This window comes from Vipera berus, assembly GCF_964194415.1.
Source record: "Vipera berus genome assembly, chromosome: 3".
Lineage (NCBI taxonomy): Eukaryota > Metazoa > Chordata > Lepidosauria > Squamata > Viperidae > Vipera > Vipera berus.
The window spans coordinates 46,258,903-46,323,483 of NC_138204.1; the positions used below are offsets into that span (position 1 = coordinate 46,258,903).

The 64,581-nt window shown below is 39.0% G+C and overlaps 1 protein-coding gene across 2 annotated transcripts; it reads right to left on the reverse strand.

Annotated features, from left to right (window-relative positions):
- Positions 1–24,332: 24,332 nt before the first annotated feature.
- On the reverse strand, positions 24,333–57,784 carry MDM4 (MDM4 regulator of p53). 2 transcript variants are annotated; one of them, XM_081324315.1, is made up of 11 exons: positions 57,633–57,784; positions 50,554–50,647; positions 50,250–50,324; positions 42,602–42,735; positions 40,255–40,304; positions 35,049–35,116; positions 34,126–34,222; positions 32,971–33,116; positions 29,387–29,533; positions 28,818–28,898; positions 24,333–25,349 (listed from the first exon to the last, which is right to left on the reverse strand). In XM_081324315.1, the coding sequence occupies exons 2-11, from the start codon at positions 50,623–50,625 to the stop codon at positions 24,807–24,809; spliced, it is 1,413 nt and encodes a 470-aa protein (XP_081180441.1). In that variant the 5' UTR covers positions 50,626–50,647; positions 57,633–57,784; the 3' UTR covers positions 24,333–24,806. The 2 variants fall into 2 exon arrangements, with proteins under 2 accessions (XP_081180441.1, XP_081180440.1); XM_081324314.1 differs by having other exon boundaries at positions 24,333–25,352.
- Positions 57,785–64,581: the final 6,797 nt, after the last annotated feature.

Here is a 64,581-nt window from a genome sequence, read left to right on the forward strand (position 1 = left end):
AAGCTATTTAAAGAAAGAACCCAGATGGTCACTTATTAGAGATCCTGTAGTAATGGATTCCCACATAGGTGACTGATTGGATCCAAGTTCCCTTTCAATCCTTAATATTTTATAATTCTATAGATTTGCATTATTTTGGAGATAGGATTGATAATTTATTCATCAGCTTATGGACTTCAATCCCAGTTTATATGGATTTATCAGAATATCCCATTAAAGAAGCACTGCTAACAATTTCAGTGAATAATTTCTAAAGTTCCACAAAATTGCCTTGCCAGTTGGATGTTCTCTTTAGAGAGAAGTTGAAACTACCATCTATAGATCCCTGTTTACTACTGTGTATTAAAATTTCAAAAATCCAGAAACTGAAATATCTTCTCAAAGTGAGAAAATTTGTCATCGTACTTCTACATACAGCTCTAAATTAATACTTTAGATCAGTGTTAGATGGGGGGGGGGCGGGAAATGACTCTTCAGAGAAACCAGTAGAAAACTACTTCTATAGCACAGCCAAGAAAATGACAGGGAAATCTCTGATAAATCACTAGGAATACAGCTTGATTTGAAAAACTTTACCTGGACTCAACTCATTTGAAGGAACTAAAGTGAAATAGAAGTGAACTGGAAAAGAAATATTTAACCCATTATATCTCAGTGGCAGAACAGATGCTTTTCATGAAAAATTGTTTAAATGTCTAAAGTTCACATGGTATGCTCAACTTATCTATGGGGAGAGATGTTAGCATTTCGTTGAAATATTACACTCTAGAGAGATATGGAAGACTCTGGAGGACTGAACTAACTCTTCTCACCTATCTAAACAGCTTGCCTTGACATAACAATGCCATTATAAAAAAGAACTGAGCATCTTTGCAATCAAGCAAGGAAAAACTGAAATAGGAAACCCTTCCTACTTCAAAGGATGTTTCTCCCTAGAAATGGACCAATCCCCAAGTACCAGTCTATTTTAAATGCCAATAATTTGCCAATAATTTTATTATATTTATGGTTTAATTCTTTTTTAAATTTTGTATTTTATGTTTTTTAACGTTTCATTGTTGTAAGCCGCCCTGAGTCCTTAGGGAGAAGGGCGGCATATAAATTTAATAAATTCAATTCAATTCAATTCACTTTATGTTTCAAGATTCTAAAGGAGAATAAAGAGGCGGTGGAAAGAGGCGGTGGTAAGGCCCCTCCTCAAGAAACCTGCCTTGGATCCAGCTATTTTAAATAACTTTCGTCCTGTCTCCAACCTTCGCTTCCTTGCGAAGGTTGCTGAGAGCGTGGTGGCACGGCAGCTCCCGTTGGTCCTGGAGGAAACTGAGTATCTGGATCCATACCAATCGGGTTTCAGGCCCGGGTACAGCATGGAGATGGCATTGGTCGCACTGGTAGATGATCTCTGGCGGGCCTGAGACAGGGGTTATTCCTCTGTTCTGGTCCTTTTAGATCTCTCAGTGGCTTTTGATACCATCGCCAATGGTATCTTGCTGTGACGTCTTGGGGGGTTGGGAGTGGGAGGCACCGTTTTACGGTGGTTCTCCTCCTACCTCTCGGGCCGTTTGTAGACGATGTTGGCAGGAGGGCAGAGGTCAACCCCTAGGCCCCTTAGTTGTGGGGTGCCTCAGGGGTCGGTCCTCTCGCCCCTCCTGTTCAACATCTATATGAAGCCGCTGGGTGAGATCATCCGTGGTTTCGGGGTGAGGTATCATCAATATGCTGATGATACCCAGCTTTTAATCTCCACCCTGAACCAACCCAGCGATGCCATCGATGTGATGTCCCGTTGCCTGGAAGCGGTACGGATTTGGATGGGGAAGAACAGGCTCCAGCTCAACCCGGCCAAGACTGAGTGGCTTTACGTACTGGCATCTCGACTTGTCCAAGAGATTCCATCTTTGGTTATGGGAGGAGAGGTGTTACCTCCCGTTGATAGGGCATGCAATTTAGGCATCCTCCTGGACTCACGACTCAGTTTTGAAGACCATATTGGAGTCGTGGCCAGGGGGCATTTGTCCAGGTTCACCTGGTGCGCCAGTTACGCCCCTATCTGGACCGAGATGCCTTACGTACGGTCACTCATGCACTCGTTACCTCTCGGATAGATTACTGCAATGCTCTCTACATGGGGCTGCCCTTGAAGACCACCCGGAGGCTCCAGCTGGTGCAGAATGCGGCCGCGCGGGTTGTGATGGGAGCATCCCGATACTCCCATATTACACCCCTCCTGCGTGAGCTGCATTGGTTGCCGGTTGTCTTCCGGGTGAGATTTAAGGTACTGGTACTTACCTTTAAAGCCCTACATGGCCTAGGCCTGGGATATTCGCAGGACCGTCTGCTGCCGGGGATGACTTCCCATCGCCCAGTGCGCTCAGACAGAGAGGGCCTCCTCAGGGTGCTGTCGGCTAGACAATGCTGGCTGGCGACCCCCAGGGGGAGGGCCTTCTCTGTGGGAGCACCAGCCCTGTGGAACCAACTCCCCCTTGAGCTCCGGATGGCCCCGGATCTCCGGTCCTTTCGCCGCGACCTCAAAACTTTCCTTTTTCATCTGGCTGACCTGGATTGATGACGGGTTTTTTAAAATGTTTTAATTTTTAAATTGTTTAGTTAATTTATTTTGGGGCTGTTTATTTAATCTCTTTTAACTTTTGTATTATTGTTTTTATTGTTGTTAGCCGCCCTGAGTCCTTCGGGAGATAGGGCGGCATATATGTCCCAAAAATAAATAAATAAATAATAAATAATACTAGAAATGCTAATTTTAAAAAAAGAATAAACAGAAGAAAATGCTGTTCTTATCCCTACTGTATTCTTTTCAAAGGTATTTGTGTCTATCCCAGAGAGAGAGCATAACTGTCTTGTGGTCAGCACAGGTAGAAAGAAATTGGATGATCTTAAAAACTGATTCAGTATTAGAGAGTCATCAGTCACAGATGTACTAATAATTTCTTCCTAATAATCATCATTTCCAAATCCTCCAGATGTGCATTCTATTTTTTCTGCTTTAAGCCATTCTGTTGAAGGCTCTGAGGGTCAAATATTGACCTAGGAAAAATTCCTTCAAGAACTAAATTTTTCTTTGTTGAATAATCTAGAAAGTCTATTACATTAATAGACTGTGATGAAGAAAACTGTTCTGATCCTTGGTAAGCCATATTAATCAAACCTGATAGGGCAGAAACATAGTTAAATCTTTGAAACATAGGAACATTCCCTTCTCTATTGACCTCAACTTGCTGGAATGCAAGAAAATGAGGAGACTTTGATTATTCTAGAGCAGGAGTGTCAAACTTAATTTCATTGAGGACCGCATCAGCATTGCAGTTGCCCTCAGGGGGCCGGGTGGGTATGGCCAGGGTGGGCGTGGCCTACTGGGTGGGCGTGGCTAGAGTGCATATGGCCTACTGGGTGGGCATGACCAGCTCTACATCGTTCGCATCAAGGGTGCCTATGGGAGCCTGGGCAGGAGTGGGACAGATCTGAGGGTCTCTGGCAGAAGGAAGGTCTCTGGGCCAGGGCCAAGGCAGTGGGGGCCGTTCCCTCACTGTTTCCAGGATGGCTTCGCGGGCCACATGAAACCACTTTGCGGGCCGGATCCAGCCCCCAGGCCTTGTGTTTGACATGTCTGTTCTAGAGTTTACCTCAGGACAGTCCAAATTACCTCTGTAGCTCAATATTTAAATAAAAATAGCTGAAAGAAGAAGAGACACACCTTTAATAGACTCTTATTTTTTTGCCTTAGACTTTAAAGGAAAGTTTATATCGTAAATTCATCACAATACCTGTTATATTCACAAACATCACAACTTTTTACATTGCTGTGAAATTTAGGTCTGCAAGATGTGAAACATCAAAGTGTGAAGACTTATCTACTTATGCTACTTTTTGCCCTTTTCTTTCATTGAAGGATGAGCTATTCACAGAATTTGATTAAAAAAAAAATCAGTCCTGCTTTTCAAACACAGGATGAGATCATCACAATGAAATAACTCCAAGATACTCTTCTCACTGCTCCAAGCTATTCTGTATATTGTGCCTCAAATCTCAGCAATAGAAATCCAATGGTTCGTTTGATCCATTTCTTTTCTACTCTAACTCAATATTCATTGCTAATCATTAATCATTGTGTCCATAGCTTGTGGTTGGATCTTCCATGCTTTGGTTAATACCAAGAAGTTTGCATGTGTAATTGAGCCTCCTCATGAAAATAGTTGTGGATCAGGTCAGAAGGAAAGAGCCTGGAACCAGATGGGAATGCCCAGGTGGGAATGCTTCATTTACCCAGAAGCAGGAAAACTGGAGTCCATTGCACTGCTCAGGCAAGGCACAAAGACAGAACTTTGAATTCAGTATAAATAGGGCTTGTGATGTTGTACTTGGCAGTCACTGGAAAATTACCTTCTCTAAGTTTTTCAGTATACTTACTAGAATAGAATAGAATAGAATAGAGTAGAGTAGAGTAGAGTAGAGTAGAGTAGAGTAGAGTAGAGTAGAGTAGAATAGAATAGAATAGAATAGAATAGAATAGAATAGAATAGAATAGAATAGAATAGAATAGAATAGAATAGAATAGAATAGAATAGAATAGAATAGAATAGAATAGAATAGAATAGAATCTGGACGGGACCTTGGAGGTCTTCTAGTCCAGCCCCCTGCTTGAGCAGGAGAACCTATACCATTTCAAACAAGTGATGGTCTAGTCTCTTCTTAAAGCCTCCAGTGATGGAGCGCCCACAATTTCTCAAGGCAAGCTGTTCCACTGGTTAATTGTCATCACTGTTAGGAAGTTTCTCCTTAATTCCAGGTTGTTTCTCTTTTTGGTCATTTCCAACCATTGTTTCTTGTCCTGCCCTTTGGTGCTTTGGAAAACAGTTTGACACCCTCTTCTTTGTGGCAGACCCTCAAATACTGAAATACTGCTTATGAGAGTCCTGTATACCTTTCATTTCTAGTATCAATGGGGGGGGGGAGGGAGAGGGAAGTCTAATATCCATCAGAAAATCTTGAGACTTCTCTTTTTTTTCCTGTAGTCTTTTCTTCTCAACAAACTCTTTACACATAGGGATCTAGTTTTATTAGGAAATTTCTCATTAAAACCTTTCCCATATACAAAACTGCACAATTGCTCACTACTGTACCTGTTGTGCTTTAGAATTAATACATTTTGTTAAGTTTGACATTTCTGGATTTTGGCAAGAAAATTGCAAGCATTCTTCTTTTTATATTTCCTACAGTTGAACTAAAGTGTGAAACTGTTGGTATGTAATAATTCTCCAGCTATTATCTTTAATAAATTGAAACTTTTTCAGTTCAGAAAGAACAGAGAACACTACATTTGAAAATCGAGTACAAATTTAAAGTTGTGGTACAACAAAACATGAATATCATATTATGTAATACTCTTACACCTATGAATGAATGAACCTTTATTGTCAAAGTACAACCATGTATACATTGAGATTGGCTGAGCCTCCCTATCATATGTATTCATGATAAATAAAATTTAAAAGCTTTCAGGTATAGTTATAAAACATTACCATCAATAGAGCATCCCCAGGAAGCTGTGTAGTTATATGTGTGACTACTTCACTACCTTCATATTGGGATGCAAATAATCCTATTGTGTGGGCCATTCATAAAACATATTATAGCAACATATAAAAAGTAGGTCTACTTTAGGGGAGAATAATACAAGACTCATCCTATGATTTCATAATTTCATAAGCTCCAACATTTAGTGAATGTATAATGCAGGGTTGTCAAACTGCATCATGCGGAAGCCACACCCATCCCATTGCCGCACCCAAAACAGTCCTGATATGTTGCACAATGTCACATGACATCGTGAGTTTGACATGTCTGGTATAATGTAACCCAAGGAAAAAAATGTTTCAGATTTCCAGCATATATAAAATGTAAGATTAGAAGCTATCAGAAAAAATGTTCAACTTAATCATTGGAATTTATGAATGGAAGAGGAAAAAACTATTACCCAAAATTAATGGGAAAATGGAAATACCCAGGCAATGAATTCCTATATAAAAATACAAGGAGTGCTCAAACAACTTCTGATTTCTTACTGATATAGTTTAAATGGAACTGAAGATGACAATTCTTATTAGTTGGAAAAGTCTTTTATTTTTTCACTGTGCAGCTGATTCCACCCAAGAAGGAAGCAACACTGTCCCCTTCCCATTTATTACACCAGGTTAGATTCTGAACTGGAAGGGATCCAAATAAATCAGTGTAATCCAGAATTATCTGGAACAGAACTGAAATATCAACAACTGCTGCAACATCTTGCCAAAATATCAAATTGACATTTAATGTTAATTATACCCCTGTGCTGTATACAGGCTGGTTTTCCTTAAACTGCTTTTAAAGCAGCAGGGACAAACCATCTTTCTTTCAAGCACGCACTACCCCAAACTCCAATGGTAATCTTGGTCTAGCAATTTTTAACAATCAAGAAAGATTAATATCCAAAAAACTTCCACATGCTGTACTAACAAGACTCCAATTAATCTGAAATCCTGTGGGCTGAGTTAGGAGTAAAGCTAAGTGAACTAATATTACTTCCAAATTCATATGCACAGACTCAGGCTGTAAGTTCTAAATACAACTGCCTTCATCCTCAGATATCAAAAAAGAAGTTACATTGTCCTCCCACATTAGCTAAATTAATGTCTATTTTCTAAAGCACAATGCTGGGAGAGCCTCAGGTGGCTGGTTCAATAGAGTTTGATTATCTACTCCCATTGGAATGATATACAACTCAAAATGACAGGCATACAGATGGTCCAACGTCTGTGCATCCAGTTTGGCTCACTGCACTCAAACTGTTAATTTGTAGAAGCTTGGGAAGTGTCTCCAGAGACAGGTCCTATTGTCCTCAGGAGGCTTGGGAAGTAGATGTAGGATGAAAAAGAAAGCTAATGTAAAAGATGTAAGCCTCACCTTTTTGAATTCTTATTAATCCAGAATAATATTTCCCACTGATATATAAAACAGCTTTATGTCTTTTTTCTTTCTAATACAGATATAGATTTTAAATCAGGAATCAGTATTGCCAAAAAAGTGTTTTCTTCTTAATGAGTGGAAAGGTTGAGGCAGCTGTTTCTAGTCTGACCAAGACTGCTGCTATTAGAATATCTATCAAAACCTGGAACTAAATGACACAAGATGACCAATAGGTTGATTGCCGTTTTTTACAGAATAAATCTTAAAGTGGAAGGTCACACCTTTAGGGATATCTATGACCAGGACTATTTATACATTCTTACAGAAATGTATATAATGTGCTTTTAACCTCCAAAAGAAAGGCATGAGAATTCCACCTCCCTTCTGTACATCCCTCTCAATTTCTTCTTCTTGTCTTCCTCCTAGCAAAGAGAACATTATCATCACAGTAGACCAGGGAAAAAATGGAGTATCCAGATGGCATGGACAAAAAAATTTAACATGATGGCTGTGATGGAGAGATGAAAGCTCGACTGGGTTTTTTTGTTTCCTGGTTTTTGTTTTTGGCATAGCTCTGAGAGCATTGACGTGGCCACCACCCTGACCTTTTTGACTGTATTTTGCTGACATCCTTTGAAGACACCACAGGAGTCACCTGAAAGCAGGAGATGGCTGCCCAGCAACATAAAGGAAGGAAAACAGCCAAGCTCTTGAACAGCAGCTCAGCAATCTATAACTGAATTCACATATTGCTCTAGGTTTGTTTGAGCTGGTCTGAATCCTAGGCTGCGTACCCAGGGCAATGGGTAATCGTGGTCCAGCATGTTATGTAGATTTCCAGAGAAAGCACAGCTTAGTGTATTTCAATTTAATCAATCTCTAGGTAAAAGGCAGGCGGAACTCACACCATAGCATTTTAGGAAGCAGACAAGATCTTAAGACAGGGGTCCTCAAACTTGTGCAAAGAAGCTTCTGAGATGTGATGGTAAAAGAATCCATTCCCGTTGAAAACTAGTACTGTCCAGGCACATGGATCTCCATTAGAAGGTGCGATGGGGGAAGTGTGACTTCAACTTTCTGGATCAGCCTTCCTCAACATGGGAACTCTTCAAATGTACTGATTCTACTTTCAGTCTGGTGGGGGAATTTTGGGAGCTGAAGTCCACACAACAGAAAATAATCAAGGTGAGAAGGCTATCCAATCCATCCTATACACAAACATATGGAAAATCTCTTGTAAACTATATGCCTTAAGTTACAAAGCTCACAGATCTGGGGAATCTCTAATAGTTCTCATACAATAAAGACACAGAGGTCCTGATGAAATTCTGGAGGACATGCGCAATACTGGAAAAGACTAAGGACAGCCTCTGAAAAATAAATCTGATTTAAATAGATTTATTCCCAGAGAAGTGATATAAGGGTTGGGTTGCAAACTTCTCTATAAAAGACAACTTCAAGAAAACATTAGATGTGTTTTCTGAATGAGGGAATGGTTTGCATTCAGAATTCCAAATGTGTTGTTGATGATCAACAGCATTCCTCCCAGGCTGTGCTATTGATTCAGCTGAGTGGCTCTGAGAGACGTTTTTAGTTGTTATGGTAATACTGTGAAGCTAAAAAACTGAATTTGAAGAAACACTGCCATCTACTGGCTACTTGGAGAAGGTGAACAGAGAAAGGTGGTCTATTAATTTTTATCTGCTGGTATAACAATGTGATATTTGGTTTAGCTCATTGTTTATATCAGAGAGAATTAAGAAATATGTATTGATTTAAATGGGTTGGTCTTTCTTATATACTAGGAATCTTCTATGTATTCCTTGAAACAGAATTCAGCAATTTGCTGAATACTGCATCCAGTTTTGGTTGCCAAGATTATAAAAAAGATGTTGTCTCTAGAAAGAGTGCAGAGAAGAGCAACTAAGATGATCAGGGGACTGGAGGCTAAAACATATAAAGAACAGTTGCTGGAATTGTGTGTGTCTAGTGCAGGGGTAGGCAACCTCGGCTCTTTTATGACTTGTGGACTTCAACTCCCAGAATTCCTGAGCCAGCCAAGCTGGCTCAGGAATTCTGGGAGTTGAAGTCCACGAGTCATAAAAGAGCCGAGGTTGCCTACCCCTGGTCTAGTGTAATGAAAAGAAGGACTAGGGGTGACATGATAGCAGTGTTCCAATAGGGGTTGCTACAAAGAAGAGGGAGTCAAGCTATTCTCCAAAGCGCCTGAAGGCAGGACAAGAAGCAACGGATGGAAACCAATCAAGGAGAGGAGCAACCTGGAACTAAGGAGAAATTTCCTGACAGTTAAAACAATTAATCAGTGGAACAACTTGCCTCCAGAAATTGTGGATACTCCAACACTGGAAATTTTTAAGAAGAGATTGTTCAACCATTTGTCTGAAATTGTATAGGGTTTCCTGCCGGAGCAGGTGTTAGACTGGAAGACCTCCGAGGTCCCTTCCAACTAGGTTATTCTATTATTTCAATCTATTTAGCAAGATATAAACTCAATTACAGGTATCCCTCCAATTTTAAATTTTCATAAATTTCTAAACACTCTATGGCTGAAAGCCATCTAATGAACTGCTTAAAGGGTTAAACCCAGGGCTTTTTTTCTCAGAGAACGCTCAGAATGGAGTTCCGGCACCTTTTTTGGATGGAGCCTTGTAGGATAGGCAAGGCGGGTTGTATGACATGTGTGAGTTCCAGCACCTTTTTCTTTTACAAAAAAGCACTGGTTAAACCTAAGGAAAAATATTGACTAAAGCAGTTAATATTTTCTTGCTTTACCACATTTATGATGAATAGTTTTCAGCAGATTGCATTCTGCCTTGAACTTTTGGGAAAAGCCTAACTGAATCTTAAAAGCCCTTGGAATAAATCAACAGAGAAGAGTGGAGAATTTGCCCTACTCCAGGAAAAAGAACCATTTATTTTAGATAAACAGATGGACCTTCTGAAAGGTTAATTGAACACAAGTAGTTGCACACTGAATTGTCACTCCCAACTTAGAAAGCTAGTCACAAGGCATGCTATATAACACATTGATCACAATAAGACAATCAGTATAGTTTGCAAGATCAGCCAGAACTTTTCCAGATTTGGCCATTTTTATAACTATTTATTATAAATAGTTGGTTTGGATTTCTGTTTATCTGGTTAAGATTCAATATTCTCAAGAAAATCTCAGCGTGCCCACTGAAGCCCCCTCTATGATCTCCTAGCTGGCAGAAACTGATCACGTTAGCTCATATTTCAGGTTTACCCCACCAGAACTGTGGTAAGAAAGTGATTTTTTAAAAAAACACATCCTCTAGTAAAACACAATGCCCATACACTTAATATCAAGCTTCTGACAGACAGAGACAAATAAAGAAGAACTTTGAGGCTTTCTTACTCATTTTCGGTTGACACTTAATCTTTATTTTTTAAATTTAACTTTATTGCTTTTTAATTGATAAAAAAAAGAAAAAGAGCAAAACACAAAGATAAATTGAATAAGCAAATAAATAATAAACAATGATGAAGATTCATACTGTACATTATCAAAGAGAAAGGGAAAAAGGGTACATGGTATTTAACAAAATAGTGAACAAAATACAAAGAAAAAATATAGTATATCATTATAACAGTAAATGGTTACAATTCTGTATTTACTTACCTAATGTAAATATTATTTAAGTATGTATGTATTTCTAATACATTCATCTAACTTTTTAATGAAGTGGAATGGAATGGAATACTTATTTGGCCAAGTGTGACTAGACACCCAAGGAATTGGTCAATGAGTCCCACATTTCATTATACTTATCCATACAGTCTGCATCTATAGGCAATCCACTCAGAAGTGGCAAGTGCAATCAGAACCATTGAATAAATGGAGTCATACATTTATCCGTACAGTGCTGCAATATGTCTTTTGGCCATAATAAGGTGCAGAGAATCCATTTACGTTGTCCAATTCTCAAATTCCATGTACTAAGGCAAGGATACCCAACTCCTGGGCCGCAGACCACTACTGGGCCGTGACCTATTTGCAACTGGGTCACGCAAGCGGCAGGCCAGCACACACACATGTGCATGCAGCTCAACCTGTGCAAGCAGCAGGCTGGCGCATGTGCACATGTGCATGCACCTCAACTTGCGCAAGTCAATCTGCATATATATGTATGCTGGACTGCCCCTCATGTAAATTGAGGACCACTGTAGTAAGGTATCCAGTTCAAAAGAATATTATTTTCTGAAAACTTTAGCTTTTGTCGCACAATCATGTGTGTATAATTTACTACTCAAAACCTGTCAAATATAGAATATTGTAGAAACGTATGTTTTAAAGTAGCTTTATCCTTATTACATCTCCAACAAAATGCTATTTATGACAGCCCTTTTCTATACAAATTTAATGGAATCTAATTTATTCTAAACATTAATTTTTGATGTAGTTTGTAGATTGAGGTTCATTGGTTATTTGCTGTAGACGTTACGACCCTCTCATTGGCTACACAATATCGGAACATCTAATTTTTATTCCACTCATTTCTTAGCTTCTGCATATCAAGTTGATTTATTGATAATAAATATCTAAAAAGTTAGTGGGATTTTTTTAGTTTTAAAGAATTTAACAAGCTGTTCTAATATCTCTGCTTAATCTTTAATTAAAAGAAACAGGCAAAGGCAAGAAGAAACAAATTAGTAAATATTTAATCTGAGTACGCCCAGAATGGTAAATCCCAGCAGATCCACCAAGATGAATAAAACTTCCTAATAAGACAGAGGTAAGTCTATAAACATACTAATTACAGTTATAACTACAAAAGCTTATGGGAAAAGAATGATGGACCGTCACCCAAAATTTCTATAATAGCTTTGCACCATGGGTTAGGCTATCTTCCAGAAGACTAAATTAGCATGGCCAGTGGGAATTTTGGGAACTACAATTTCAATACATTTGGAAAGTATCAGCTGGTTAAGATTGATTTCTTTTCTTTTCATGTAAAAAAATATATCCATATGCAAAAGGCCCAACGGGATATTGTGAAATCTGGCAGCACAGAAATATTTCAACTACAATTTCATCACCATCAAATGCTGGTGAAAGACTTAAAGTAGGGCCAATGAATTTTAAATGGATTCATTAAAAACATACAAAGCCTTACATTAAAAGGTAATTGTTGAAAGGGTTTTTTCAATTGTAGGGATTTCTGTAGAGTAAATTTGTAGGATACATTTTGAATATATACCGAAATGGAAATGTGAATTTTTAATTTAATTCTAAGATAAATTATCACATCCCTGCAGCAGATGTATCTAGGAAGCTTGCAGAACAATTGGTGCTTCATAGTCTACACAAAGTTCAACTAGACAAAGGCACCTACAGAACTTTGATGGATTTCCAAAAGTTAAAACAGATTGGACCTGGTTAGTACTTACTAAGACTCTAGTAAAATAGGATCTTGAGAAAAAGCATTAACAAATCACTTCTGTATTGCTACCAGGAGAACTAACGGTATACAGAGGCTTCTATGAAATTACCAGGAGTCAAATCCAGCCAAGATAATTTTACATTAATTGTCGAATAGTTTGGATATGAGCAATAATCAATGAATTATTTTTCCCCCAAGTAAGTGAAGTTTTAGAAATCATGTCTAACTTTCAGAGTTGACTGATGCAATAAATAAATAAATAACTGAAAAACCTTGTAATATTCTGAGTACTCATACTTCTTGCATTTTTGACTGTGTCGAATCTTCCAAAAAACTTAGGCCAAATAGGTGAGAAGCAGAATGAATAGCTTGTTTGGTTCCGATAAATAAGAGATAAATACTTGTTTATCTGGGTAAATACTCCAGTTGGAGAATAGCAACATCTGAGAGATCAGAATAAAATTAACATGAATTCAATCATTTAATCAGTCAAGTAATTAATTCTAATAACTCTACTGATATTAATTTCATTTTAAAATTAATTACTCTATTAATGATATTAATAATGTCTAATTTAAATTAAAAATAAACAGCAGTAATTACTTGGCATTTTGTTTAAACACATCTTTACCTAACTCATGTAATCATGGTAATTATTGCAGGCATCCACATAATTGGGACTTCTGGGAGACAAAGCACCTGATAATCCCTATGCTTTTACATGCTTATACTAGTTGAAATAGAAACCAACCACTTTTTCTCTGATTCATCTTTACCTTCATTTTACCTAGCAAATGGAACACTGACCTTGGGTAGGCGTGTTAACGCTATCTTTTTTCTATGGTTATAGAAAGATTAAAGTGTTGGAACAGGACTAGAGAGCCAAATTCACCAAGGGATGATGAAATGGTTCTTAACTCCCAGTACTGAATTGGAATAAAACAGAAAAAGAACTGTGATGCTGGGGTCCTTTGAGGAAAGTCAAACTTTGTAAGCCTACCAGCACAAGAGCCCCATTCATGCATTCTGCAAAGAAGTGGTATGCAACCTTTTCTGGTTAAAAGTGAAAAATATAGTAGGTCCAAGCTCAACAAGCAGGCAGGGCCATGTTCATAACTTTTAATTTACAGTTAAATATGTTAATGTGTCTTCTTATGTTTTCAATAGTTCTCCCATGTTATATTAAAAAGTTGAGTTTGCTGGGCGCTTAAAAGGCATGTGGCTCTCAAACTGCAGCATTCAATGTGCATGTTACATATTTGGTTCTTGCAGGCATTAAGCAAGACGGAGAGTTGAAACAGCAACAAGTTTATTTACCTAAGAACAGAAGCAGCCCTAATGACTGCTGTGCAGCTATTTATACTGTTAGCGTCTAGGCGGTGACCAATAGATTTGAAGTAATAGTTTCCCACCCAAAACCTAATTATCTGCCTGGAGACAGTAAGCCTGGCTTCAGTAACAGTAAAGTTACAACACAGAAATCTAGGTCAGACATTTAAGCAAGTGATCCAAGGCATTTAAGAAAACAGTTAAAGCCAATACATTACAGTGCACATCTGGGAGATAGTAATGCACAGGATGGCTACGCATGTCAATCTGCTACCAAGGCCTCCACAGGCAGAAGCTTCACTCACTCATCTGTGGCAAAGGAACAAATCACTTTATAAAATATCAGGTTAAGATGTACTGTTGGTCTTTATAGCAATCTCTGAATATCAAAAATATTTATTGGATTTTGTTTGCATTTACAGATTTTGGAAACAATACATCAGACACTAGATATTATATGTTCCAACATAGAAAGCATCCTACCTATGCCTGTGTCACAGTGAACACCAATATATTTCTGAGAACCAAAGCTGAAATATAGCAAGATTTACACTATTGTGGAGTCAAAGATCATTGCCACAAATGTGAATCATGAATTTTGTGTGGAAAATGGCATGAGTTTAATCCTTAGTAACACATAAGCATAATTCTTCTCTGAACCAAGAAGCTGATGTTAGTAAACACAGATGGAGATGGAGAAAATTGAAAATGCAGATTTCCAATGGGAATACAGATTCTACATCTGTTAGTAAATGCAGATGGAAAGAACTCATACTCTTTCATATTTTGTTGGCTTACAGCTCCCATAATTATCTGATCTAGTAAAAAGGACCACTTCCTAAGTTTCATTTGAGCCTGGACGTTTTCTGGCTCTACTGAAATGCACCTGTGACAACAGAGTAATTGTGATAGTTTAGGATTGACTCACAATTAATTACCTTCTACTTACTGTACAAGGTAATTAGTATCACACGATGGAAAGATGCAAATCAGAACAGTGTGGCCCTGAAGAGAAGGAGTCTAGATGCTACCTAGCAAACTCTATACTAAGTATTTATATTTGGTTTTACACCAAATATATGTACAGTATTAATGATTCACCTATGGAGGTGGTTAGCAGCAGGTTTCTGGGTGTGCAACTAAAAAATAGGGTAGTTTGGTCGCTCAAGGAGAGGGACAAAAAAGACCTGGGTCGTCCATCCACAGAGTAGCATGAAACCACAACGAGAAAAGAGAGGGAGATGCCAACATGACCCGTTCGGGAATTAGAAGAGAGACAACAGACCAACAGACCATAGGACGGGGCCTATGGCAGGAAGAATGCTACCAGATGTGACCATGCAACAACTTACAGGGGCAATTCAGAGGACAATCTGGCAATGATGCTAAACAGCCACACACGAGCAGGAGGAGAGAAAGCGCCAGGACTCAAAACAAACACAAGTAGATGCGATACGATTAGAAGCAATACTACCAGCTGAGGGAGGAGCGGGTAGACCGGTTACGCGAACGATGAGCAAATCACGATAAGCAAATCTTCCAGCCACCGGCTTTCACTCTGACAACATCGGCAGAGGAACGATGAAAGCTTAGTATTCAACAGTTTGTTTTTTATATTTATATATACTGTATATAATGGATATGCATATGTGTGTTATGTATGTATATGGGTAGATATATACTTTCTTTTGAGAGCAGGGAACAGAATTTCATTTTTAATGTGTGCCAGTGTGCTCACAGAAAAAAATGGCAATAAAGGTTGCCTTGCCTTGCCTTGCCTTGCCTTGCCTTGCCTTGCCTTGCCTTGCCTTGCCTTGCCTCACCTCGCCTTACCTTATCTTATCTATCATCTTACACTGAGAATTGCATCTGTCTCTTGTTTTGGATTAGCAAGAACAAATATGCAACAAGAAAGATAGATCTTTAGCAGTTTTTTATTTTTTTTCTCACAGCATCCCTTCCCAATTTTAAAAAATATGGAGGAACCTAAAAGAGCTTTGGTTCATACAGGTTACATTATTGACACTTACTGTATAAAAAAAATAAAATTGATTGCATTTGCTGCCATTTCTCATATTTGTTTGATGGGATTTTAATATTACATTATTTCTCAACATAGGCTGGCAAATAATTTTGATTCTGACAACCTAGAAGGTTTGGGGACACACACACACACACCCGAGGTTCTAGGACCACATTTTAAGAAGCACTGTTCTGGAGATAGTTTCCCATAATTATTTATTTGCATAGCACTATAATATTCACATTATGATGTATTTCTGTTGTATTGAGTGCTGTTGTTGTTAACCTCATTTTGCTGCTATACTCTGGCCTGGTCATAAGTGGCTGTTTATATTTGAAAACTAGTCAACCATTTCATTAAGTAAAACAGACCTTTTATACTATAACACTTATACAAATTTCCTGAGTCAGCTAGACAACATGTAAGCTTTATCATTTTAGTTCAAAGAAGTTTTTTAGTGACACTGGAAGCCATGGAAACATAGGAGATATTGCATCAACATTAATCACAAAGCCATCAGTATAGCTGACAGCAAGGAGCAAGAAATAAAATGAAACATGGTAAAACGTCAAGAGTGTGCATTGTCCAAACAAACTCATTTCTCAAAGATTTTTATCACAAAACTCATCCCTACTGCCATATTTTGCAGTTTCTTCCAGCTGGAAATGGCTAGAATGAATCACTCCAAATTATACTTGATGCAATGTGCTCTTTGCACACAACCCTTTGCACACAACGGACCTTGGTGGAGCAGTGGGCTAATGCCTCCTTAAGTAACACCAGCTGCCTGCAATTAGTGCAGGTTCGCATCCCACCAGGCTCAAGGTTGACTCAGCCTTCCATCCTTCCGAGGTAGGTAAAATGAGGACCCAGATTGTTGGGGGCAATTAAGCTGACTTTGTAATAATGCCGCTTGGGGTGTGTGTGAAAGCCCTAATAAGCAGGCATATACATAGAATGAAGGCTACTGCTAAGTTTGTAAAGCCGCCCTGAGTCTTCGGAGAAGGGCGGGATATAAATGGAATTAAAATAAAAAAAAAATAAATAACCCCAATAGCTTTCTGATCCCTTGGGATAGAACCACAACTCAAAATGCACAATTGGTAAACAGCTCCTAAGTGGACAGGAAACTTTGCAATGAAGTGCAGTTTCTCAGCCTTAAAACTAATCCACTTGCACAGGAAGCAATATTACAAACCTAGATCCACACCACTATAAAAATCAAATACTGTATATACTCACAATAAGCCAAGAAATTTAGGGGCTGAAATACACCCACAAATGGGGTTCAGCTTATTCACGGATGGGCTTATCCACAAGTATATACAGTAATATTTAAGTACCCATATATCCCATATATACTCGAGTATACACTCATTCATGGATTAGGTGACCTCACATTTTTAACCAAAATACAATGAAAAAATACCATGAAAAAATGGATAATTCATGGATTAGTCAACTGAGACAGATTTTTCACAGACGTTTGGTTAAAAATTTGTGCATAAGCTTATCCACAGATGGGCCTATCCATGAGTTTATATGGCAGTCGTAGGATTAATATCCTGCCTTTCCAACAAGATAGTTTTTGTGAGTATCTCCTTTAATTTTATCTCCACAAAAGCAATGAGATAAATTGAAAAAAGAACTGCCCCAAAGTTACTCACAGAAAGGATTCCATGTCAGAGAATGAACTTGAACTTAAGTCTTTCCCTGTCTGGTCCAACTCATTAGCTGCTTTATAGCCTACTGACTTTCAAGTGTGAATGTTGAATTTAGCAGGCTTCACACTCCATTTCAAATGAAATGATGCACATAGTAAATATTATCTTTCTCTAATCAGGTCAGAATAGAGCTGGAAGGGACCTTGGAGGTCCTCTAGCCCAACCCCCTGCTCATGCAGTAGATCCTATACCATTTCAGACAAATGGCTGTCCAGTCTCTTCTTAAAAACCTCCAGTGATGAAGCACCCACAACTTCTGACAGCAAGCTGTTCCACTGGTTAATTGTCCTCACTGTCAGGAAGTTTCTCCTTAATTCCAGGTTGCTTCTCTCTTTGATTAGTTTCCATCCATTGTTTCTTGTCCTGCCTACAGGTGCTTTGATAAATAAGTTGACCCCTTCATCTTTATAGCAGCCCCTCAAATACTAGAATACTGCTATCATGTCACCCCTAGTCCTTCTTTTCTCTGGACTGGCCATACTCAATTCCTGCAACCATTCTTCATGTTTTTGTTATTAAAGATAAAAACATTTTTCTTCTGTGAACATGCAATCATTTGTCTTCTATATAAAATAGCTAGATTTCCCCGATTCTCTAAAAACAATCACGGCTATTTCATGCCAGTATTACTTTTGTTTTAATCTTTATGAATTTGTTTTTTATTTGCATTTCCAGAAAATGTCAACAAGGATTTAAATGGTAATCGGCATGTACCTTACTGAATCATTAAAATAAGACATGAGCGGGTTCCACAATTTTAATCCATTCTCCAGATGTTGCTAACCTCAGCCTATGAGCTTAATAATGGGATTTGATTAATCAATAACTGCAAGGCTACAGATTCATCATTCCTATAGTTTGACTGTTAAGGTAATATTAAGGTTCTATACCTTAATAGGTATAATAACAGCGCACTGAAATTCAGTAAATTATTGAGTGGAGCTACGCAGAGAATTGACTGCTACGATGCAAAGCTAATAAACCAGAGAATTGGAAAGCATTTGGCAAAACCTCAAAATGTCAAGGAGACACATGTAGAGGTAAACAGTTTCATCACACTCTAATAAGTTCACTTCTATATGAAAAAGAGAAACTTGTTAAATCTACAAGGAAATTCAGGGACAGATGGTTGCAATTCACCCAGGAATAGGTTAAAAAACAACAACAGCTCAAGGCTTCTGAGCATCTGGCAAAACCAATGATGCACTATTATTACACAAAAGATGCCTGTTCCTGTGTCTTGGGAATTCTGGGAGTTGAAGTCCACACATCTTAACATTGCTGAAGAAACACTGATCTAGTGAGATGTTTGCGGGGTGGTAATACTATATGAGGAGAAGACTGGCATGAGAATATAGTTCTAATGGCTAAAGTCAGGACAGATAAAATACAGAAAGTATTTTTCAAAGCATTGTAAGAATATTTCCAATATAAATAAAACTGTATCGTACATATTTCTTTAATTCCACCAGAACTTTTTGCAAGCATCGGTTAGCCAACTTTAAGAAAAGTTGAAGATATTAATGGATTAGAAAAATGATTCTTCAATGAAAGATTAGCCAAAATATAATTGGAAACCCGGTAAGGAGTTGCAGTCCATGGAAATAGATGGGAACCATTTTGAAAGCATTATGGATTGTGGTTTTGAGCCTAGTTAAACTGTTCACTGTGGAAAGAAATGCAAAGAAACTCAAGAAAATATTGAAAACATTGAATGTTATACCAACATTCCTTTTATTTAATGCCAGAGCAACATATAGTGTCAATACAAGAATAGTGAAAGATCAACATACACAAATTTGTTCCCTCAGTTAAACAAATAGCACAAAATGTTGATTTGCTAACAAATACATGACAGCAGATTTGATACTACATCAACTCTACAATTGGGGAGCCTCTGCCAAGAAATGTTTTACCTTTGCATTTCTACATAACTGAACCTATATGAAAAACAATATCAATGCTAGAAGTGGTGGAGGCAAGGCCATAATATAAAAGAAATCAAAGGCATCACAGGGGCTTTTTCCTGCAGTTTTCGTTAAAAACACAATATAAAGAGGCATTCCTTTTCAGATACCTCAGGTGAAATATAGCTGTCATGATTACTAGCCACTGGTGGACTTCACTTTATTTAAATCTGTCTTTGAAAGATGCCCAAGTTGGCAACTGTCACTACATGTTGTAGTGGAGAAACCTATAATGATGTAATAAATTCTTCCATCTGTTGTAAATCTCCATCAAGTTGAATGACAGGAGAATCCTGACCTGCCTATTCTGGACACACAACAGAAGCCTCTTACTATCCATGTTCCGAATATTATGCATGCCTTTACACATTTCTGCTTTAATTGCTTTTTCCCCTATGCTAAAATTTCTCAGCATGGCAGCTTTTCCACAAATAGGAATTCTGTATCTTCATCTCTGAAAAATGCCCTATTTGTAAGATAGGGCAGCAAGTACAATGCAGTTTTCCAGCCATATTTTTAAATAACATTAAAACGTTGTGATTCCTTTGCTAATATCAAAATGGTTCTTTTTCACAACAGGATCATTGATTTTCCATTCCTTTCTGTTTAGAGCCCACCAGAAACTACATAAAATCAGAATAAAGTTCTGTCATTATCCTAGCATTGCTGCCATGCTCTCCACATAGCTAGTATTTCCTGATCAAGCATAGCCTTAGAAGTGGGTGGGTATATTTTCACACTAAGCAACATAATTTTCAAATTATTATTTGTGCTTTTGAGTCAGTCTTAATACCTGACAACTGCCAGAACAAATCTGTGTGGGTTATTCAACGTATTGCTTGCCAGTTTTCACTAGAGATAATGCTCTAGCTCAGTGGTGGGATTCAATTATGTGAACAACTGGTTCTCTGTGTGGATGCTGCTTCCAGAGGTCCATTCTGGGCCTGGGCAACAAAAAATTAGCTACCAGTTCTTCCAAACTGGTGCGAACCAGCTGAATCCCACTACTCTAGCTATTATTTAGTCTAACCCTAATAAAGCCATCTGGGAGGGGTTTAGCAGAAACCTGAGATACACACTATAATCTTGGATATCCTCACAGGACTATCATACAAATATTCATACTACTGAACTAGATTCCTAGCTTAATGGGGAACTGTGTAAGTGGTACATTTCATGTGATTACATCTTGAATGAAGTTGCTGCCATCTAGTTGTAACCAATAGCAGCAAACTATTTATGAGGAAATAAGAGTTTCTTTATTTTCCTCTTATATTTACAGATGACAGATAAAGGGAGAATTGAAGCTAAATTATGGAAATTATTTCTGTGCCAAAGTGTTACAGAAATTAACATAATTTCTTGAACTTTGCTCAAAAAGTTCTTAAAGATTTCATCTAAAAAAACATTGCAACTTTTGTTGAAGTCAGGAGTCTTCAAATCTCTGTTATATTTGTTGGCCTGTAACCATTTTGCTATAAAGGCGGCAATATATATTAAATAGCCCATTCCTATGAATTGCCCTAGCACAGAGTTCCCCAACCATGGGGGGAGGAGGGGAGGAGCGATGGTTCCATGCGATCAGCTGGCAAGCACACGTGTGCAGCTTGCGCAAGTGAGGAAGTGTGCGCTCACCTGCCGCTTCCAGGACCTGGTTCTGAAGAGTAGTGGGACCCCTGTCCTAGCAGATAAAAATGTCTTCTTGGCAAATTCCTCTTATATATTGACTAAGCCCTGCTTGCTATGAAAAAGACAATATACCGGTATATGAAATCGCTCGTTCCCGTGAATTTCCCAAACAGCTGAAAACAACTTCTTAGCAAATTCCTTTTACACTTCGACTAAGTCCTTACTAGGGTTTAAGGGTCTTTTTTACATATTATATCCAATTCCACTTTAATAGAAAGAAAAATAACTGAATTAATGAATTACTACCAGCTTATATTAATGCCAAGAAAACATCACATCAATTTCATTGAATGAAATCATTCTGATACAGCACACATAAATGCTAACAGTATTTATTTTAAAAATCTGGTCAGAAAGATGTAGTTACCAACTTCTATGACTACCACCACAGAACTGGCTATTTTATAGGTTGTGATAAAGCAGCTACAAATGACAGTGGTACAGCAAAAATCCAATGATTCCACTTCAGGCTTAAGTTTGGTGCTGTTTGAAGATAATAAATTATGACATACAGTTGGAGCAACTGATCAGTCTTAAAGTTTCCAGATTCCTCTTTAGTGGGAACAATATTTCTTGAGATTGCCTCTCTGGCTGCATTATTATTTAACAATTCTAGCTACAAAGATTGTGCTGCATACTAATTAGCTTATCTTGTAAGTTATCTTCCCTCTGCAGTTCATCGTTTTGCAATTGAGATGAAAATGTTCAGATGGCCATATCCTTCTCAGTTTCACATGACAAATCAGATTTGTGGGTAGCATTATTTTATATATAACTTTATGTATTAATAAAGCTAAATGATGTACATACCACACACCTAACACTACAAAATCATCTACAAAAAAGACCATTCCCAGCCTATAATCTTCTTAAATAGCAACTGTTCAACACAGAATTCATAGTTCTGAAAGTATCGTTCAATTTTCTGTCCATAGCACATATTGTTTACACATGCTTCCCTATGTCACTTTATGAACTTTGATGCTAAAATCCAACATGTTAAATAAGGATGTAGAAACTCATAATGTAAAATGAAAACAATGTGGAAGTACAGAACCATGTAACAGATTTCTTTGGTTACATCTCTTCTGGATATAATGTCCAAACTTTATCATCTGGCATTTAAGGAATGCTCTCAATTATTTTAAAAGGTTTAACATGAAAGTTGTCAACCTGTTTTAATATAGCTTTGACTATAATGAAATAAGAAGCAACTTCAGTAAATCTTTATTTTATTGTACATAAAGTAAGGTTTTTACATGACAACTTTATTTCAAAGATGAAAACTGCTGAGCATTTTGGTTTTGTGAAAACCCTACATCTCATTAAAAGGCAATTTTGGTGGCCTGCATTGAAAAAGGACATAGAAAGCTACGTAGCCAGCTGCCCAACATGCAGCGGCTAAACGGCGGCAAGGAAAATCCCCAGGATTGCTACAACAGGTAGCCAGTCCATCAGCACCCTGGAGAGATCTTTATGGATTTTATTGTGGAGTTGCTGAAAGTGCTGGAAACACTGTAATTTGGGTCATAATGGATTTGTCCTCTTGACAAGTTCATTTCATTCCATGGCCCAAGATCCCAAGTGCAAAAACCTTAGCTAAACTCTTTGTGCAAAATGTATATCGCTTTCATAGGGCCCCACAACATATAAAATCAGACAGAGGAGTTCAATTCACCACTAAGTTTTGGAAGGCTTTTCTGGACTTGATGGGTTTTAGTCAAGGGTTATCATCTTCACATCATCCTCAAACAAATGGGGGGGGGGGGGGACAGAGAGACTGAACTCAGTTCTAGAACAATATCTGAGGTGTTTTATTAATTATCAGCAAGACAATTGATCTGACCATTTGCTGAGGTGGCTTATAATAATGCTGTGCACTCCATTTCAAGTAGATAATGGTCAAACATTTGTGGCCACGCCTGAACTCCCTACCAAGGAGCCTGAAATCCCCTCCCTGCAAGAATAGATTAAAGAGTTACAGAATACCTGGCCAGTAGTCAGGAAAGCTCCGGATGAAGCCAGAGAAGCCTATAAGACTCAGGCCGATAAAGGGAGGGTAGAGCAAAACCCATATAAAGTTGGAGACTGAGTATACCTCTCCACGAAATGCATCATCAACCCTGTGACAGTTGAATTGGACTTGTCAAAGAACTTATGGAAAATCCACCCTGTTTTCCACTGCAGTTTGCTCAAACCAGAGGTCACTTCTACCTTTAGGCCTCCTGAGCCTCAGGTTCCTATACCTGTCATGGTTGAGGGTGAACAGCACTTTGAGATTAAGGACATTTTGGACTCTCGAATACACCATGGGGTGACAGTAATTAGCAGCTTGAAAGAATCTTCCTTCTGCCCAGAATGAGTGGGTGTACAAGAAACATGTTAAAGCCCCTAAACTTCTAAGATGTTTCCATTCTCAATATCCTGATAAACCTAATTGATCTGTCTGCATTGTTTGTTCCCCTTCCCTTTTTGTCTTTTAGGTGGAGTTCCCATTCTTTTTTCGGGGGGGGGGGGGGAAACATATGTCAGATCCCTAAAGCCTTATTGTTTTCCTTGCATATATACTTCTGTGCTTTTGCTTTGGGGCCTGCCATTCTGCTGGGGGGAGAGGGAATATCTGCTTTCATCTGGGATAACTTTTGCTTTCTACTTTTCTTCTCCCGCCTCTATCCACTAGAGCAAGGGTAGGCAACCTTGGCTCTTTTATGACTCGTGGACTTCAACTCCCAGAATTCCTTAGCCAGCATGGAATTCTGGGAGTTGAAGTCCACGAGTCATAAAAGAGCCAAGGTTGCCTACCCCTGCACTAGAGAAAGGAATGTCTCCCTTATCAGGGAGATGGATACAAAGAAAACTGGAGAATACCTTGAGATGCACCCCAACTGTGCCAGCTACCCGTGCATTGTACTACCTATGGGTTGGCTGGATTTCGAATGGACATTATGACTTTGCTGGGAGGAAAAATATTGCTAGTTTAACTGTATCAATCATTTCAGCTGGATTTTTCCCAGACCTCACCCTGACTTCCCTACTGTCACTAACCCCTAATAAAAGTTTCCTTTTGAGACAATGCCTGTTTCACTTGGGTGGTTAGCTGTGCTTACAATGTAGCACAGGCATATAGTAAGAGTTAAAGGTAGAAATATGTTTACTTCCCAAAATCAAAGTCACTGATCGCTGTCTTCCAACAGAAAAGGAATTGGAACATGGAAGCAGCATAAAGCAATTTAATATACATTTGGCTTAAGGTAGTCAGAAAGAATAAAAATAAACTGCTCCCCTTTTTTATGTTTATGTTTCCATGTGAGCACACAGAGGGGGAAAAATGCAATACTTAGACCACTGCCGCTATATACAACATTGCTTCAGTGAGCATCAACTGTTCACTACTTTTGAGAGAGAAATTTCACAGTTTTATTGAAGCTAATATTATAGGAACATTAAAAGATCTGGAGACATCAGTTCTTGAACACAGATTTTGTAAAGAACTTGGAATAGCTTTTTCACACATCTACAAATTCCTTCCTTACTTAAAAGGACAGTGCAAAAAACTCCAAAGAAATACCAAATATGTGCTTTAGAAATGATATTATTTACTTTCCTTGAACAGCACACTCATAGCATGCAAAATTTTCTTATAATAGCTGAACATCAAATGTCTATAGCATCCAAACAAGTAACACAGCTATGTTATGAATGTCTTAATCACCGTCTGAATCTGTCTTTTACAGACTGGGCAAACTGATCCTTCTTTCTTCAATCGTTTTGCACATGTGAAACAGGCCACCAAGTGAGCTGTCCTTCCGTGGACAATATTCCCATTCCGCGGCCTCTTCAGGCACACAAGACAAGGCTTCAGTAATTCTTTGCTATTTTCAAGAGGCTGCACTTCTTTCTCTGTGCACTTAACAAACTGCAGAGGTTCTTTGTCTTCATATCCCAGGGCTAGATCCATAGAATCCATAGAGCTTTTAGAGGACAAGTTGGGCTTAACTACTGAACTGTCTTTAGGCCGTACAATTGGCGCAGATATTGTCCTTCGGCAATCTGGGACATCTATGCCTTTCAGGTCTTCTTTACTATGCATTGTAGCAATGTTGGATGTAGACAGTGATTGTATTAGCTTGGGACAATCAGAGAACCAGTCTTTTCTTAAGGCCCAACAGCGGAAGCAATACCGTTTAATGGGAGAATTGAACTTCTTGCATTTGATACACTGCCAACTGTCCTGCTGAATGAAAAGAAGCAGACAAATCAATTAGAGATTTGTGGGTTCATCTATACTTTTTCTCCTTTTGTAAGGAGAAAGAATTCAAGTGCCTTCAATAGTGGCCCATTTACTCCCACAATTAAAATCAGTCAATATTCTAATTTATTAAAAACATTGAGGTCAAAACAATCTTTAATTAAGAAGCCCTTTTCACATGAATCTCTTTCATTTCTTTTCTGATTTCATTTTACTACACAAAATTTTTAATATCACATTCTAAATTCAAGAATTTGGATAATTTCTCAGCTTCCATAATTGTATAAAATTTGTTGAAACTACACAATTGATGGTGGCTTACTTGCTTACTCTACATACGTGATGGCTTTTGAGTTTGAAACTATAATTTATTTGCCCAATAGCAAGTTTGTCAAGACGATACATACTGCAAAACATATTCAACAAAGCTTGATCTGCAATATAGATAACACAATTCCCAAGTTCAAACAGCTACTTGAGCCAGCTAATCCAACCCTATTTAATGCAGGAATTCATTCTTAAGCATCTCCATACAAGGGGCTCTTCACATTCTGCTTGACCACAGGATGTTGATTAGCAATTTGCTCCACTACTGAACTGCACTTACTATTAAGATGTTTTTCCTAATATTCAAACAGAATCTTCTTTCCTATCATTGTTCTACATCCTACACTCTTGGACGATAAGAGTTTTGATATTCACTTGCATCTTCTGCCTTCAAGTACTTCAAAGTTCTTTTTTCACCATTATATATAATTCTCAAGTTTCCTAATAGGTTTTCAGCTCTCAATCATTCTCACCATTTTTTAATGCACATATATCTTTTTGTTCTGAAAAATATTTAAAGTATAGTGGCCAGAACAGGACACAGTATTCAGATGGGATCTGTCCAATACAGATTTCAATGTAGAAAATCTCTATTTTCCTATATTTACTAAAGAAGTACATCTACTGTACCAATGCACCTTTCCTGCATCAACACGCTACATAGGGCTTGTCTCCAGTATTTTTTTCCATCAAGTAAGAGTAGGTGCACTCCTAGTCCCATCAATTAAGCAGTGTCAACTAACAGGACCCAAGATGTATACCATCTGCCTCAGAACCTGGCTCCCCTCGCGCACACACACACACACACACACACACACACACACACACACTAAGAACTGGATGACTTCCACCCTGATGATGTTCAGGACCTACTGAAGACCGGGTATTCTCCCAGGTATGATGATGGCTGAGGATGGGTTCTTTTCTTTTGTGATCTGATTCTTAATTTTTTACTTTTTAATTACTAGCCACTAGGGTAAAAGTTTCACAACCTTTAAGCTAAATGAATGCATAAATAAATAACAGTAATAGCATTTAGACATATATACCACCCCACAGTACTTTACAGCACCCTCTGGGCAGTTTACATTGTTGCCCTCAACAACCTAGGTCCTCATTTTACCGAACTGGGAAGGATGGAGGGCTGAGTCAACTATGAGCCTGTCGAGATCGAACTCTGGGCCATGGATAGAGTTAGCTTGCAGTGCTATATTCTAACCACTGCACTACTTGGGCTCCTAAATGAACACATCTGCCACAGAATCAAGTGTAGGTAATGAAATATAGGCAGATACAACACTCAAGGTATAATAGCAAAAAACTAGTATCACTGGAATTACACTATGGTAGTGTATATAATGTTGAATTTCTTTATGTTATTTTCACTAGGAAAACAGCCTATCAAGTTAATTTTGGATTGTGTTTTTATCTTTTCGAATATTAGCTAGTCCAGCCTGTAGAATTTATAAAGGGAAAGGATCAGATTAATATCTTTAAAATTACAGCCCATAAAGAATTGCTGCTATGTCAATCAGTTTTCAGCAGCAAACACCAGGGTGACAGCAAAGGAGCTAGCAGTGTCCATGCCATAGGCACTTAGCAGTATGTCTTTCAGAGCGGCTGTGGCTGTGAAAACCTGCAGATGTTCCTGGTGACAGCAACAGTTGGTAGCATTGGATAAGCTGTTTTTTTTTTAAAAAAAATTACTGGATCTGCTATTTTTTTTTAAAGTGACAAGTTGCACAGAGCTGTTTGGCAGGTTGCATGCATTCTTGGGGCCATATGTGGTACATGCCTGAGATAGCCTAACCAGCTTTATGTCATGTTCCTGTCTGCTTTCCTTCCATCTATTTATTCAATCCATTAATCAAAATGTTGAAAACTATTGGGACCAGAAACAAAGCCTGTGAACCTTACTGAATACTTTAGTTCACTGATGAGGAGTCACTGATGAACACTCTACAAAAATGATGTTCAAGCCTCATACAGATCTACTTAACAGACATGCCTTCCAAGCCCTTTGCTAATCAGACCATGGAGAGAAATATAAATGTTTCTGCTTTCTCGTCCTTACATGCCAGCCCCTTTCTCTAGCCCCTCCTTCCATTCACCTAATTTATTTCTAATATGCCAGCAAAAGATAATTGAGTGTGTGTGCGTGTGGGGGGAAACAGCTAGGATATTAGGTTCTTTCACCTGCATCATCTTTTCTTCTAAAGCAAGGTACACTATCCAGATCATTGTTAAAGCAACAGTAGTCAGGAGAGAACTAAGCATAATAAAGAAGTGCTGCTATGGGGATGCACAATGAGCAAAATAGGAAGCATTTCCACCAATTTCTCTCAGCTTTAGAACATTTCAGTTCCATCTTTGAAGTATAGAAAGTGCAAACATAAAGTGACTATTAAAAAAAACTTTCTAAAATGATTTAGTTTGTGTACTCCAACATTTCAGCTACTTGTTGAACACTGATCCCGAAGCCTCAGAAGCATGAGCTCAAAAAGCTGGGTATGGGTAGCCCTCACTTATAACCATAAATGGGCCCAGAACGTCCATCACTAAGGAGTGAATTTTATGATTTTATGGCCTTTCATGGCCTTTTTGCCACAGTCGTTAAGTGAATCACTGTGGTTGTTTAGTGAATCCAGCTTCTCCCATTGGCCTACTTGTTGGAAGACCCCTGGGAAGGTTGCAAATAATGATCACATGACCCCAGGACACTGGAATTTTGTAAATACATACAGGTTGCCAAGTGACCATTTACACTGTGGTTGTAAGTGCAAGAACTGTACCATTGTAACTTCAAACAGTCATTAAACAAACTGCCATAATCTGAAGACTACCTGGATATCAGACCCCTTGATCAATGAAATGGAAGAAGGATGCAGAACGTTGAAAAATTAAAAAATAAGCATAACATGACTGAACGGTTACCCTGAATTTCTTTAGGTCAATTAGACAAGATAGTTACTTTTCATTACTTCAGATTGTCCAATAAAAAACAACAGTAATGAGAACAGTTGGGTTTTACCTCTTAATTACTGAAAAAGGTGTTTAAACAAATTATACTAAGTGTGTAACCATAAACATTATAATCAAATACACTAAATCTAGAAAACATACCTCAGAGGGAACATCAGTATCTGTGTCATCACTTAAGAACTGAGAATCTTCAAGGTCATCAGAAGATACTGTTTCACTCATCTATAATAAATATAATATATAAATCAGAAAAGGGACATACTGTCACGTTAGCAAAGTAAGTGCAAAAGCATTGCACTGCTCGGTACTTTGGATCAAAATCTACATGAATTAATAGTTCCTAATGTTTAATTTCATATCATAAATAAAAAATATTTTTTTCAATTGGATTATGACAATAATATAAGTAATAATGCAATTGTTAGTCCACTTTGGTCTAGTGGTTAAGGCACCAGGCTAGAAAGCTGGAAACTATGAGTTCTAGTCCTGCCTTAGCCATGAAAGTCAGCTGGATGATCTTGGGCCCGGTCGCTCATTCTTAGGCCAACTCAGCTCACAGGATTGTTGTGGGGAAAGTAGGAGAAAGAAGCTATGTGGGATACATTTGCTGCCTTGAATTATTTATAAGAATAATAAAGGTGGGATCAAATAAATAAACAAATAAATTTTATACTCAATTTAACAAACATCTTCCCATTATTGGGACTTACTACTGTATTATCCTCTTTTCTTTCTTCATTAACTTGTACACAATCAACTGTTTTTGATGGGACTGTGACACTGAAGTTATCTGAAGTGGCTTCATTGAGGAACCACAAGTCATCTGTAGTATCTGAAACAACAGCGGTATCCACATCCTATACAAGAATGGAGAAATACACTTTGAAGATTTTTAGACTTGCTATTTATTTAGCTTCATAAAGGTAACTATAAACTATGGCCTCACAAAGCTTCCCTTTATAGCCACAGGCAGCTGGGTAAAAAATAACTTGCAATTTTCAATAACACTGTTTCAGCAATGTGTGCTGAGAAATTTTATTTAACATCCAATTAAACAAGTTATATTATAAATTATACAATAACCTCAGGAAAGACATAATTAAATAGAAACGCGTACATATGCAACAAATATTCTAGAGCCTGGATGCTTTAAATAGCTTCATTTTTTCAAAGGAAAAGACAGTCTCATTATTGTAATGAGAAAAAAGAACTAGTCTTCCATCATCCTTCCCAAAGCTTACGTGATATGGTAGAATCCAAAAGCAGTCAGATGAGATATGAAACAGTCCTCTCTCTAATTTAATACCGATGGCTTTCCGAACACCTACTTTTCTACCCATTATCCTGCACTATTTCCACAACTCCACTTTCTGGAATTCTTTCTTACTTCCTTAAATGTCACCAATTGTGAGACATCCTACAACAGGAAAGTTTTTACATTTATTTCTATGTCATCCTTTTGGGGGGGAAAAGTGATATACTAATTAATATCAGTTATATATTAATTATATCCACTAATATTAATCTGATCTACAGGCTAGAAAGCCAGAGATTGTGAGTTCCAGTCCCATCTTAGCGATGAAAGTTAGATGGGTGACCTTGGGACAGTCACTTCTCTCAGCCCAACTTATCACATAAGGTTGTTGTGGAAAATAGGAGGAAAGTGTGTTGGAAATGTTCACTGGCTTGATTTATTTGTAAAAATAACAAAGGCAGGATACAAATGAATACATTTACTACATGTAAAAAACCCAATATTCGTATTTTTAAATTTTAAATTATTAGGTATTTTTAAATTAAAAATCTAAAAACTGACCAACTTCTACAATCTAACATGCTTAGTAAAGCTGAAAAGAAAATAATTATGAAACTTGAATATAGAAATGGGCCACGAGTAGGGACCAAAGTTCCAAGCAGGAAAATGAACAGGGAAATTTGCAAATGACAAATAAAGGTTTGGCACTTGACATATTCAAAGGATTTTTGAAGAACCGTAATTAGTGCAGGTTCGAGTCCCACCAGGCTCAAGGTTGACTCAGCCTTCCATCCTTCCGAGGTAGGTAAAATGAGGACCCAGATTGTTGGGGGCAATAAGCTGACTTTGTAATAATGCCGCTTGGGGGGGGGGGGGCAAAAGCCCTAATAAGCAGGCATATACATAGAATGAAGGCTATTGCTAAGCACATTGATTTGTGCTTCTTAGATTGTAAACCGCCCTGAGTCTTCAGAGAAGGGCAGGATATAAATGGGATTAAAAAAAAAAAGCTACACTGTGTGCACAATTATTAGGCAAGTTGTATTATGGAGGATTAATTTTCTTCTTGAACAACTACAGTATTCTCGGTCAATCCAAAATTTTAAAGCTCAAGCCTGAATATTTAAGAAAGTAGAAGTGAGGTTTTGGCTTTCTTAGGGGAATATCTATCTGTGCACAATTATTGGGCAACTATTAGTGTGCAGAATTATTCTGCAACTAAATAAAAAATGAAAATTTGCCTATCTCACTTGTTTATTTGCATCTGTTAAAGTGAAAATAACTCAAAGTGTACAAGTATTTCTGACATTTCAAAAAAAAAAATCAGTGACCAATAGAGCCACCCTTCTTTTCAATAACAGTCATAAGCCTTCCATTCATGGAGTCTGTCAGTTTCTTGATCTATTGACAATCACCATTTTGTGCAGCAGCAACCACAGCCTCCCAGAGGCTGTTCAGAGTTGTAGTGTTTTCCTTCACTGTAAATCTCCCATTTAAGAAGGGTCCACAAGTTCTCATTAGGGTTTAGGTCTTTCATCTTTAAGGCCTTTACTGGCTAGCCATGCAGTTGAGTACTTCAATGCATGCAATGGAGCACTGCCCTGCATAAAAATCATGTTCTTCTTAAAAGATGCAGACTTTTTCCTGTAACACTGCTTGAAGTCCTCTTCTAAAAACTGGCAGTAGGTTTGGGAGATGAGTCCATCTTCAATCAGAAAAGGTCCAACTAGTTCAGTATAGAAATATTATTTAAAAAAAAATCTTTAATAACACCAGCCCATACCAGTACCCCACGCCATGATCCCATGTGTGTTCCTCTTATTGGTATATTTGTCCATCAAACAAGTAGGTAGTGAAGCAAAACATGGTAAGAGCCATGCCTTGGGTTATTTCAAACTTAGTATATTTGGTTAGATTGGGTGTGTTGTATAGTACTGCTACCATGGATTATTTCACTAGTTTTGTGTCTATGGATGTAAAGAGTACTGTGATATTGAATGAAACCATGATTTCATTTTCTTCTACTTTTAGGTCTTTGATTTTCTGGAGGCACTGTAAGGGGAAGTTGATAAAATATTTGCTCTCTTCTGTGAGATGTTCCAAGCTTTTTTGTAAGTTACCTGGCTATGTTGTATGTTGGGGGCTCTAGTAAAGATATATTGGGTATATTGGGTCTGTGTATTTTGGGGAATCCAAAGAAGTATGGGAGGATAGGTCCACTGATTTTGATCTGCCGCTATTCTTTTTTTAATATTTCATCTTCCTTAATTAAGTTGTTAAGAGCTCTCCTGCTCAGGTGGTCTGGTTTCTGTATTGGGTTGGTATTTACTGGGATGTAAGTTTTTTGTGTTGTATATATTATGATCTGTCCACAATAACTGTGGCTCAGTCTTTGTCTGCTAGGAGGAGGAGGATGGTTTGGTTCTTCTTTAGGTTTGAGAGCTGCTCTGTCCAATGCTTTAAGCTATTTAGGATTCTCTGTTCTTCTCATCTGTGGTATGATGGTCTGCCTTACGTTTTCTTGGGTCTCTGTGACCTAAAACGCTGCTTCTCCAAAGATATGTTATAGTTAAGGTCTTTCTGGTGGGTACTGTGTTCTGTGGTGGGTGGACATGTCGACTACCCATTTGTTTTCAAGTACTTCTTTGCTTCTGGGGTTGAGTAGTATGGTTTGCAGTTTTCTTTTCCTTTTTTTCAGTTTGTCTCAGAAATATGGCTTCATGGTGATTGTCAGCATTTTTGTGTGTTCTGTGGTCATGATTTATTCCAGTTGCTCATTGAGGTTATCTATGATGAGCTGGTTATTTGTTTAGTCTGAGGCAAGCTTCCATGATCATTAAGCATATAATTTTTCAGCCTCAACAAAGCAACCAAAAATGTCAAAGACCATATGAGAATGAGTTAAAAATCCTTTTAATTTAATGAATTTAAATAATGAATTTAATTTATGAATTAATTTAATGAATAAATTAATTTAATGAAATCAGGCTAAAATATACAGGTTTATGCCTACACATCATATTGTTTGCTAACATTTACCTTATTTGTATGCATATCTGTTGAATCATTACTTCTGGACTTCAGATTGCCTAAAAACCACCATGGAAGGCCAGCTATATCCCATTCTTCAGCCAACAAATCCAAGGCGGTTTGTTCTTTTGAAATATTATCTATTAGTATTCCACCTGCCAAAGTGAAAATGTTTGTGCAGTAAACTGGCAAACCTGCCCACAAGCATACAACTTACTCTAACATCTATATCGATGTATACTTATCTGTGTGAATTACAAGTAGTCCTCAACGTACAACCATAATTTTGGGGCCAAATTTTTGTCTTAGGTTGGTGTGGTTGTAAAGCAAGTCATCACATGATTGGACGCGATTTATTGACTGTTTTAAGCACTAAAGTAATCCAGCTTTCCTAATTGACATTTCTTGTCAGAACCTGTCTGGGAAAGTTGCACATGGTGATCATGTGACCACAGGATGCTCCAACTAGTCATAAATGCAAGTCCATCCACAAGTATCTGAATTGTAGTCACTTGATAAAGAGCTGATATGATGGTTGTAATTGTAAAGTCATAAATCACTTTTTCTGAGGCCCAGTAACTTAGAAGCATCATTAAACAAATGGTTGTAAATGAAGGACTACCTGTAAATATTTCTATTCCCCCACCACACATTACAAACAAAAAGCTTTTGTGTTCGCCTCTGTTTGTATATTGTAAAATATTTAATGATAGAGTTTAAGACTAACTTGAGAAATTACAAATAAAGAGTTTTTGTAAGAAATTAATAATAAATATGAAAAAGAAAGTTTTAAGAAGCTATCACTATCTTTATAGCAATGTTAGACTTATTCTAAAAACTGCATGGAATAGCTTTGACAACAACGTTCCCCTTTGACATTTTATTTATATGTGCAATTTTCACAAACTAAATTGACTACTTGAACGTTACCTAATTTGTATATTCACATGAGAGAGAAATAAAAATGTTTTCTTAAAAATACTTTGGAATATTTAATTGTATTAAGAAGAAATAATAGTAAAAAGAAAAAGAAAAACCACATAGGACTCACTTTCAACAAAAACAACATAGTATCAGTATGTATATATTCTACAAAATCTATATAACTAATGTATCCAATAGTCACAGCAATGTAATCATGTCTAATTGAGAGACCACATTTACCGTCTTTCTCCTTGCATGTACGCTTTAAGGCTGTTAATGAAGATACATCACCTTCATGGTCTTCCTGTTCAGTGCTGAAACTGCTCTCTGTATTATTCTGCTTAAAGGAAGAAGGAAAAATAACTATTAGCTAAGATCTATGACAGAAGCACAGGGATGTAACACTTCCTTTCTTAGTCACCAGCTTAACAGCAACAATCACATACAGTTGGAATACCACCAAAGTTACAGTAAAGATAAGACTTAATTGACTAAACAAAAATTGCATTTATTAACTGATCAAGACATCTGCCAAAGATCAAATAGACACAGATATGCAACCTGGCAGTTTTATAAGTCTTCCACTATAACTCTCATGGGAGTTGTAGCCCAAAACTTTTGAAAGATGCCAGGTTGCCTATCCCTGAACTTGTGTGTGCATGTGCACACGCACACAAACATACACAGAACACATTACAATACAGCTAAGATAGGATGTTTCCCAAAAGCTGCAATGGAATGCTATCAAGCCTATTATCTCTGTATCAAATAAGGTAGCCTTCTCTTGAAATGGATAATACTAACTCAACAATAGCACGAGAAACCATCTTGATTCTTCTAAGGTTTTCAGGTATTAAAGTTTTCATGAAGTAATACATCTTTCCTGAATAAAAGAAAACTCCCACCCAGGAATATAACAGTGAGAGCTGGCATGACTAAGGAAAAGAAATGCTACATCCCAGAAAACATGTTCAGAGAATGGAACTCTGTAGGTGGAGAACAGAGAATGAGAACTCTGTCCCTGCTCAGTGGAGTCCCAAGAACTTCTGAGGAAGGCAAAGACTCACCGGCAAGCAAGTCAGAAGTTCTAGAAATCCACTTTGCACAGGTACAGAGAAGGGGCACTCTGTACGACAAAAGAAACCACCCAGCAATGGGTTTACCTTCAGCCGATCTTGACTTTGATTATCCTCACTCTGATCCTTTGCGAAAGCAAGTGTCTGTGCAGCATCTAGACAGCAGGTAAAGAAAGAAAAAACCTTCCCTGGTAATAACCATTCTCACAATACAGCGGGAGCCCTTGTCAAGCAAGCATACCACGTTCTTCAAGTATGGGCTTGAAATGGTTCAAAATTTCTCACCCAACATTGTTCCATTTTGTAGCTCACTCACACATGGAGAATGGACCTGATAAATCCAACTCTATGTCCCCCAAAACCTAATTAGGCTCTAGCACTAGAATAACCACCATAATAAACGTATTTGTCTTATTGCCATTTTTAAAAGAAAAGCCAGTGCACAGCTACTCTGGATTAGAACATGGTCAGTGCACTTTTAGCCCAATTAGAAACTCTACCATCCCTGCTATTTGCAATATTAGGAAGTGCCCATTGGTGCCAGTACAATGTGCCATCCTTATCTATATGTAGATACGTTAGATGTAAATAGCAGGGATCTTGAAGTGAAGGCTCTTAGTATAAACCTGGTATAATCCTGAGACAGCTTTTCGAAAGGCAACTTTTCAAAAGGTGCTTTTCAAAAGGCAACTGGACTTTTTTTGGTTTATTCCTTGAAAAAGTTTCACTTCTCATCCAAGAAACTAAATGTTTTCAAGTAAAAAAAAAACCGAGAAAGTCCAGTTGCCTTTTGAAAAGCACCTTTGGGACAACCAGGACCTGGATAATTGAGAATCTCCACAGATATTCTAGCTATGATTTTTTTAAAGATGCAATAATAAACTATGTTATTAACATCATGTCTATTTGCCTCTCAATATTGTTATGGGTTCTATGATAGCCTTTCTCACCATGACAAAGAACTAGCTAGATGCCAATTCAATTCTGAAGTTGCATACTTTTCACGTGTGTCATGAAAAATGATAAAGATTAAAAGAGAAGCCAGAAATTTTTAAATAGTTATATCCCTAAACAGCGTACAGGGGGGACTATCCTTATGGTGCTTAGAGAACAACTTGCACCTGAACATCCGCAAGACAAAGGAGATGGTGCTAGACTTCCGGAGGAAAAGAGAGGAATCTGCCCCACTTTACATCGGGGGGGGGGGGGCTGTGTGGAGGGAGTTTCCTCCTTTAAATTCCTGGGAGTCTACGTCTGTGAAGATCTTACCTGGAAAGTCAACACAACCCAGGTGGCCAGGAAGGCCCAACAGAGACTCCACTTCCTCAGGGTCTTGCGGAAGAACAGGGTAGAAGAACGGCTAATGACCTACTTCTACCAGTCTACTATAGAGAGCGTTCTCTCACACTGTATTGTGGTTTGGTATGCTGGCCTGACAGCCGCGGATATTACAGAGGGTGGTGAGCACAGCACAAAACATCATGGGCTGTCCCCTGACACCACTGGATGACATCGCCAGGGCTCGCTGCCTTGGAAGAGTGAGGAAAATTGTCAGGGACGACTCTTTACTCTCCTACCATCGGGTAGAAGATATACAAGTAAAGCCAGCCGTACCAACAGGCTGAAGAACAGCTTCTATCCATGGGCTGTCAGGCTCTTGAACGGGAAATAACTTTATGTATGATTGACTTGCGAGGCCGGTGTGTTGTGCAATTATCTCACATGGTGTAACAAGACGGTGGGTCTGTTGTCACTGTGAGTTGTGGTGGTGGGGGAACGAAGGGAGGCTCGGCCAATCTCAATGTATACATGTTGTACTTTGATAATAAAGGGTCATAAATCATAAATTCACCAGCAGATATAATGCAACCTTCAAAGTAAATTTGGAAACTCTGTTAAAAACAACCAATTCAAGTATCTCATGAAAATTATCTGCCTCTTCCCCCGTATACCAACTGGGGCAAAGAGAGGAGAGAGTTAGCCTCAATCACTTACAGCTCTAATGTCATCCACTGCTAGCAACCCCCTCCTGAAACATAAAAATAGGCTCTCTGTTCTACTGCCTAAAAGGGGAATAAAGGTCTGCACACCTTGTTTTAACTTTGTGATTATATTCATCTCAAAATGTTTCTCAAAACAACATTGGGATCAGATCAAAAACAAAGAAAGATCACACTAAAACAGGGCTGTCAAACAGCCGGCCCATGGGCCGGACGTGTCACCAGGAAACCACACCCACCCCATTGCCGGCAATGGGGAAAAAGCTCCGATACGTTGCGCGATGTCACGTGACATCGCGAGTTTGACATGTCTGCACTAAAAGAATCTTCTGCAACATATACTGAAAATGCACACAAGAATTCAGTTCTAGCCAGATAGAAGTACCTCCGCAAGAATTAGGATGACCCTTAACCTGAGAATAAAGAGCTATTTACAATAGTTACTTCTTTTTATATAGATCAGAGATCTTCATTGGTGGCATGTTTTTTGAAGTGGCTGTGAAAGGCAACATAAATCGTACTTCTGCATCCACATATATACTATGTATATATGAAGCTTGCACTAACAGCAATTTTATCATGCACAAAGCAAAACTAGTTGACTAATTGCTCATATATGCTTCCTAATTAAATGTTGATGTGTAATTGTCCTGACTGCTTTAGGAAAGCATCTTTGGATACAATGCTGCATTTTATTTTGCTATGCAGTTCAATTTTGAATTTTATATGTCAATCTTCTATGATGTCAAAATAAAGGTTATTTCATTTTTAGCTTTTAAATTTGTGTTAAATCACATACAGGTAATCCCCGAGTTACGAACGTTCACTTAGCACACATTCGAAGTTACATGATAAATGCCCCCCGAGTGTTTACGAACAAGTCCCAAAATTAGGAATGTTACAACACCACGGCAGTTATTCGCCCTTATGAATGACCACAGAGGCTCTGCAACATTCACCCTATTTCCCCCCCCCCCGCTCCTCCACAACTGCTTCCCCATTCTGATGCTGCTGCGCCGGACTCACATTGCAAAGATCTATCTCCTTTCTGCCGTGGTTTCTTTGCCTTTGAGAGTCAGCTTGGAAAGGCTTTTCACGCTGAGAGTGAAAGGCTCTGGGGGCTGTGATCTCGGGGCTGTGATCTCGAGCAACTTCAGGCATCCATCTGCTTTTGCAGAGAATGGGTACCTGAAGTCACTCCCCCCCCGCCAGAACATTTCACTCCCAGTGCAAAAAGCATTTGCAAACTGATTGGGCCGCTCCCAGTGTCCAGGCAGCTTGGAAATGCTTTTCACACTGAGATTGAAGCTTCTAGGTGCTGTCATCTCATGTGATTTCAGGTCGCAAGATGATGATGCCCAGAAGCTTTCAGTCTCTGCACAAAATGTTTTCAAGCTGATTGAAGGCTTTGGGTCAGCAAAATCACTCCTCAAAGCATCTGCTCAGCTTGAAAACACTTCGGGTGCCAAGACTGGAAGCTTCTGGGCACCATCATCTCGCGAGATGAATTCACGCAAAGCCTCCCATCACCTTGCAAACATTTTGCGTGGAGACTGGAAGCTTCTGGATGCTGTGATCTTGCAGCCTGAAGTCACGTGAGATGTCAGCACCAAAAAGCTTTCAGTCTTGGCGCCCAAAGTGTTTGCAAGCTGAGCAGACACTTTGAGACTGTGATTTCGCTGGCCCAAAGCCTCCTGTCAGCTTGCAAACATTTTGCGCGGAGACTGGAAGCGTCTGGGCACTGTGATCTTGTGCAGCAGAGAGGCTGCAGAGGAGACAGCTTGCTAGATCTTCACAAGGTAAGTGACCCATGGCGGTAGGATGGGGGGAGAAAGCAACTGCGGGGAGCATGAGGTATCTCCGTGGGTCGTGCTTGGGAGGTCTCAAGCAGGTGGCCTGTTACATCACTGGGCCCCCCATGGCCTTCCCCACTCTGAGATACCTTATGTGCACTCATGTGCATTCAATTACCAAATGTGTGGGCAAAAGCAGGGAGTGATCACTTTTAAGGTCCGCAATTCACTCCTACAAATGGAATGGGCAGGCTCCATTACATTCATAACTCGAGGACTACCTGTATTCTAACAGCCAATAAAATAATCACAAATAAATAAACATGCAATCCACTATATTTAATATTATACTAATTTCTACAGAGCAAGGACAGCAATACAGGTAGTCCTCACTTACCAACTGTTTAGTGACTGTCCAAAGTTACAACAGTTGAGCTTTCGATCAATTCTTGCATATATGGCTGTCACAAAGTTGCACAGCCACCATTTGTGAGGTTCACAATCAGTTTCCAACAAACAGAATCAATGGAGAATTGAAGATATGAAATCACAAGTCATAGTCTTATGTCTTGCTTAATGACCACAGTGATTTGCTTAACAACAGAAGCAGAAGTGACATCCAGTCTAATGACATGTTTTTTTTTTGCTTAGCAACTACCACACTTACTGACAGAGTTGCCAGTCCCAATGGAACTTGGGACAACCACTGGAACTTCAACCAGTTTTAAGTCTAAAACAGATAATTTTATCACTATCTGTGATCTGATTCTTTTCTGAAATGGAAAGAGTTTGTGTTGTTCTGGTCAAAGTTCAGCACTGATTTTGTCTAAACTGAACAGCAACTGTTTGTGACTGAAATTATTAACTTCAGTATAACTGTCACACTACCCTCAGAATAACCACATTGATGTAGTTCAAAGAAGAAACAGAAATATTCTGTACTTCTCCAGAATGCTCCATTCCCACAATGGCAGGTCTGGAACATGCCTAAAAAAAGCCAACAGTATATTTATATGCAAAAGTGCATTTAATGTTCTCATAAAATCACAACACAGGAATGTACCTAAAGATAACCCAAACTAACTCTCTGACAGTGTACGAATACAATGTTGCCATAATTCAATAAACAGCTTAAAAATAATACAAGCAAAATAAAAATAAAAAAGCTTTTGTTTCCTTCATCAGGAAAACATTATGCATGTTCACAAACCCATTTTCTGCATCTCAACAGGACTTGAACAAAGGATAAAGCTGTATAGGTAGAAAGCCTGGAGACCAGCACAGGATGTGTCTACAGGCACACTGATAACCATTGACACCATAATGGTGACCCTAATCTAGTTTTATTTCAATATATGTCAACATATTACCTTTTTTTTGTTAGCAAAATCCCAGTATTCCCAATCCTCAGAGCAATTCATCTGAAGCAAAACGCTTTCACATGTGTTTACTTACCAAGATTATTAATTTTACAAATTGAATGAATTTGAAGAAACCTACCTGTAGTAGTAGTAAGAGTCACATTCCTTCTCAGCATATCATAAACAAGGCTGTGGAAAAATAACGAACAATGAGTGGAGAATGTAATTGTATAAAGAACGTAATTACATAAAGAATAATTTTTTTAAAAAAAGGTAAAGGTTTCCATTCTGACTCTAGGGAGCAGGTGCTCATCTCCCTTTACTCGCCGGGGGGAGCTGGCATCATACAAAGATGCTTCCGCAGTCGTGTGGCCAACAGGATTATACACTGAGGCACACGGAACACTCTTTCCTTCCCACTCAAGTGGTACCTATTTATCTACTTGCATTTGCCTTCTTTCAAACTGCTAGGTTGGCAGGAGCTGGGGCAGAAACAGGATCTCACCCTGTCACACAGTACTTGGGTCTCGAACTGCCAACCTCCCAGTAACACAAGCTCTGTGTCTTAACTGCTGTGCCCCCACACATTAAGAATACTTAATTCAAATATTATGCAAGATAGAATACTAATGAGCTATCCAAAATCATGATACAGCATATGATTTATAAGAAAAGCACTCTATATCAGAGGCATTTAGAAAGAGGATAGGAATAAATATGGCCTAATTTCAAGTCAATTCAATTTAAAAAAAAACATGTTTAAACTTTTTTCTCAGAACAGTTACCAGTTCTCTGATGACAGTTCTTACCCTACCATTAAATCATAGCCATAGTCATTGCTGGCAAAAGACTCTGCAAAAAAGTTTATTATAAACCCAATTCACACAATGAATTAGCATTCTGTCAAGAGAGGGACTTACTATACACATATATAATTAAGCATGCCAAATATACCTGTACTTTTTAAAGAAAAAAAAACCCTCTAGCCTTCAGAAATGGACTGTTTGGTTAAACCACTTGACAGAATGATGAGTATCAGATATGAAGCTGGGAGGCTTGCTAAAATTTCCATCCACAGAATAGCAATAACACTTAGACTTATATATCACCCCACAGTGCCTTACGACACTCTGTGAATGGTTTATAACAGGGGTCCCCAACCCCCGGTCCGTGGACCGGTACCAGGCCGCGGCATGCCAGCAACTGGTCTGCACAGACAAGCAAATCCCCATCCATGGGATGCAGGCAGCATACAAAACCGTGCCCCTTCCGGTCTGTGGAAAAACCTCTCTCCATGGAACCAGTCCCTGGTGCCCAAAAGGTTGGGAACCTCTGGTTTATAACTTCAGCATATTGCCTCCAACAATGTGGGTCTTCATTTTATCGACTTCAGAAGGATGGAATGCTGAGTCAACCTTGAATCCTATCAGGATCAAACTCCACACTCTGGGTAGAGTTGGTCTTTAATACTGTATTCTAACCATCATGGCACCAGGCCAATTCCATGCACAGGTACAATTACAGTAAACCTAAGAGTTTCAGGCTTCAAATTATGAATTTGTTTAGAAAAACTACATGCAAATACAAAATCAAGAGAGAAGTTAAGAGGGTAAGGCTAAATTTCTAGTTTACTATTTGAATTATTTTTAACAGGAAAGAACATGCAAGAACAATGGCACTGATAAACTGAAATAAAATATCCCATTTATTAATTTGCATACTATTACTCATTCTGCTTCAGAATAGGAATAGGGAAGTATTCAAGACCCAATCTGTGAAATATTTGCTTCTATGTAGTTCCATCCCAAACCTCCCTACTGCATTGTTAGGACTAAGTTCACAGGACTTAAGTATGCAAGTACTATACTTGCGCAATTAAGTCCCATGACAAAAGCATGGCCTTAAGTTTGCATCAGCATGGGAGCAGAGAGTAATAGGCTAAACAAGAGCAGTATCTGCCTGTTAGCATTGCACATGGATACTACCATGCTCATTTGCTTCCACTCTGGTATAGTCAAATATACTGATCAGGCAAAAAAAAAGACTGGAATATGCAGCATTCACATATAATATATATGCAGACCATAGAAGATGTGGCTAGAAATTCAAGCACACATTTTCTTCTTCATTTATTCTCTCAGAAAAAAAGGTAAGAAAGGAATGTAACTAATCATGCAAATAAGAACAACAGAGAGTAAGTATAGTATTACAGTAACCAAATTCACCAAAATATTAATGCTATTAACCAAGATGAAGTTAATAAACCAAATTGGTTGCAGGCAGTGGTATGCTAGTAAATGTTTAAGAATTGACTCCGCCAGCTCCACTGCTGCCAATGTCCTGTGTAATAGCACAGAACAGCTGATTTGTATGCTAGACATCAAGGGCAGAATTCACTGTATCTACTCAAAATAAAAGACAACTCTTTGCTTTAGACAATAAAAATTGCAGACTCTTATTTCATGGGTATGACGGACATTTCCTACCTTCGTTCTTTTACAGAGAAACTCTGACAGCCCAAAAGCTCCCCCAGCTGGTCTTTTCCACAGTGTATGATGTGCTGCTGTTCTTTGTCATATAGTTGCTTCTGTGCAATGTACTCTCCAAGATAGATTATACACTAAAAAAAATGGAAATTTCAGTTATGCTTTCTTTTATAAAAATCATCTGTTTACTTAAATTCCGTTGTTTCAGTAATTTTCAAACCTGTTTGTATGTGTGAGATGTCTAAATGTGATAAATAAATATATATAAACATCTGACCTATCACATGCAGCCATGCATTATAACTGTTTATTTCAAAAAAGTAATGTAATCTGAAAATAGAATTTCCACCAGACCTTTGTTATATTAGATTATGCTCTAATACACATTATGTAGACTGCCACCTTTGTCTACATAGGATTGGATGTATTCAGATAGTCTTCCCAAGGTACCTAAAGCAGGGCTTTTCAACCGGTGGTACACGTACCACTGGTGGTACGTGAGCACCTGGCTGGTGGTACGCGGTGTCGCCTTCCTCCCCCCGCCTCCTCCCCCCCCCCCGCGCTCTGCTCCTTCCCAGCTCACTTGCTGCTGGAAAGCATGCTGCTTGGCAGCGGCCTGCAAGAACCCTACAGAGGGCGTGCACAGGCACAGAATGAGGCCCCACCCTCCTCAGGGACTCGTTGTGCAGCAACCGGATTGACATCTGATTGGTGCTTCTTTGGGGTACACATGGCCGGTAAGGAATGTCGGAGTCCCAGGTACCGGTAAGGCGATCGGCCTGCTCCTCCCCCATCGCCTGCCAGTCCTGGGAGAGCCCCACGTGAGCGCCTTGCCGGCCACCGAACCCTGCCTTTTGAGCAGGAGCGGCCTTGCCCTGCTTGCCCTTGGCTGCCTCCGTGGGTGCTGCTCTAGCGCGGAGAGGGGGAAGCCGGTCCCCATTTGGCCCAACAGCCCCAGGACAGCCCCACGTGAACGCCTTGCCAGCCTCCAAACCCTGCCTTTTGAGCAGGAGCGGCTGTCAAATCCCGGGCTCGACAATCAACCAAGGGGGGGATCCGCACAGCAACCCAGTCTGCCAGCCACTCATTACTCCACCAATTAGCTGGGAAGCTGAGACTCCGGGTTTGAGCCGCCGACCAGAGGAGAGCACCGCTGATCAGCTGGGACTCCGGATCCCACGCCACCGGCCAGCTGGAAGTCCCGGCGGACAGCCCCGATGCCACTGGTTTCCAAGCGGCACCAGCTTCTGAGTGGGCGTGGGCAGCCTCTAAGTGCCCAGCGCGGGTGGTTTCTGAGCAGCGCTGGCTTCTGAGTGGGTGCAGGCGGCTTCCAAGCGCCCTGCGCAGATGGTTTCCAAGCAGCACTGGCTTGGATGGCTTCCGATGAGTCACACACAGGCGGCCTCCAAGCGGCCTATGCGGATGGCTTCCGAGCGGCGCCGGCTTCTGAGTGGGCGCAGGCAGCCTCCAAGCGCCCTGCGCGGGTGGTTTCCAAGCAGCGCCAGCTTCTGAGCGGGCGCTGGTGGCTTCCAATGCCCCCTGCACGGGCAGCCTCCAAGCGGCCTGTGCAGATGGCTTCCGAGCGGCGCTGGCTTCTGAGCGGCCTCCAAGCAGCTTGCGCGGGTGGCTTCCAATGCACCCCATGCAGACGGCCTCCAAGCACCCCACCCTGGCTTCCGAGTGCCTCCGGCTTCTGAGCGCCCCGCGAGTGGAAAGCAAGCGAGCAGGGCGGGAGTGTGGGATCGGGGTGTGCAAGTACAGCTGAGCCGCGCTTCTCCAAGCTGTTTTGCTGTTTTTTGCAAAATTGCCCCGGGTCAGTGGAAAACCCTCCAGTCTCCCCGCTGCAAGCATGGGAAGCACCAGAGCTCCTGATGAACCGCTTTTAAGGGAGAGAGAGAGCCGAGCTTGACCTACGCGGCTGGGCTGTTTCTGCTTTTCCTTTGCAACTTGGAAGAATAATAGCAATAATAAGAGGAAAAGTTTTTGCATGATTTCCAGACGTTTCCTCTCCGTCCCCACCCCACTTCATCCCAAGAAGCAGTATTTGTTTCTGCTTTTCTTTTGCAACTTGGAAGAATAACAGCAATAATAAGAGGAAAAGTTCTTGCATGATTTCCAGACGTTTCCTCTCCGTTCCCACCCCACTCCATCCCAAGAAGCAGTATTTGTAGTTTGGACTAGCAGGTTGTTTGGCTGCTCTCCTCCTTTGCTCACGGAGCGCGCGCACTGCCCTTTGCAAAAGACAGAGCCCCCGCGGTTTTGCATTGCAAGATTACTTTGCCCGAAGGGTGACTTGGTGGCGATTTGGGTTTGTCTCCCTTCCTTTGGAGGAGGGAGAAAAGCATCGCTCTCTTCCTTCGGGCGGGTGAAAATTAACTTGATAACAGCAGCAATGCGGCCAGAAATGGGCATCTCTCCACAGCGCTCGGGAGCGCTATGGGAAGAATGATGTACACAAAGAGGATCGGGAACCTGGCTCAAACGCTGGGCTCTGATAGGGGAAAAATTACTGGGAGAAGTAGCCGGTTCGTAATGTACGTGCCTGAAAATGGGAGATGGGCAGGTTGTGTGAGGTGCAGTATTTGTAGTTTGGACTAGCAGGGAAGGAAAGAAAGGAAAGGAAGGAAAAGGAAGCAAGGGAGAATGGGAGAGAGGGGGGAAGGAAGGCACCCACCCCCCTCCACCAGAGACCCACAGATTCCCCCCCCACAGGCCCCCGGCAACCTGAGTGATAAGCTGGCCATGTCACACACACCCCGGGCATTGATCACATGACCCAGGGACACTGTGAATGTCATAAGTATGAATCAGTTGCCAAGCATCCGAATGTAAATCACATGACCCTGGGGATGCTGCAACAGTCATAAATGTGAAAAATGGTCATGTCACTTTTTTCAGTACCGTTGTAACTTCAAATAGGATACAGCGTCATCGGCAAACTAGAGGGTTAGGGTTAGGCCTACCTAAAGCTGAACCCAAACAAGACATGGTTTATCCACTGAGGTGTTGCATCTATACCTATCTTATCTCTGGATGGTCAGGTTCTACCTCTGAGGTTCCTTGCAAACAGGTCCTGCTGATATAGCAGATGGAGATGCACCTAGAAGGCCTTTTGCTCAACTTTGGGTGGTGTACCAAGTTGCAAATCTTAGTTTGCCCAAGAAGACATCCTCAGTACCACCCAGTTAAGCTAGGGCAATGCAATTTATACGGAGCTGCCTTTAAAAACTGCTCAGAACCTATAATTAATCCAAAATGCACCAGCCTGTGTGCTAATTCATATTGTTGAGATCGTATTTCACATATATTGTGGGCTCTGCAGTGGCTTTCATTTAATTACCTTCTTGATGCAATTTAAAGTACTAATTGCTAGTTTTGACCTTTATGGTCTGGCATCATGTTACCTACTCTAACTAAATTGCCTGCTCTAACCTCTATGAAGATTATCAATTAACCAGGTCATGGTTGTCCCAAAGTTGCTTTTCAAAAGGCAACTGGACTTGCTTCTGGGATGTGAGGCAAAACACTTTCAAAGAAAAAACCAAGAAAGTCCAGTTGCCTTTTAAAAAACACTTTAGGGACATGCCTGAAGTAATTACCAAGAGTAATTTTTGCCTATATACTGTAATAGATCAGCCTGATGATCTATTACAGCACATAGGGAAAAATTACTCCTGGTGCTCTAAAAAAAATAATCTTTTTTTATGACCCCATATTCCCTATTTGGGGTATCAGAGAATAAAGAGAACTGAAACAAGGTAGCTGTGTTCTACAGTCACAATGTCAATCTTCTGAAAGTCTTCCTATTGAAATCACCCCAGCTAAATATACTGAACTGCAATTTTGACTGGTTGACAACTGACCCCTGAATGAAAGTACTGTTACAAAATATTGATTTTACTGAAGCCTTGACAATTGGAAATACAGTGGATTATAGAAACTATATATAAAAATAAGAACTATATAAAACTGGACTGTTTGGATGTTGAGTTTTGGCTGGTTTGACAAGGCTAATTACAGAGACTATGGCAATGATGACGGATTATTTAAAAGGGGGAGATAACATGGATAGTTATCAAAAAAATTACAGAAAACTACATTTAATTCCTACTCCTGAAGGACTCAGCCTGGAATATCAAAGACTTCCAGAAGCAATATTTCAAGACAAGACAAATACTTTCCAAGAGGAAATTTATGTAATGTTATGACAGATACAAACGACAATAGCTTTAAAGCACAAGATTAAACACAACTCTGACGACATAAATGAGCACATTTCTAATCTAAACTCTCAATCAAAAAATACTCAGAAAATGATGGTAAAGAATGAACAAACAAATCAGATAACAGAACATAAACTAGAAAAAAATGACTTAATCAGCGAAGCTACAAATGAAGAGAATAATAATTTAATACAAACAAGAAAAAACTTTCAAGACTTGGACATAACCACAAAAATGGAAAAAATACCATGTTTATTAGAATGTCAAAATAAACCTGAGGATAAGAAAGAAGACTTAGCAAAATGGACACTGCCAGGAGAATCATTGTTTGGGAGACAAAAAGCATATATTTTACGTACTCTGTCTTCTCCATTCCCAACAACAATTACAAAAATACAAGATCTTCTTGGCAAGCGGAAAATATCAATTTGGAAAGCCATTTGGCAAAAGAAGGCCAGACACAGATTCAAGAGATTTGATTCGTCCTACCAGATGCAGTATTACATGAGCACTTATTTGAATACAATTAAATGAACAGAAAATTTGGCTATAAAGGAGCCTTATAATAAGAGGGATAAGAGATATAAGTAATATAGTACTTTTGATAACATATAAAATGTAAAGATATTGGGATGATTGATGTATGTGAATGAAAAGTTTGAATTTCAAAGATAAATTAAGTTTAAAGAGAATTAGGATTAAGAAATGATTGAAATATTGAGGGGAAATTAAGTTTACATAAGAACTTTGAAAAAAGGATATATAGTGATTTAACAAATTAACTTTTACAAATATAAATGAAACATGAAACTATCAGAAAAGATGTTATAGGTAGACATCATAAAACAGATAAGCAGTATAGTATTTTATAACATATGAAATATGAAAACATTGGTATGAGGTATTTAAATGGAAAATTTGGATATTTAGATGTTAAATACTGAGAAAATTCTGACTGATAAGAATTGTTTGAATATTAAGGAAAAATTAAGCTTAAACAAGGTTTATGAAAATAGGATATATGGTGAACCAATAAGATGATTTTTATAAAAATAACACGTTGAAAAGAAAAAAATGTCATGTATGGACACTATTATTGTTGGTAAAGATAAAGGTAAAGGTTCCCCCGCACATGCGTTCTAGTCGTTTCCAACTCTAGGGGCCGGTGCTCATCTCTGTTTCAAAGCCGAAGAGCCAGTGCTTGTCCGAGGACGTCTCCGTGGTCATGTGGCCAGCATGACTAGACGCCAAAGGCGCACGGAACGCTGTTACCTTCCCACTGTAATGGTCCCTATTTTGCATTTTTACGTGCTTTCAAACTGCTGGGTTGGCAGAAGCTGGGACGAGTAACAGGCGCTCACTCTGTTACGCAGCACTCGACCCACCAAACTGCCGACCTTCTGATTGACAAGCTCAGCATCCTAACCCACTGAGCCACCACGTCCCTTTTATTGTTGGTACAAACATGGAAAAAATGTTTATATTTAATCATTTATGCATTGAAAATATTAACAATTATATTTGGTTAAGGTTGAAGAAGGAGAATACTATTGGGAGAAGAGAAGATCAAGGAAATATACTATTAATCAACATATTAATTATGGAAGTATAAAAATTAATTTTTATTGTTAATTAACTATTATTGTGTGTGTGTTTTTTAAAAAAATTATGAACCAATACAGAATGCTGTACACCAGGCACTAAGGATTGTTATTGCAAAAAAAAAATCAATAAAACATTTAAAAAAGAAAGAAAGAAAATCATCCCAGGACCATCTCAGAGCACGTTCAGGAAGATGGTGACGACAGAGCTAATCTGGAAAGCATTTTTACTTGTTTTGGGGTGATCTCCATATAAATTGCATTGCTGCAGTTTAACTGGGTGGTATTGAGCGTGTCTTCTTGTGTAGACTAAGATTTGCAAATTAGTTGAGCAAAAGTCCTTCTAGGTATATTTTTGTTTTATTCTTATTTCACTCTCAGAAATTTTTCTTTTATGTATTTAAGCTTATTTAAATGTTTTAAATTTGTGTTCTATCATATAAATCATGGAGAATCAAAGTGAGTCTCTAAGTGCAAATTAAATAATAAAACACAACAAGGTAGGCTGTAGCCTAGTGCATATATTATGCATAGAATTTAATATCCCTTTTATGACAGCAGCAGCAGCACAAAAAAAAATCAGAAGAAAATCCAAAATGAAGAAAGCTGGCAGTGCTTCTAGCCATTACACAGAACAGGTCCTCACTGCGCTAAATGTAGGCTGCTATGGCAAATTAACATTTTAACATGGAAACTCATTCATTTGAAGAATTGGATTTGTTTTTTGTAAAAATATTGGAAGCTAAATAAGTTATTTAAATGCATAAGTATTTAAAATAAGTCAAACAACTCTGCGGGAATATCTGACACATTCCTAATGAAAAGCCGCAGCATTTAATTCCTAGCTGACAGAATAACCCTATAAATCACAGCCTGTGTCATTTTTCTAATATTGTACACACTTTGCATTTTAAACTTGAAAGAAATGATTTTATAGGATGTTTCCAGTTTAGCTGACCTGACTTTTTCAATAAATAAAAAGTATAATTTAAAAACATTCAAGCATCAATTGGCCACCACTATCCTACACCTAGCAAGTGTGAACACGTTACCAAGCACCCAGATCACAAGGTCATGATGGGGGGAGGGGGGCTGCAACATTTGCAACAGTTGGAAATACTTTATAGGCTGTAAAACACCCTTTCCCAACCCACTGATAATTCAAATCATTGTTAAACGAACAGTCATAAGTCAAGGACTACCTGTACGTTTTCTTCTTTCTCTTTTTAAACACTTCTCAGGACTATTGGTTTTACTCTAGAACAGGGGTGTCAAACTCAATTTCATTGAGGGCCACATCAGCATTGTGGTTGCCCTCAGAGGGCCGGGTAGGTATGGCCTGGGTGGGCGTGGCCTACTGGGTGGGCGTGGCTAGAGTGCGTATGGCCTACTGGGTGGGCATGGCTAGAGTGCGTATGGCCTACTGGGTGGGCATGGCCAGCTCTACATTGTTCGCATCAAGGGTGCCTATGAGGACCTCGGCAGGAGTGGGACAGATCTGAGGGTCTCTGGCAGAAGGAGGGTCTCTGGGCCAGGACCAAGGCATTGGGGGCCATTCCCTCACTGTTTCCAGGATGGCTTCACGGGCTACATGAAACCACTTCGCGGGCCGGATCCAGCCCCCGGGCCTTGTGTTTGACATGTCTGCTCTAGAAGCATAACCTACATTCAAATTTTGCAGCCACATCACATGGAATAACAATATGGATATAGACTTGGTCTGTACTGGGTGCCATTAAAAAGTAAATTATGAGACATTTCTTTCTTAATTCAAGTTTAGATAACCCGACTTTCCATGGCAGAATTGTGTGCACAGGAACTCACCTCTTTTAATGTAAAAGTTTCACCCTTAGCACCTGCTGCATGCAGAATTTTCAGCAGTGGCAATTTTGGTCGTACCTGTGATACACCAAATGAATTTTTTTTAGACTTGTTATATAACGCTGAACAAATTAATATAAAAAATCTACCTCCCACAGGTTACAAATTTAATCCAGATAGGTTTCACTGTATCAAGCTAGCAGAGGAAAGCAAATACAACTATTTCATAGAATCTAAGCAATGCAATGCTAACTTTCCCCTCTTCTACCAGATTACAGTATTAAATTGAAAAATCAAATTATATTACCTGTTTGACTGGTTCAGGTGATGATCTGCAGGCATTCTCAGATGGTTGAAATTGTTCAGAGGTAGATGTCATTTTGGCAGTCGGTATTAGAAGCCTAAAATAAAAATCAGGTTTACTTAACAGATTTATACTCCCTTCTCCTCCAGCAGTGCCAGCTGATATACATAGAATTTCCTACCCCAGTATTTTGTCACACTTTGTGAGATAGATGGGTTGACACAAAGAGAGAGAGAGTGTCACCAACCCAAACACGTCCCGTGAACTACCACAGCTGAGATTGGATTTGAACATCTATTCAATGCTACTCTCACATAACTTTAAACATTATTTTCAGAAGCCTTTGAGGCCCATTTGATATATATCACCTAAGGATAACACCAGAAATGCATTTAATGTTTACCATGCCAATCCTATCTTTTAATTTTGGTTACCCTAAGCTTGAAAGAAAACCCTGAAATGCCTACTTTATTAAATCTCTCAGTGAGGCTTTCAAGGTACTGATGGAAGTACCTCGTGGTTCAGTCCAAGCTGGGGATAAACAACATGGCGACTGCTTTAGGAAGAAGGTTACAGTTTATTGAAGAGGAAAGCCAGACAGAAAGATGGTTCTAGCAGAAAAAGGACTAAGCACATGTAGGGAGTGGGTTTTTATACCCTCTTGAGCCTTTTGTTTAGTGTTATTTCCTGTTTCAGGCTTTGTATTTCCTGTGTCACATATTCTGAGCTGATTCTGGGTGTGCCTTTCTGGTATTCTTGATGGTGGTGGGTCAATCCTATTATGTCCAGAGGTCATATCCTGCTTCCCTGGGGCTGGGGTATGTAGATTTTAGGTCTTTTGTCTTCTTAATCTCCTAGCTCCCTGGATTTACATCTGCATCTCTATAGAGCTGGTCCCTGCTTGGGGAAGGGAGACCTGGTGCTATTAAGAAAACTGAACATGCTTTCCTGCCTTTTCAAGATCCTTTGAGGAAATACATTTTTCTGCCCTTTTAATATTTCCTTCTCTGTGGGGCTCACTTCCCACAGTACCTTATTTAAAGTGTTGTTCCTTGAAATGTTGTTCTTCAAACTGCTTGAAGCAAAAGATAACCAAGTGTGTGCTCTTTGACATGTTGGACAAGTAGCTAACTTGTTAATGTGATTCACAATGTGAGTGTTGCTGAATCATTCAACCACTACTGGAAATTCTCACTCCAAGATTTACTCAGCAAGCAATGATGAACCACTACCTGCCCCTATTACTTAAAAACTGATGGCAAATACATTTTATGCCACCATGATGTTTATATTTTTAAGATACCATAAAGCTTGAGAGTACATACATACATACACACACATACATACACACACACACTATACACACACACACACACACACAGTTTTCAAGTCAGAAAGACCCATTTAATTTTCACTAAGTTTCAGTACGCTCAAGCAAAGAAAACTAAACTTGCTAAACTTCCAATTTTTATTTTAGGATTATTGTAATATCAAATTCAATAACACCAAGCACATTTTAAATCGTGGCAAAGTTTTGCACTTTATATTATTATAAAGACATAATCTTATGTCTTCTGGACCACAAAGAACATTAAGATTATAAAATCAAAGCATGCATAAAAGAATAAAATTTAAAGCAGCCTCAACATTAAAAACAAAACAAAACCCAAAACAGGGAAGCCCAGGTTACAAAGCAGCCTGCCATAAAGTATGAGGAGGAGGGAAGGGGGAAGGCAGGGAGGGGGAGGACAGGAACCAAAAGTGCCAGCCAGAGACAATGGATTGAATGAGCCGAGGACACAGCATGGGAATGGAATGTGAAACCAAAGAGGCACCAAACTTTAGAACTGTTACAAAAACAACTAATTTGAACTTTATGAGTTCAGAATTTTCAGTTTTAAAGGGTTAAGTGAGCAATAATGTATTGCCAAGAACAAAATGCAACAATATAAACAATGTCATTTTGGAATGTTATTTCAAAGAACAGTTTCCCTTGTAACTTAACCATAGTATTATTTTATTCAGTATAAGTGTGGGAAGTCAGCCCCCCAGAGAAGGAAATAGTAAAAAGGGCAGAAAAATATATTTCCTCAAAAGGATCTTAAAGAGGCAGGAAAGCACGCCCATTTTTTCTTCATAGCACCAGGTCTCCCTCCCCCAAGCAGAAACCAGTTCTGTACAAATGCAGATATAAATCCAGGCAGGTTGCAGGCCCCCAGCTGGGAGATTAAGAAGACAAAGACACCTAAAATCTACATACCCCAGCCCCAGGGAAGCAGGATATGACCTTTGGACATAATAGGAGTAACCCATCACCATCAGAATACCCGAAGGGCAAACCCAAACTCAGCTCAGAATACACGACACAGGAAATAGCCTCAAACAGGAACAGGAAATCACTCCAAACAAAAGGCTCAAGAGGGTATAAAAACCCACTCCCTACAAGTGCTCAGTCCTTTTTTCTGCCAGACATCTTCCTGTCCGGTTCTCCTCTCCAATAAACTACAATCCTCTTCCCAAAGCAGTCACCATGTTTATTCCCAGCTTGGACAAACCACAATGATTTTTCTTCCATAAGTATTGTTATATTCTCTTGAAAGTACTTGGGTTTGAATACATACTAGAAAAGAGACAATTTCTAAGAGTGTGATCTCTAGCTCTTTACTGCTTTAACAATTAAAATTTAAAATTGTGTCTAGAGATGGACTGCAGTCTAGCACAGCTGATAAAGTGTTAATATGCTCAATACTGGGCAATAACAAACTTTGTCAAAGCCAACAAAGAGATTTTCAAACATTAAAAAAATAATCTGTTCTCTAAAAACATTACTGAATCAGTAGGAACCATGTGAGATGGTAAACTCCTCCCCCTCTAGCTAACCCCTCTAGCTCAATGGCCTCAGGGACCCATTCCGTGGAGAGAAGTTTTTCCACGGACCAGAGGGGGTATGGTTTCACATGTTGCCTGCATCCCATGGATGAATCTTTGCTTGTGTGGAACAGTCGCTGCCATGCTGCGGACTAGTGCTTGTCCACAGATTGGGGGTTGGGGACCCCTACTTTAGACAACCAATCATCTAGAAAAGGCTAAATGAACAATCATGGATAATTCTACATTATGTCTAAACTAGGTTTATTACTCTCCGTATATTAATAGGCACATATTGTCCAATCTTGGTTAATTATTAACACAGAGTAATCCATATCTTATGATAATGAGACACAAATTTGTATGCCAGCATGGCAACTATAATACAACATTTGATGACATCATGGACCAAATCTATCTATGCATTCTCCCACATCGATATTAGGCAAAATAAGTAAAAGAAAAGAAGTCCACATATTCCTAAAGCATATCTAGTAAAGAGTATGAACCCCAACACCTCCTTCTGAAAACAGCCATCCAACCAGGAGCAGAACCAACATTAAACAGTATATTATGCAGTCAACCCATACAAGTTTTGGATATATATTAATACCATGGTTGAAAATAGACAATGAATTTAAAGCTAGATAGTAATGATGCATAAAATGACAGATGGCAAGCTGTGGGATATTTCCTTCATACAGAATCAAAAGAAACAGAAATGAAAATGTGTATGAAAATTAGCCACAGCGAGACAGTATTTAAAAAACACATAACCCATGGAATTAATTTAATTTACTTATTTTCAGTTGGGGAAGGTATTCAATAAAATGGGCACATTTCTTATTTAAATTTATCCAGAGAGAGGTCTCTCAGTGTTACAATGTCAAAAGACACATACTCTGACCCAAAAGATGTTTAATAAAGCATACTAGTTGAATTCACACAACTAACCAACCACTATGATATACAATCTATAATGTCTAAGTTCACATTTCACTCTAAATCAGGGGTGTCAAACTGCCGGCCCATGGGCCCGACGTGTCATCCGGAAGCCGTGCCCACCGCATTGCCGGCAATGGCAAAACTGTCCCAATACGCTGCACGATGCCACGTGACATCACGAGTTTGACATGTCTGCTCTAAATCAAACTGCAGAATGTCTTGCCACTCAACTATAATAAAATGCAACAATGCATGTAATAATATGTATCAAACTTTTAGGATGAATACAATGCTGCATTAACTTCAAGTACTCTAACGTTTTGAGTTTCATTTAAAAATTTTGCATTAAAAATGTTAAGAGCAATAAACAATGCAAGGTGTAAAACAAGATACACTACCTTTAATACCTGTTGGATTACAAATTTAAAGATTCTCTTAACTTGAACTTGGCTTATAATGCCTAAATGGAAATGTTAGTGCAGAAGTTTTGTTTGTTTGATTGATTGAATTGATTTCTATAGCCACCCATCTCAGCAAACTTCTCTGGGCGGCTATAGAAATCAAATAAATAAATTTTTCCAGCAATGCAAAAATAATTTGCCGTTATCTTCTCCTGGGATATTTTTTCAACTTTCTAGTTTAATTTACAGCACTTGGATTTCCTAATGATTTCCCATCAAAATGGATTCCACTTAGTTTTTGTCAACATCAGCAAATGTCAACTAAGTGTGGCCTCCTTTGGAAACCAAAGCTTTCAATGGATTCTTTTCCAATCTAGCCTGTTCCAAACATCAATGTTCTTATTTTTTGCTGGAGTTTTAAAACAAGTCCATTATAGTTACCAGATCAATTACTGATGTTACAAATAACAGAACCCAATGACATTTCATATGTCATACAGACTAAACAATGTAGCTTGTTTAGTTGAACTTAAAGTGATATGCCAGTCTAAACCAATGTAATTCATGAGCTATCATTATGGCAAAATGAGTGAATGCACATGCTAAATGTGTTAATATTTTGTGAGGCTGTATCAATAATCTCTTCAAGTTTTTTGTTCCAAGTGGCAAGTTAAGAAACCACAGTATTTCCTATATTGCAATAGCACATTAAAATAAACTTACTTTTAGCCAGACATTAAAATAAACTTACTTTTACCAAAGGAAACTTCTTCAGTGAAGCATACATAAGATAAAATTTCTAATGTGATAAGTTTACTAACTACCTTGTTCCTAGTCAAAAGAGATACCATTTGATTTTTCAGTTACTAATCTAACATATGGAGAAAATACCAAGTAGGGGTCTTGCCAGTGACACTCTTCAATCTCAATTACTCACACAGTGACCTATCTCACACTTCACAGTAAGTCTGTAGTAAGTTACACTGCATCTTAATGCAAAGTGAGAACCTAATGAAAGCTCTCCTCTGGAATAGGTTAAGGTACTAAACCAGAAACCAGGAGTCTGTGACCTCCAGTCTCCTCTAAAGTACTAATCAGTCACAACCATGCTTAATTTCTGATCAGAGATAAGGTCAGCTAAATACTGCCATCTGCTGAGAATAGATGCTAATTATAATAAATTAAGTTGTCTCCTTCTAGTTTCATACCGCAATAAGATTTTAAGTCTCTCCTCTTTTTGAAATATCTTTATGCTAACGGTGGACATAAATTACATTTTTGTTCATACACAGTAACACCTAGAATAAAAGATATTCAATATTGTGGTACCATTGGGTTTTTAAATAAGTTCATTTTTAATTATTCCACATATTCATATGAGTTGGAGAAATGAATTTCATGTATTACAGCACTACTACACCCCTTTCCAGTTGGTCAATAATATTCTCATTTAAAGAATAATGTAAAAAAATAAAACAACTGGTTTTGAAAGAAAAATGCAAAAAATCTATGCTTATGTTGAATATTTCTTTGCAGTCATTACCCAGAAAGATAATGGATATTTTTTTCAATTTTTTAAACTTATAAATTTTATAAAATATTGGAGTTTACTTTTGTAAGCCATATTGACAACAATTGTTCAATTATGAAAGTAAAACCAATAGGCTAACTAAAAATATTGGCTTTCTTGAGAACCTTCTTAAAGACCAATAGGAGCAGTGGAACAAGCTGCCTCCAGAAGCTGTGAATGCTCCAACATTGGAAGTTTTTAAGAAGAGACTGGACAGCTATTTGTCCGAAATGGTATAGGGTTTCCTGCCTGAGCAGGGGGTTGGACTAGATGACCTCTAAGGTCCCTTCCAATTTTATTATTATTATTAAATATTGGGAGGGCAAACTATACTACAAGGTAGGTGCTATAACAGGAAAAGCACAATTCCTGGATCTTATTAGATGACACCACCTGATGGAAGGAACCCCACCCATGTGAACTCCATCAAATATGATGGGATAAGCAGAATTAACAGGAGACATACAGTAATGGAGGCCCTTCTCTGCTTATTTTAATCAACCGTTTCAAACCGAGACTAAAAGTTGTCTCTGAATGGTTTACAATGTCAGCATATTGTCCACAACAATCTGGGTCCTCATTTTAATTCAACCTTGAGCACGTGAGGATCAAACTCCTGGCTGTGGGCAGTGTTAGTCTGCAATACTGCATTTTAACCACTGTGCTTTAAAAATTGGCCAAACTTGGCACCAGTGGCGGCTGGGGAATTCTGGGAATTGAAGTCCACACATTTTAAAGCGGCCAACTTTGGCAAACACTGCTTTAAAGCAACTTACATACTTGCTCTTTCTCTGCATTCCCACCTGCATCGATATCACTTTCTGAAATCTAGTCTGAAGCATTAAATAGTCTTACTGTGCTACCTGACCTACAGAAAAATTGACAAGACACTGGAAGAGGTACAGTTATAGGCCCTTCGGGTACTTGGGAGAGCAAGATAAGGTTATAAAATGAGGTCAGCCTGGAGTATTTCTGAGCCTTCGCATTCAATTAGTATATGTCAGGTCTATCACCGATATTATACCTGTGATACTATTCGCAACACAGACCTCATTGCCCTGCCAGTCAAGTGACCTTTAATCAATCCTTAAATTGGGAAGTGGGCAACAAAAAGTAATGCACTCTCTCTCCCCCACCCCGTTTCCTTCTCTTGCACACCCGCCTAATTCTTCACTCTTGCCACTTTCAAACAACTTCCCTAGAAACCCTGCACTCTTATTTCACCAGTTTCGGCATCTGTCCCGCCCTGTTGGCAGTTTTAAGCGGCTGCAAAAAAATAATAATCAAGATGAACTCACGGTAAAGCTCCTCAAAGCTATCCCTCCCCGTCCCCCAATTCTTTCGGAGGAGGACTGAAGCTTTAGGACGACCTCCTCGCCTCCATTTTACTTTGGGAGGGAAAAGAAAGCAGGCCACCCTTTTCGCTTGCGAGTCAACATGGAGCCCCACGCTCTTCCGTCGAGATCATAGAGAGCGGAGGCACCGCTAAGGGAACGCCCCCTCAAACTTCCGGGAATGGTCGCCCTTACGAGAGCCTCGCCTTTTCCATCCGCTCTGCGCAGCAGGGGCGCCAACGAGTAAGAGGAACTCCCTGGGAAGCCAAGCGTTGGGGCGGAAATCCTTCCTATTTGAAAGGAGCCGAGAATGCTAGGCTTTCGGGTTCACGCCTTGCTTAAAAATATATTTCTCTGCTGGGCTGAGAAGGAGAAGTACAGCCTTGAACAAAGCTCTCCGACGTTTTCTTTTCCTTCATCATAATAAACAACCTGCGCAATTTTGTGTGTGTGTAACAAAACATTAATCTTGTCCCTGTATTGATCTCTGCCTACCACGACTGCCCCTGGAGTTGTGGTGCTTTTTGGACCAAAATACCTTAATCGGCTGGAAGATTTTTCTTAGGGTGGCTGGGTGGAAGACTGAAACCTACAATCGAGGGTTTATTGTGTGCGTACTGGGCTAGTCAGTACCACCCACCTTACAAACATGCATTATTGTAGTAGACTACCTTGCATTTATCCGAACGGTAAATGGTTATCATACTCTCCCCTAGGCACGCAGGTTGTCGGTAGCGTTTTCAAGCTTTAGAAAGAGATGAATATGTAAATATTGGCATCTAACCAAGGGAGTTTTTTTCTTGTAAAATGATTATTTCCCCTGCATTTACAACGTTGTTCATGCAATTTTCTTGGTTTCTCACCAGCAAAGTGTGCATTAGTAGCCCCAGAAGTGATAACATTTATATTTAATATAAACAAATGTATTTATGCATTTATATTTAATACAACATTTATAATCCATGCCGAATGTAAGGGAAACCTCAGCAACGCAAAAACAATCTCTTGTTCCAAAATTACGGCTGGAATAGTAGCTTTGGGGAAACATCGAAGTTGCAAATCTGCAATTGGCCCTCGTAAATAAGTGAACGAGCTGCGTGAAAAAAAATTTTATGTAGCATCGTTGCACACTAACGCAGCATGGAGCCCGGATAGCTCAGTCGGTAGAGCATCAGACTTTTAATCTGAGGGTCCAGGGTTCAAGTCCCTGTTCGGGCGAATTATTTTTTTTTTGTTTTCGTTTTTTTTTTAAAAAAAAATTCCGAACGTTCTTTCCAAATTTTTCCTTCGTTTCTTCTTCATGTATTTAAAGTCGCCGATTTTGTTCGCTATACAGATTGATTTAATTAAAAACAAAGTTCCTCATTTCTTGTGTATTTTAAAAAGACACCGGAATTATATATTTATTCCTTCTTTTTTAATTTATCCTTGGAAAGGACGTCACTTGGTGCAAGATTTTTGGATGCGATTTTCTATTAAAAATCATGCTCGCCCGAACAGGGACTTGAACCCTGGACCCTCAGATTAAAAGTCTGATGCTCTACCGACTGAGCTATCCGGGCACTCTGCAGAGAGTTCTTACGGCGTGCAAATGGCCTTTATCAATTCAAGAAAAGTTGAGTGCAAGTTTTTTATTTCACTTCACAGTTTATGCCAATTTCTACGCCGATAACTATCTCCTTTCATTAATTTCTTGCTACACTAATCTTTCGTTTCTATGTCCTTTTCAATTTCTGATTTTTCAGAGATAGTGTGAAAAGGTACAAACAAGATAGAGCAAGGGGCTTGAAAAAGAATTAAAGGATCAAACTGGTAATCAAACAGCTATCTCAGCCTGAGTCTTAGTTGTGTTATATTAATTTGGAAGACCCTGCTTAAAGCAACAACGGAACGTATCTCACCTATTAGTTTATTCATTCAAAATGAGCGAACTAATTAAAATAGTTCTGCTCAGGCTTTTTCTGCTCTCAGCTTTTCCTTGTGACTTTTGGCCACAATTGGAACCAGAGGTTTCACTGCTAAACGAGGCACTTAGTTGTTAAGTTAGTCAAGTGCCCGATTTTACAACCTTTTTTGCTAAGATTGTTGAGGACTCCTTGGTGGTCTCTGAGCTTGCTTGTTTGTTTGCAGACATTTCATTACTCTTCTAGGTACCATCATCAATGCTAGTGAATGTGAGGTTTGCTCCCTGTTTATACAGTTGCTTGCCCTGCCAGTGTTGTTGGAAATGTGAGTTTCTTCTTGGTAGTTTCCTCATTAAGGTATTGCTTTCTGCTTGATTCTTTGTTTGGTGTTAATCCTTGCTTATCTGGGTGCTGGCCACTGGAGATAATGTGGTCTTTTTTGTTTCCTTCTTAACTTTTTTATTTTGAATGATGTCTAAATATGTTTATCTCTTTGTGACTGTTGACAATGGATTTGTCTGAGTTCCCAGGAATTGCATAGTGTATATTTTTAATTTAGCTTAGTCTAAAATGCTTGCAGTTTTCCAGTTGAAATTATGATTGAGTTTTCATCCTGTCTTCTGACCACTAGTTAGTGTTCATGGATGAGCTCTGCTAGATTTCTGCTTATCCTACATAGTGACTGATATAGTCCTTACACACTATGTCAGGGGTGTCAACTGCTGGCCCGCAGGCCGGATACATCATGCCGAAACCGTGCCCATCCCAGCTCCAGCAATGGGGAAAAAGTTGCAATAGGTCATGACACATCACATGATGTGGCAAGTTTGATACCCCTGCTCTATGTTGTAGAAAACTCCTGTTTTTAATTCTTGAGCTACTGGGTCTTTTTGTTTACTTAAGATGTTCTGGAGGCTTTTAGTTGGTTTGTGTGTTACAATGATTCTGTGTGGTTATATAGTCTGTTGGTTGTTTTTGAGATGTTTTATGTTGTATGGCAATGTGTAATCCTTTTCACAGCTTGTGCTGGTGGTGCTGTAGACTAGAGGGTTGAGTGATCAGGAATTTTTTAAATAAAATTGTGAGGGTATCCTTTTTCTTGTAAAATGATGTATAAGAGCCTGTTTCCTTTTTCTGGTGTTCTTGGTTGCTGATTGTGCTTGTCTGAATAATGTTCTGACACTGCTTCTTTTATCAGACGTTTGGTTGTTACTTTGCTAGTGGTTAGTATGGTTTTTTGATAGACTTGTGTTTCTAATTTGCCACCATTTTTTTCTGCTGATGAGGGCATCTAGGATGATGTTGTTTTCTTCTTCCATTGTGAATTGTATCTCTTTGAAGATGTTGTTTTATGTGTCTTTTCTCATTATTCTTTTTTATATTATAACAAAGGTGTCATCTACATACCAGATCCATAGTTTTGGCTGTATGCATGGGAGTGCTACAGATGTTGTATTACAGTCTCTGATATGAGTCCTGAGAATGGTGATCCAATAGTGTTCCTCTGATTTGTTGGTACATTAGTCCACCAAGCTGAAAGTAAGTGTTGGGGCGTAGGCTAAAGCGGTCCATGATTCTGGATATTTCTATTTTAATGTATTTTTAAGTGTGCAACCCATACACACAATTTTTGCCCCTACAAAACAAAAAAGGGGAAGAGCTTTACAGCCTGTATGAAAAAAGTGCACATAGAGGGTCCAAGAAGAAACTGAAGTTATTACCAGTAGTGATGCATTACTACAATGTACTGAATAATTCACTTCTGAAACTAGCTACTAGAAAGTTTATGTGTTCTGATTCTCCAACTCTTCTCCTATGTATTGCCAGTTGTTTGCTTGACAACTATGCAAAGTCATCCATTACTGTCATTAGAGCAAAAGATTCCTTCCATGCAGGAAGAGACATTTTATTAACTATTAATTCATACGGCACCCTTATATCAGGATTAATTCTGAGATTGTTTTTCAACAGATTTCTTGCCAAGGGAAAGAGCTCTGCACACATTCAGACACATCCAAGCTGCATTCCCATTTATGATTTGAACCTTCTCTCTGTTCTTAAAGGCTCCATACTTCTGTTGGCTAATAGTCATGAGTCAACCCTCCCCTTTCTTCACCCCCAATTTCTTTGCCCTGAACATTTGTTTCTTTGACAGACTACTGCAAGTTGTTTGAAAATCATAGGGAAAACAGCAGGAACAATCTAACTGCTGACATCTTACCAGTAAAAATGGAGACATGTTAGTAAGCTTCAGTTGTCAAGTCAAGACTTGATATTCAAATCATTCTTTTGGTATGGCAGACTGCTAAGGCATAGAAAATAATGGGTAGTTTCAGTGCTTTTTTTGTAAAAGAAAAAGGTGCCGGAACTCACACATGTCATACAACCCGCCTTGCCTACCCTACAAGGTTCCATCCAAAAAAGGTGCCGGAACTCCGTTCTGAGCGTTCTATGAGAAAAAAAGCCCTGAGTAGTTTTATCTCGATCACCAAGATTTAATATCTATAGAAGGGCAATACTTTTAATAAAAAATAACCTAATAAACATTATGACAGTATTGCTTATTTACTTAAATAGCATTATCCAAATAATTTCTATTTTAAATAATCCCTTAACAAGCCCTTTAAATTTTCTATACATCCTGATGGATCCTCATTTTATCGTTTATAAAACAGATATAATTCTGCCAGTTCTAATATACACACTGATTTCCCTGATGCAATGATTTCCCTCTTTGTTTTAGGGCAGGTGAATTTTGTCAGAGGGCTATTGACCAGGCCTTATCAAAGCATTTTTTCAAATCAGAGATAATCTAAATATTTCTATTGGTGGGCAATTATTAAATTTGCTAATAAAAACAAAGGATAAGTTTCTTACATTGTAAGATTTTATTCCTTCCATCAAATATATATGGCAAGCTGAACTTGGTAAGAATTCAATTCTTTGCTTGGCTATTGCTATTGCTTTATTATGTGGGAAGAATTCAGAGAAAGAAATATTTTGGGAAATATTAAAAGGGCAGAATATATTTATCCAAAGGAATAATGGAGAAGATCTTAAAGGCAGAAAAGCAAGCCCAGTTTTCTTAATAGCTCAAGCAGAAGCCAGGCAGAGCCCAGCTTTTAGAAATGCAAATTCAATAATCCATTCAGGAAGGTTGGGGGCCAGGAAGCTATGAGATTAGGAAGACAAAGACCTCTAATAATAATAAGAAGTTGGAAGGAACCTTGGAGGTCATCTAGTCCAACCCCCTGCTCAGGCAGGAAACCCTATACCATTTCAGGCAAATGGCTGTCCAGTCTCTTCTTAAATACTTCCAGTGTTGGAGCATTCACCACTTCTGGAGGCAGGTTGTTCCACTGGTTAATTGTTCTAACTGTCAGGAAGTTTCTCCTTAGTTCTAGGTTGCTTCTCTCCTTGACTAGTTTCCATCCGTTGCTTCTTGTCCTGCTTTCAGGTACTTTGGAGAATAGCTTGACTCCCTCTTCTTTGTGGTAGCCCCTGAGATATTGGAACACTGCTATCATGTCACCCCTCACCCTTCTCTTCATTAAACTATACATACCCAATTCCAGCAACCGTTCCCTATATGTTTTAGCCTCCAGCCCCCTAATCATCTTTGTTGCTCTTCTCTGTACCCTTTCTAGAGTCTCAACATCTTTTTTACATCGTGGTGACCAAAACTGGATGCAATATTCCAGGTGTGGCCTTACCAAAGCATTGTAAAGTGGTATTAGTACTTCACTTGATCTTGATTCTATCCCTCTGTTAATTCAGCCTAGCACTGTGTTGGCTTTTTTGGCAGCTGCAGCACACTGCTGGCTCATATTGAAGTGATTGTCTACTAGGACTCTGAGATCCCTGTCACAGTTATTACTATTGAGCAAGGTACCACCTATACTATACCTGTGCATTTGATTTTTCCTGCCTAAATGTAGAACCTTACTTTTTTCACCATTGAATTTCATTTTGTTAGATAGCGCCCAGTGTTCGAGTCTGTCCAGATCCTCCTGTATTTTAAGCCTATCTTCTGGAATATTGTCAATTCCTGCCAGCTTGGTGTTGTCTGCAAATTTTATGAGTTCCCCATCTATCCCCTCATCCAAATCGTTGATGAAGATGTTGAAGAGCACTAGGCCCAGAACAGAGCCCTGGGGCACCCCACTACATACTTCCTTCCATGTAGATGCAGTTCCATTGGGGACCACACACTGAGTACGGCCTGTCAGCCAGCTATGAATCCATCTGGTGGTGATGCTATCTAACCCACATTTTTCTATCTTATCAAGTAGTATGATCTACTTTATCAAATGCCTTACTGAAGTCCAAGTAAATTATATCTACAGCATTCCTCTGGTCCACTAATTTTGTCACTTGGTCGAAGAATGCACTAAGATTTGTCTGGCATGATCTGTTTTTGACAAACCCATGTTGACTTTTAGTGATGACTTTGTTTGCATCAAGGTGTTAACTGATTTGTTGTTTGATTATCTTTTCCAGAATCTTCCTAGGTATTGAGGTCAGGCTGATAGGTCTGTAGTTTCCTGGATCTTTTCCCCCTCTTTTTTGAAGATGGGAACTACATCAGCTCTCTTCCAGTCCTCTGGTAGTTCCCCAGTGCTCCAGGATCTTTGAAAAATATAGTTCAGTGGTTCTGAGATCACGTCTGCCAGTTCCTTGAGAACTTTGGGGTGTAATCCATCTGGCCCTGGTGATTTGAACTCGTCTAGGCTGGACAGATGCTCACTTACCATTTTCTTGCCTATCTTAACTTACATTTCTATTCTGTTTTTTATGGCACTGGTTTTGGTAGGTTGGACTGTTTTTCCCCTTTGTGTAAAGACAGATACAAAAAACGAGTTAAATAGTTCTGCTTTCTCCTCTAAAATCTACATACCCCACCCAAACTCTAAAAGACATGACCTTTGGGAACATAATAGGATTAACCCATCAATACCAAAAGGGCACACTCAGATTTAGGTCAAAATACATGACACAGGAAATACAAA

What these genes read in the sequence shown, in the direction of transcription:
- MDM4 (XM_081324314.1), bottom strand. Translation starts at nt 50,625, where the DNA reads ATGACATCTACCTCTGAACAATTTCAACCATCTGAGAATGCCTGCAGA. An exon ending in TTCTCTGTAAAAGAACGAAG is followed by an intron (nt 40,305 to 42,601) that starts GTAGGAAATGTC and finishes ATTTTTCCACAG; the next exon opens with CCTTGTTTATGATATGCTGA. An exon ending in CAGATATGCATACAAATAAG is followed by an intron (nt 29,534 to 32,970) that starts GTAAATGTTAGC and finishes ATTCTTGTATAG; the next exon opens with GATGTGGATACCGCTGTTGT.